General features: G+C 37.1%; 1 long non-coding RNA gene across 1 annotated transcript; it reads right to left on the reverse strand.

Annotated features, from left to right (window-relative positions):
* Positions 1-27,212: 27,212 nt before the first annotated feature.
* On the reverse strand, positions 27,213-33,569 carry LOC309630511. The gene is made up of 2 exons (XR_014245725.1): positions 32,095-33,569; positions 27,213-31,731 (listed from the first exon to the last, which is right to left on the reverse strand). It is a non-coding gene; the product is annotated as an uncharacterized lncRNA (long non-coding RNA).
* Positions 33,570-72,089: the final 38,520 nt, after the last annotated feature.

The following is a 72,089-nucleotide window of genomic DNA, read 5'->3' on the forward strand; positions in this document are numbered from 1 at the left end:
TGAATCACATATGAAATATATACAAATATACTTAATTGTATATAATTTTTTTAATTGGTTTGGAAAAGTTAGAGAAAGATGGACTAACTGGAGAAGATTGATATTTATATAGTCAGTGCCTGAAGTAACCAGAAATGAGTCAATGTGAATTTTTATTTTAAGAAATTATCTTTAATTTTAAGGCTTTATATTACATAAAATTTTGTTAAAAACCAATGTTATTACACATTTAGGAACCACCTATATGGTGCAGTAATAAAATCATTATTAAGGTTACTTTAGCTTTATTCTACTATCAAAAATGTCAAGACACCCATAATGGTTTGATATATTAAAATAACGGTTTGTGAATTGTTTGTGGGAGGGGATAATTTCAGCAACTGGGTCACTCATTCTTCTTGGCATATCCATGATCTGAAAATCTCATGGAATCTCTCGCTTCTTTTTTTTTTCTTTTCGGAAATCTCAGTCCTCTGTTTTTTGATTTGTTCTTTGGTAGTTGTATTATAAAGATAAGAATATAGGCATAAATGTAAAGCAAGTTAAAATCTCCAATATGTATAATGGAGAAAGCCAAATATTAGATCAGGAGCCATTGATGGTGTTTGAAACCTAGAAACTATAAATTTATTACTCTTTTTCTAAATACATTTAATTTAATAAGCATGTTATATGCTACTGAATCTTTCTAATTTTATGTAGTAAGTAGGCTCATGCCTGTCTTTTTTTTTTTTTCACATCTTTATTGGAGTATAAATGCTTTACAATGTTGTGTTAGTTTCTGCTGTACAACAAAGTGAATCAGCTATATGTATACATATATCCCCATATCCCGTCCCTCTTGAGCCTCCCTCCCACCCTCCTTACCCCATCTCTCTAGGTCATCACAAAGCATCGAGTTGATCTCCTTATGCTATGCAGCAGCTTCCCACTAGCCATCCATTTTACAGTTGGTAGTGTATATATGTCAATGCTACTCTCTCAGTTCATCCCAGCTTCCCCTTCCCACCCTGTGCCCTCAAGTCCATTCTCTACATCTGCATCTTTATTCCTGCCCTGCCACTAGGTTCATCAGTACTGCTTTTTAAAATTCCATATATATGCGTTAGCATACGATATTTGTTTTTCTCTTTCTGACTTACTTCACTCTGTCTGACAGATTCTAGGTCCACCCACCTCATTACAAATACTCAATTCCATTTCCTTTTAAGGCTGAGTAATATTCCATTGTATATATGTGCCACATCTTCTTTATCCATTCATCTGTTGATGGACATTTAGGTTGCTTCCATGTCCTGGCTATTGTAAATAGTGTTGCAATGAACATTGTGGTACATGTATCTTTTTGAATCATGGTTTTCTGAGGGTATATGCCCAGTAGTAGGATTGTTGGGTCATATGGTATTTCTATTTTTTGTTTTCTAAGGAACCTCCATACTGTTCTCCATAGTGGCTGTATCAATTTACATTCCCACCAACAGTGCAGGAGGGTTCCCTTTTCTTCAAACCCTCTCCAGCATTTATTGTTTCTAGATTTTTTGATGATGGCCATTCTGACTGGTATGAGGTGATAACTCATTGTGGTTTTGATTTGCATTTCTCTAATGATTAGTGATGTTGAGCACCTTTTTATATATTTGTTGGCCATCTGTATATCTTCTTTGGAGAAATGTCTATTTAGGTCTTCCGCCTATTTTTAGATTTGGTTGTTTTTGTGATATTGAGCTGCATGAGCTGTTTGTATATTTTGGAGATTAATCCTTTGTCAGTTGCTTCGTTTGCAAATATTTTCTCCCATCCTGAGGGTTGTCTTTTCGTCTTGTTTATGGGTTCCTTTGCTGTGGAAAAGCTTTGAAGTTTCATTAGGTCCCACTTGTTTATTTTTGTTTTTATTTTCATTACTCTAGGAGGATGGGTCAAAAAGGATCTTGCTGTGATTTATGTCATAGAGTATTCTACCTATGTTTTCCTCTAAGAATTTTATAGTGTCTGCCCTTACTTTTAGGTTTTTAATTCATTTTGAGTTTATTTTTGTGTATGGTGTTAGGGAGGGTTCCAATTTCATCCTTTTACATGTAGCTGTCCAGTTTTCCCAGCACCACTTATTGAAGAGGCCGTCACTTCTCCATTGTATATTCTTGCCTCCTTTGTAAAAGATAAGGTGACAATATGTGCATGGGTTTATCTCTGTGCTTTCTATCCTATTCCATTGATCTATATTTCTGTTTTTGTGCAGTACCATGCTGTCTTGATTACTGTAGCTTTGCAATATAGTCTGAAGTCAGGGAGTCTGATTCCTCCAGCTCCGTTTTATTCCCTCAAGATTGCTTTGGCTATTCGAGGTCTTTTGTGTCTCCATACAAATTGTAAAATTTTTTGTTCTAGTTCTTTGAAAAATGCCATTGGTAATTTGATAGGGTTTGCATTGAACCTGTAGATTGCTTTGGGTAGTATAGTCATTGTCACAATATTGATTCTTCCAATCCAGGAGCATGGTATATCTCTCCATCTGTTTATGTTATCTTTGATATCTTTCATCAGTGTTTTATAGTTTTCTGAGTACAGGTCTTTTGTCTCCTTAGGTAGGTTTATTCCTAGGTATTTTATTCTTTTTGTTGCAATGGTAAATGGGATTGTTTCCTTAATTTCTCTTTCTGATCTTTCGTTGTTAGTGTATACGAATGCAAGAGATTTCTGTGCATTAATTTTGTATCCTGCAACCTTACCAAATTTATTTATTACTTCTATTAGTTTTCTGGTGGCATCTTTAAGATTTTCTATGCATAGTATCATGCCATCTGCAAATAGTGATAGTTTCACTTCTTTTTTCCCAGTTTGGATTCCTTTTATTTCTTTTTCTTCTGATTGCTGTGGCTAGGACTTCCAGTACTGTGTTGAATAATAGTGGTGAGAGTGGATATCCTTGTCTTGTTCCTGATCTTACAGGAAATTCTTTCAGATTTTCACCATTGAGAATGATGTTTTCTCTGGGTTTGTCATATATGGCCTTTATTATATTGAGGTAGGTTCCCTCTGTGCCCACTTTCTGGAGAGTTTTTGTGATAAATAGCTGTCGAGTTTTGTCAAAAGCTTTTTCTGCATCTACTGAGATGATCATATGGTTTTTATTCTTTAATTTGTTAATATGGTATATCACATTGATTGTTTTGCGTATATTGAAGAATCCTTGCATCCCTGGGATAAACCCCACTTGATCATGGTGCACCATCCTTTTAATGTGTTGTTGGATTCTCTGATAGTATTTTGTTCAGCATTTTTGCATTTATGTTCATCAGCAATATTGGTCTATAATTTTCTTTTTTTGTGATATCTTTGTCTGGTTTTGGTATCAGGGTGATGGTGGCCTTGTAGAACAAGTTTGGGAGTGTTCATCCCTCAGCAATTTTTTGGAAAAGTTTGAGAAGGATAGTGTTAACTCTTCTCTAAACGTTTGAAAGAATTTGCCTGTGAAGCCATCTGGTTCTAGACTTTTGTTTGTTGGAAGATTTTAAATTACAGTTTCCATTTCATTACCTGTGATTGGTCTCTTTATATTTTCTAATTCCTGGTTCAATCTTGGAAGGTTGTACTTTTCCACGAATTTGTACATTTCTTCCAGACTGTTCATTTTATTGGCATAAAGTTGCTTGTGGTAGTCTCTTATGATCTCTTGTATTTCTGCAGTGTCAGATGTAATCTCTCTTTTTTCATTTCTAATTTTATTAGAGTCCTCTCCCTTTTTTTCTTGATGAGATTGTGTAAAGGTTTATCAATTTTGTTTATCTTCTCAAAGAATGAACTTTTAGTTTTGTTGATCGTTGCTATTGTTTTCTTCATTTCTATTTCATTTATCTCTGCTCTCATCTTTATGATTTCTTTCCTTCTACTAACTTTGGATTTTCTTTGTTCTTCTTTTTCTAGTTGCTTTAGGTGTAAGGTTAGATTGTTTATTTTAGATTTTTCTTGTTTCTTGAGGTGAGCTTGAATTGCTATGAACTTCCCCCTTAGAACTGCTTTTGCTGCATCCTATAAGTTTTGGGCCATTGTGTTTTCATTGTCATTTGTGTCTAGGTATTTTTTTATTTCTTCTTTGATTTCTTCAGTGATCTCTTGGTTATTTAGAAGCACACTGTTTAGCGTCCATGTATTTGTGTTTTTTACTGGTTTTTTTCCTGTAATTGATTTCTAATCTCATAGCCTTGTGGTTGGAAAAGATGCTTGATACGATTTCAATTTTCTAAATTTCCAAGGCTTGATTTGTGACCCAAGATGTGATCTATTCTGGAGAACGTTCCATTCCATGTGCACTTGAGAAGAAAGTGTATTCTTCCACTTTCAGGTAGAATGTCCTAAAAATATCAGCTAAGTCTATCTGGTCTATTGTGCAATTTAAAGCTTCTGTTTCCTTATTTATTTTCTGTCTGGATGATCTGTTTATTGGTGTAAGTGGGGTGTTAAAGTCCCCCACTATTATTGTATTACTGTCGATTTCTCCTTTTATGGCTGTTAGCATTTGCCTTATGTATTGAGGTGCACAATACATATGAGCATGTATGGTGCATACATGTTGCACCATATTTGAGTGCATAAATATTTATAATTGTTATGTTTTCTTCTTGGATTGAGCCCTTGATTATTATGTAGTATCCTTACTTATCTCTTGTAACGGTCTTTATTTTAAAGTCTATTTTATCTGATATGAGTATTGCTACTCCAGCTTTCTTTTGATTTCCATTTGCATGGAATATCTTTTTCCATCCCCTCACTTTCAGTGTGTATGTGTCCCTAGGTCTGAAGTGGGTCTCTTGTAGACAGCATATATATGGGTCTTGTTTTTGTATCCATTTAGCCAGTCTATGTCTTTTGGTTGGAGCATTTAATCCGCTTACATTCAAGGTGATTATTGATATGTATGTTCCTATTACCATTTTATTAATTGACTCGGGTTTGTTTTTGTTGGTCTTTTTCTTCTCTTGTGTTTCCCACTTAGAGAAGTTCCTTTAGCACTTTTTGTAAAGCCAGTTTGGTGGCGCTGAATCCTCCTAGCTTTTGCTTGTCTGTAAAGCTTTTGATTTCTCCGTCGAATCTGAATGAGATCCTTGCCGGGTACAGTAATCTTGGTTGTAGGTTTTTCCCTTTCATCATTTAAAATATGCCCTGCCACTCCCTTCTGGCTTGCAGAGTTTCTGCTGAAAGATCAGCTGTTAACCTTATGGGGATTCCCTCGTATGTTATTTATTGCTTTTCCCTTGCTGCTTTTAATATTTTTTCTTTGTATTTAATTTTTGATAGTTTGATTAATATGTGTCTCAGCTTGTTTCTCTTTGGGTTTCTCCTGTATGGGACTCTCTGTGCTTCCTTTCCCATGTTAGGGAAGTTTTTGACTATAATCTCTTCAAATATTTTCTCAGGCCCTTTCTTTTTCTCTTCTTCCTCTGGGACCCCTTAATTTGAATGTTGGTGCGTTTAATGTTGTCCCAGAGGTCTCTGAGACTGTCCTCAATTCTCTTCATTTTATTTCCACCATTTTATCTTCCAGCTCACTTATCTGTTCTTCTGCCTCAGTTATTCTGCTATCGATTCCTTCTAGAGTATTTTTAATTTCAGTTGTTATTTTGTTCATCACTGTTTGTTTGCTCTTTAGTTCTTCTAGATCCTTGTTATATGTTTCTTGTATTTTCTCCATTCTGTTTCCGAGATTCTGGATCATCTTTAGTATCATTACTCTGAATTCTTTTTCAGGTAGGTTGCCGATTTCATCTTCATTTATTTGGTCTTGTAGGTTTTTACCTTGCTTCTTGGTCTGTAACATATTTTTTTGTCATTTCATTTGTTTTTTTTTTGATGGGTGGGGCTGTATTCCTGTCTTACTGGTTGTTTGGTCTGAGACATGCAGCACTGGAGTTTGCAGGCAGTTGGGTAGAGCCAGATCTTGGTGCCGAGATGAGGACCTCTGGGAGCACTCACTCTGATTAATATTCCCTGGGGCCTGAAGTTCTCTGTTAGTCCAGTGGTTTGGACTCGGTGCTCCCACCACAGGAGCTCGGGCCTGACCTCCAGCCTGGGAACCAAGATCCTGCAAGCCGCGTGGCATAGCAAAAAGAAAATAAGAAAAAAAGGAGCAGTACAGTAACAAAGAGTAGAAAATAAAATAAAATTAGAAAGATAAAAAATATATTAGGAAAAATAAAAATATAATTGAAACAACTGCAAGAAGGTAAAACAAAACCACAAGAGAAAAAAAAAGGGGGGGGGGAACAAGCCAAAAGGAGTAGAACAATAACAAAATATAAAGAATAAAATAAAATTAGAAAATTAAAAAATTACTAGAAAAATGAAAATATAAATGAATTAACAACAACAAGGTAAAACAGAACCCCAACCTAAAAGAAGAAAAAAGAAAAAAAAAAAAGGCCTTGGCTATGGGGGGCAGAGTTAAGGTGGGGGGTGGAACTTAGGCAGGGGTGGGGTTTAGGGTGGGGCGGGGCCTAGGCAGAGGGTGACGTTTGAGCATGGGGTGGGGCCTAGGCTCAGGACCCACGCAGCTGGAAAAGGCCTTGGGGAGGGCCCTAGGCAGGTGGACGTTCAAGCATGGGACAGGGCCTCTGCTTAGGACCTGTGCAGAAGGGGAAAGGCAGCACGTCCAAAGCGGGGCCTCCAGAGTGTGGGGTTCTGGAGTTTGGAGATAAGGCCCTGGATTAGGGTGTGTGGGTGGGGTTTAGGCCCAGCGTGGTTGAAGGGAGTCTCAGAGGGCGTCTCCGATGTAGAAGCAGGGCCCTGGTTGGGGGTGTAGGGGCGGGGCTTGGGCTCTACATGGTAGGAGGGAGGCCCCGAGGGCAGAGGATTAAGCCTGAGAGCCCAACAGGCTCCCCGTTGCCTAAGGGGACAGGGGAAGCATTGGCTGTGTTCCCTTCCATTCCTCTGCTCCCCCCACCCCAGGCTCTCCCCCAGGTTCTCCCCCATTGCCGCTGGACTCCTAACCGTGGATGGGTCCTGCTGGGTGTAGGAACTCCTCCCCTTCCCCATCCGCCCCTTAGGGGTGTTGGTCCGGTAGGTCTGGTCTTTACTTTTGTTCCCCCTTCCCTCTCTCTCACTCCCTCAGGACCCGTGTGGCTTGAAGGGGCCTCGGTGGGCAAAGGATCAGGCCCGGGATCTCAGCAGGCTCCTGGGGGCCCAGGTGGGCAGGGGAAACCTGGCCATGCTCCCTTTTGATCCTCTGCCCTCCCAATGGTCCCCCAATTTCCCCCTTTGGGCGTGGGATCCCCTCCCCTCCTTCAGCCACCCCTCAGGGGTGCCAGTCCCATCCCACCTCGTCTTCTCCTCCCCCCTCACTCCCCCCTATGCCCCACGTCCTTCCTGGTCGCTGGTGCTTCCTCCTGTCCCCTTAGGTGTCCGTGGTCCCCCACCGGTGCCTGGTAGGTGCCCTAGTTGTGCAGAGATGCGAATTCTGCGTCCTCCTAGTCCGCCATCTTGACCCAGCTTTGCCTGCCTTTTTTGGAATTTCTTAACTGTTGTAAAAAAAAAAATCCTCCATATCTTAATGCTTAATAATAAAATTTTGTTTCTTGCTGACATCAGTCAAGAGCAGGTCAGGAAGGTGGTCTCTCTGCTTTATATAGTAAACTAGGCACCTGGGCTCCTTCCAGCCTGTAGCTTTGTCCTCTTCTGTTTCCTTAAGTTCTCTCTCTTCAGTTGATAAATGGGAAAAGAGAGAGACAGCATGGAGAATGCACACCTGCTTTTAACCACGTCAGCCAGGAAATATGTCACTTCCACTCAGAGTCTATTGGTGAGAAATGGTGATATGGCACTACTTAGATGCAAGGAACAAGAAAATGTCTGCCAGTCATATAAATAAGAAAAATACATGGGGTACCAGCAACCTCTGTACAGGTCTAATCAAGATGTACTTGTTCAAATCCAGGGACAACTTAGGTACTTAAAATAATGTCAGTAAACTGAAAAGAGAATCTACTCCTCCAGGCAGGCAATATATACCAAGGGGAGTCCAGTGGGAGAATCTGAAAAAACTGTATCAGAAAGGCTACCACTGACACTAAATCAAAAGACTTGTTTTCTGATACATAATCTAGCATGAGTTCCTACAAAAAAGGAGAATTAAAACAAATAAATTAGAGAGAAAACCAATTTCCTTTATGTTTAACTCATAAGATACTCTCTTTTTTCAATATCTGTAATCTAAGATGGGGGGAGGATAATTACATGACATCTGGGTGCCGCCCTTAGCAAATTTTATGAAACTTTGTGATATTTACTCTCATTTGTGAAAGAAAAATGATTCAAAAAGAAATATAAAGCAAAACCTGCTTAATTATATTTTGAAAATTCTTACATCCTTAAAACTTCCTTGATCAATTGTAAATCTTAGGATTATTTTAAAACAAACTCAGTGGGTTGGCCTGAGGAAAAAAGAAGAAGAGAGAGATCAATTGTAGGTGACTTAAAGATTGAGATTAACTTTTCCTTTCCTGCTCAGTATCAGTTTAAATAATCAGTTTATTGAGGGAAGAAATTCAGGGCCATTGCTGCAGCCTGCTTGATATTTCCACATTCACCTGAATGCCGGGAGTGTGTGTGTGTGTGTGTGTGTGTGTGTGTGTGTGTGTGTTGTGTGTGTGTATGTGTACATATGTAAACAATTTTGTACCTATTGTAGGAAAACAGGAGAAACAGACAGCAGAGGGGGTGAGAAAATCTAATTAAAGATAGAATATTAAAATGTGGCAACTCTTACCTGAACTTAACATGTTATTCTGTGTAAGTATAAGCACATCCACTTAAAAATCAATTTTTAAAAATTAAGCATATTTAAGAAATTAGTCAAAATGTTTTTCTTGTAAAGAACCAAGTGTAATGCTATAAAAAGTATGATGTAGCACTATTACTTTAAAATACATACAGTCATTTGAATAATACAATTTTATGTTAAATGTCAACCAATTGTATTTGAATGAAATAATCTCATTTGTAATTAGCAGCATTCAATTAATCTTCTAAAAAGTCATTTAGAAAACTTTTGTCATTTTGATGATTCAGCCTTTTCCTTTCAATTTTTTTAACTAGTGATTCACTTGCACATACTTTCTTTGTAAATAATGCAAAGATAAAATTATAATCCAGCCAGGATTGTTGTATCACAAACATCCAAAGCTAAGGGTGCTTAGGTCCACTGCATCTCCTCCCTTCTGCTCACTGACGACAGAATCCCCTCCACGTGCAAAGGCTGGGCAAGCTCACGTTCAGTTAGTTGTGTCCCACAGTCTAAAGCCAGTGAGAAAAGCTTGCATGAAATGAATCTGATACACCAACTTTTCCTGAGTGAAGTCCTCACTACCAGTTTCTGATTTCTGTCTGGTGTAATTCAGTCCCAGATCAGCAGTCATGTCCAGTATAAAAACATACCCAAATCCTAATACATGTGTTTGAATAGCTCCTCTTTTGTGTTAGCTACTGTTGTGAATTAATTATACCATCCCTCTCCCTTATTTGTGAAGATATTTGAAAGAAGATATAGTGCTATATTTAGTTGAATTTATAATTGCATTACACTGAAGAAAGCATTAAAATCAATTACTCTGTTTACTCTTTGAGAGTTTTGACTGAATCCACAATTGCAGGGGGGAAAACTTCTCCATTTAAATTGTCTATACTGTTTAAATTCACTTATTTTTTTCTGCTTTAAATCCATTAAATATCTTAAGTACAATGCTATTTAAACTATTTAAATCATTTCTAGATTTGTTTAAACCTGTAACTCAATATATTCAAAACCTAATACATCTTTTATCCCAAGCAGCTTTTCCTATACATTCCTATTTCTGTTTGTAGGTAGGATGGTACCCCAGGTCACTTATGGCCAAAAATTCAAAGTCTTGTTTAACTCTTTAACTTGCCTCATACATTCAATCAATTGTCAAGACCTCTTGTTTCTTCTGCTGCAATGCTTTCCACAATTATTTCTTCTTTCTTTCCTAGATCATCTCCTCAATATCTCTCAATTGCAACAGTGTCCTAGCTTTTTGCATCACCTCTCATGTCTTCTTTCTTATGATAACATTATATGCTGTTCTCAGGTTGGTCCTGTGGATACATGATTTGGATCATCACACTTCTCTGTGGAAAAGTAGAAAAATATCATAAACTCTTTAGCAGGTTTGAAGACTTTGCATTAATCCCACTGAATGCCTACCTTGTCCTGCATTATCTAATATAACTGAGCAAAATATCTCTGACTGATCTATTTCTAAATAATGTTTTGTACCAGTATGGCATTTATGCACTTCTGTCTATAACTCTTAAAACTGATCTAATAACAACATTAAAGTTTCATTCCAATAATGAAGACATTGTCATATCTGCATTGTTATAGAGAGGACATGATAGAACAAACCTTTGTGATAAATTATCAAATTGTTTATATCTTATCACAAAAGTGTGGTTGCTTTATTAGATTATTATGTATAATGTAATATGAACTTCGTGATTACTTATATTTTCAAAAATATCATCATCATTGTCATCATTATCCTCATTTTTTTAAACTTTGGGTTTATTTATTTATTTATTTATTTATGGCTGTGTTGGGTCTTCGTTTCTGTGTGAGGGCTTTCTCTAGTTGCAGCAAGTGGGGGCCACTCTTCATCACGGTGCGCGGGCCTCTCATTATCGCGGCTTCTCTTGTTGTGGAGCACAGGCTCCAGACGCGCAGGCTCAGTAATTGTGGCTCACGGGCCTAGTTGCTCCGCGGCATGTGGGATCTTCCCAGACCAGGGCTCAAACCCGTTTCCCCTGCATTGGCAGGCAGATTCTCAACCACTGCGCCACCAGGGAAGCCCTATCCTCATTTTTTAATACTTGAGATGACTTTAGTTGGCATTAGTTTCCATGCAGATTAGTATTGATCAACATAACCTTCTCTCATGCTAATAAAGCTCTAAGCTTTACCCAGTGTTGCAGATTGTCTTCCTTCAGAAGCAGTATCTGAGACAATTTAGCATGCAGAAAATTTATTAGAGAACGTGCTTGAGATCAATACCTATGAAAGAGAGATGATGAAATTAGGATTGAAAAGAGGGACGAGTAGAGCTATGATTTAGCCTCAGCAAAAGCCTCTTTTGATCTCCCAAGAAGTACTGGAGCTGGAATGGCATTTCAGAGTTGTCTTGAGCCTTTATACCCCACGTTAATCACTGGATGTCACACGACCTTGGAAGGAGTTTCCACCTTGAGTATAGTAGCTAGACAGTCCCTAGGTAGGGATGAGGGCTGAGGGCAGTCTTCCTGCAGTACTTCCAGCAGGTGGTTATAAAGGCTTCATTTCTGATAGGAGATGTTGATGGCACATCACAGCATCCACCTCAGATAAACAGTAATAATTCTGCATGTTGGGATTCTTCGGACATACCTAAGTTACAGTGCCCTATAAACACCATCTGGACTTGAGGGAGCCCTATTCTGATGCCAACCATGAAACCATCCACCTGTGAAAAATCACTATCCCCTGAAGCATTAACATATGGGATGATGAAAACAGCTACATCGGAAGTGGTGTTCTTAGATTATTTTACAAAGATGCATGTGTAGACTTATTTGTCAAATTAACTTGACATATTGAGATGCTGAGGATATGCCTTTAATGGAAGAGAAAATGTAAATGTCACCGCAAGGTAGGCTATCATCAGCATCATATTATGAAAGCAGCATATCTGAACTGGAAATGTAGTGTTTTCTTAGCTCCATCACCTACAGTTTACTGGTGAGGAAAAAGAAGCACCAACATTCCACTGCTTTCCTGTGGTAGGCAGAATAATGGCTCTCCAAAGGTGCATAAACCCTAACCCTCAGAATCTGTGACTATGTTACCATGCCTGACAAAAGGATTTTGCAGGTACGGGTAAGGTTACAGACCTTGAAATAGAGCATCCTGGATTATCCAGATGGGCCCAATTTAATCACACAAACCCTTTAACCACAGAACTTACTCTAGCTAGTCAGAGAGCTGTGATAAAAGAAGAGAAAGGAGAGATTAAAAATGTGAGAGGGACTCTATACATTGTTGCTAACTTTGAAGACAGAGGAAGGAGATAAAAAATCAGAATACAGATGCATCTTGAAGCTGGGAACATTCCTGAGCTGATTAGACAGCAAAGAAGTGAGGACCTGTCCTACAACTTCAAGGAACTGAATTCTGCCAACTATCCAAATGAGTAAGGTCACAAATTCTCCTCTAGGCCCTCCAGAAAGGAACGTGGGTCTGCTGGTGCCTTGATTTTAGCCCAGTGAGATCTGTGTTGGACTTCTGACCTACTTTCTTACAACTGTAAGAAAATTAATTTGTTTTATTTAAGCTGCTAAGTTTATTGTAACTTGTTATGCCATCAATAGAAGACTAATACAGATTACCTACATTTCTATAAAAGTAGATCAGACAGTCCAGTGAGATGCAGTAAATTAAAGGCAGGGGAGTTAAATGGATAGGAGCAAGGGAAGTAAGTACAGAGAGGAAATGTTAAATGAGAGGGTGCTGTTTAAATGTGTTGAATGGAGCTGTAACAACAAATTTTACACTCACTATTATTTTGCCTAGGTATATTTTTGGCTAGAAGCAAAGATAGTGGTCACAGTTTCACTGCCTTTCTTCCTGCGTATTTCTGAGCAGGTATTTTAGGTGAGTACTGCTTTTGAAACTGCTGAAAACCTATAAAGTTGTGAATAATATTGATAGAACTAAAGATCTTCTGGAAGGCAGCTTATCTATATGCTTAAAAGCAAAGTTGCCATTTCATTGTCCTCCTAGAAAGGAGGACATAGGAAGGAAGGAGGCAATAATTTTTACATGGTGGTTTTATTAGCATAACTAATCTGGGATCTACAGACATGCTACAACTTCAAGGGAGCTAGAATTGCCAGGCCCACCTAGTGTGAAACTTATCAGTAATTCTCTAGTGATTCACTAATGGATTTTCCAATGTATATACTATATTCAGATGAACAAATACAAAATTTACAGTTTTTGCTTTCCATAACTCATCTAAAGTTTCTTCATCCATTCTCACAAACCCTTATTTTATTCCAATTTGGTAAACTCAGTACTAGGCAACTAAAAACAAACAGAAGCTCAGGTTCTTTCTCTCTGCCTAAAAAATAATCCCTTACCCTATGTCTCTGCCATGGCTGTCCCAGCTTGCTGAATGACAGTGTGGCTGAGGCATCAGGGATGGGTGCCTCCTGCTAGAATCTCAGGTAGAAGAGGAAACACTGATTTTTGGCTAGCTCTTTAACCTCTCTAATAGATCTCTCCATTCTAAGACATTATCCTATAGTAGAGAGGCCAGCATATATGTCTCACCACTTTTCTATACCTTTCCGTCTATTCTTGCAAATCTACCAGGACAGTAGATGCAAGCTGTTCACTTTCTCTTCCCGTATGGCTGAGATGTTATGTCATATCCTCCTCTTTCCCAAGGAAGTTTCACCCACCTCCTTTTCCTTGCAACTATAATTGCAGAGAAACAAGCCTGAGAACATGATTTCATAGGGGCAACATGAAAAGCACCCAAACAATACTTTAAAAATACTTCTTACCATTGCTCTCTCTCAGTAAGAAAACACTGTGTCCCAACAAAGGAGGTATATGCTCATTTGAGCTCCTTCCACCTGTCTAAGATGACTGGATCTAGCATTCTAACAGAACCCGGTTTTTTTAATCAACCCCTCCAGAGGTGTGTGTAGGCAAATTTTTTAGCTCCTGGGTGAAGTTCTTTCCTATTCAAACTGAGAAGGACCCTGTGGGACCTTCCTGGAGAGAGACCTCTGTGTCCCTCACCTTTTGTTTGTAGAAAAGCTTTTAGATTCCTAGGCTTTCCCCAAGGTCCAAAGGGCAGATTTAATCAGAGAAGTGAGAAAATGCAGAAACAAAGGGAAACAGTCAAGCAAGACAAAATAATAATAGTTTAGCCATAAAACAATGTCAAGGGCCTTTAGTTCCCGAAACATAACCCTGTTATGTCACCATCAGCCAATCAGAGAATTGTGCATGGGCTGATGACACACCCTGTGACCCTCTCCCTCACACTGCCTTTAAAAACCCTTTCCTGAAAGCCATGGGGGAGTACTGGCTGCTTTTGAGTATTGGCTGCTTGTATTCCTTGCTTGGTGCCTTTCAATAAACCTGTACTTTCCTTCGCCACAGCCTGGTGTCAGTAGATTGGCTTTGTTGCATGTCAGGCCAGCAGACTCAAGTCTGGTTCCGTAACACTCTCACCACCTAGTCATTCTTTATCCTCCCAAGAACCTCCCCTTCCTCCCAGTTCTGGTCTCTCACCCACTTTTACTACGTAGAAGTGCAGAAAGTCAGGTGGATCTTGCACACCAGTGATGGGAAATTGCCTCTGTTTAAAAGTATTTGATACTTTTATCAAATACTTTTGATAAAAAGTATTTGATACTTTTTACTGTAAACTAAACATTAAAAAGTATCAAAGTTTACTAACTGTAAACTTGGGGGCTGGTCCACATCTCTAATTTCCAAGTATTTTCCTTCCTTCCAGAGTATTTTTCCATTTCTGTTCTTAAATATCTGGTTCAAGAGGGAAATGGGCCTCCTTCACCCACTATTTCTCAAGACAATCCTGCTCCGCTTTCTGCCCCACAGGAAACTTCAAGCTGGCAAGACATTCACAGACAGCAAAAGTCTGGTCTGGCTACAGAGTTATATACTTCTCTTCAAAACACAGCATTTGAAAACATGCCCCAGGCTGCGGGGACTGGGCTTCCCTCTCTGAATAAGGATCTCCGTTTTCACAAAAATTCAAAATTCAAAAGAGCTCTGGAAAGGAACTTGTCATGAGTGTTCCCTTCTTTCTCTCACTCTCCAAACTGGATTTGCCTTTCTCTCAGAGGGTTGTAACCCTGACCTTCCTTGATTAAAGTGAAGGTTGCTTGAGGAAAAGGATAAAGTCACACTTCTTGGTTTTCTTACAGTCCTTAGTTCAGCGTGGTGCTACTTCACTTCGGGCATGCGGTGCGGCAGGAACTGTGTGTTCTTTAGGGTCTTTTCAACTGCGTATGGGGAGAGCAATTTTGGTAGCATTTTACAGAATATACTGAATTAACTTGCTACCCTCCGTAGAAACCTTGAGGCAGGGAATGGAATGGTAGAATTGGTAGAAATGACATGGATTTGTCTAATTCAACCATTTAACTGATTTATGTGATGTCTCTTTACCACTTCTGGAAAGTGGGAGCCAGATTTTAAAATTAGAGTACTTAGCTGTAAACTTGGGTTTTACCTTTTATTGATTTGTAAACATGGATAGTTTCCTCCTATATAAAATGGGGCTAATAACACCTATATCAAAGAGTAGTTGAGAAGGCTAAGTAAAGCATTATGTACATAACAGTTGGTGCCTGGTACATAATAGGTGCTCACAAATATTAGCTTCACTGTTGTTGTTATTGAATTGTTATCGAACATCTCTGTGAATACCTTTAATCATGTGGATGGACACGTTATTTCAAAAAGCGGCCTTATTTAATTTTGGACTCCTCTATTTTCTATAATATCCTTATAACTATGTAATGTCCTTCTATCTATAATATCTAGGCCTGGCCGCTGGAAGCTCATAGACTAAACTTAAACTGCCTCCTTTCTACATGCCTACATTTCATATTGTTGAAGAGAACTACATAACCCCACGGAGTCCCCTTTTTTCCAAAGTAAATATGCTTAGGTCCATTGGTCAGTCCACACATGGTCAATCTGTCTTCTCTCTATTTTGTGTGCTCTATTTATTGCATTTTGTTGTTGTTATGGCTATTATTTATCTTGGATGTTTTCTTTAATGTTTTTATTTTGTGTTCAACTGTTCCTCTCCATCGCTGGCTAACAGAACAGAATCCAATATTTACAACATACTCTAATAAGCATAGGTCACAATATCAGTAGGCATCATTTCTCATCTTGTTCTATTTATGCTGCCGAACTTCTATTATTGCTTTTGTTGTTATTGTTGTTACTGAATCATATTTCTGACTTGCAGTGAATTGGCAATCACCTTAAACCTTTATGATTATATATATATTTTTTCCCACAAGTGATCCTTTTGATTAACATTTCCCCATTCTATATCTCCATCTTGATTTAGTGGATTCGGAAAGCATTATCTACAGATATAATGAATGTAGTACATTTCATACAATAGTCTATGACTTTTCATCTGAAGAAAGATAAACAGTACGTGAGGGAAAACACGAATCAGCCAGTAAGTATTACCATGCAGTTGGGTTCATTTTGTTGGCTAGCTTCCCTTCCTGAGTGTTCTGGTTCCCTTCATCTCACAGGCAATCAACATTGTGAGCATCTGTCTCTCCACTGGCCTGAAGACAATCCATCCCATGTTTAATCCAATACTGTTGTTAATGAAGAACAAATTTATTAGCCAAAGTGTTGTGCCATTCATTGTTTCAGTCAAATGCATTCCTGAAATGTGATTTTTAAAAATTTCTCAGGAGAGAGGCAGAGGTTGGCTAGTGTGACATTAGGAGGAATGAAAAGATGATTGGAACTAAATGCTTAGACTAAGCTTGGTTTGATGTGGAACCCTGGAAAAGATTATAATTTCAGGGATTATTTATCGAGTTCACTGCAGAGAAATGTGACAGAAAGTAGAGAAAATGTACTTAAAGTTGCATTGATTTATAATTAATTTATCATAAGTTCTTCTTTTCTACTTAGAATTTATTAGAATACTATCCTCTGAGGTACTTTTAGATATTTGTTTACTATGGTTCAGATTTTTCTATTAGTGCCAGAGGAAATTCAGGTGAAAAAAATCAATTTACTATCCTTGAGAAGGCATTTAATCTGGTATTCTACTTTTAGTACATTTGCAAAGTGTAATAATCTCTATTGTTGAAATTATGACTCTTACCCCAAATACTTCAGAAAAATCTTTTAAAACTTGGTCACTCAAAACTCAAGTTATGAACTTTACAGTTACATATTCAGTTGCTGTAATTTCAGATATTATTCTTTTAATATGTTTTGTTCACAAATTATGTTATTATCTACATAGGTTATATATTCTTTTTATGTGATTAAAGATTCTCATAGTTTTGTATATTAGACATTGGGCTAAATTTTATATTTCATATTTCTTGTGCAAGTATTTATAGTTCAATCCCACACCACTTTGTGGTTATTTTTAAGCCTTTTTTCTGAATTATACTTTTAGACCATATACTTTGTTGTACAATAACACTTTTCCAAGTAAATTGGAGCACTATAAGGAATTACTCTGGGGTAAACTAGAGCTCTTCTAGGAAATGTTGAATGTCAAATTACCCTATCTATGATATGCTCATTTTAGAAATGTTAGAAAATACAGATAAATAATTAAAAATCACTCACTGTCCCTCAATCTTCATTTCCTGTTTTGCTCTCTCTTGATAAGTATTTGCATCTAGTTATGCATATATGCTTATACATACATTCATACATGCTCATATACATATTTAATACACACATATAATATATATTATAGGATTAGAATCATACCATTTTAATTTCTTTTAAAAACATTTCAATGTCTCCGTATTCTATTATGTGGATGTGTGCAATGTTTATTTAATTCCCCTGTTATAAAATATTTAGGTTGTTTCCAGCTTTTGATTGTTAATATCACTGTGATGATATCCTTGTACATAACTGTTTGTCTATACCAATGGTTTTGTTTATAATAGATTACTAGAAGTAGAATCATTGGATCAAAAAGTATTAATATTGTAATGTTCTTGACATAACTTTTCCAAGTTGATTTTTATAAAAAATTATATGAGTTAGCATTATTGTCAGTCTATAGGAAAGCTACTCTACCACACCTTTACCAGTACTGGACATATCATCATTTTTCTTTTATCCTTAGTGAAACTGTAATTACTTCTTTGGAAAAGTGGCAAAATGTTTTAAATTCACTTAAGTTAAAACATCAAACTACACTTAAGGTTTTAATTTCCATGAAATTTGTTCCAGATGGCTCATAAGTGAGCTGGAGAAATTAAAAACAGACAATTTAAATCAAATTTAATCTATTCTTATGGTCCAATTGAATACAATGCTTAACAACCAAGCACTTACAAACTGGAAAGAAAGTCTGTTTTTCAGATATAGTCTTTAAAGAAAGAAAGCAGTACTCCCATGGTTCTAAGGCAGATTACCCTCACATTTCTGTTGTTTTACTCTGAGAAATAGGACAGATAGGAAATATGTTGTTACTGTTCCTTCATGGAACATACTTTGACTACTAGTAGCTACTATATTGGGTTGTTTCTTTGAAGGCATAAGTTTTAAGGCATTTAAGGGACAAGCATCATCTCAAAGAACCATGTAAAGGAGCAAGATATACATTGCAAGATTGTGCCTATTTTCAATGTCCCTTCACCACTCTTATGGTGAAACAGTGCTTAAAAGCATGGGTTCCAGGATTAAATTGTGCAATTTTAAAAGTCCCTTGCACTACTCTCAATTAGTTGAGAGATTTTAGGCATCTTTCTTACCTCTGTAAGCCTCAGTGTCTCTGTAAGTAAAAGAATTGAAGGGAATAGAAAAGAAGGGAAGAGAAAAGAAAGGAAAGGAAAAGAAAGAAAAGAATAATATAGCAGCATCCTTTTATAAAGATCATAATGCAATTATCTCTCTTCCTCTTCCTATTCATTAGAAGAAAGCCAGCCCAATAATTTATAACAGAAGTATGTGTGGGAAAGGGATAGGTAACATTTTTGGCTTATAATTAAGTATGGACTTTTTCTTGGATGAGATGCACTATGTTACTTTTAAAAATAATGTTCATTAATGCTATAAATAAAATCAACTCAACATTGTGGTCAGAGTATGATATTTAGAAAACACTGTCTAATCATTGTACATTTTTATCCAAAGCATAATCAACATCAAAATCTAAACATATTCACTTCATTTTTATGTTAAATTGTCATAATAAAAGTCTAGGAAATTCCCCATACACACACTAACACTCTCCTTTGCTCATCTTCCTAAGTGCATGATAACCACAGAACTTTAAAACTATATCTTATTCAAGAACAGAATTGGTCATTTGCCAGAGGTGGTTTCCTCAGGCATCTCTTTGTTAGAGATCATATCTGGAAAACGTCTCAGCAAAATAGGTCCTGTCATAAAAATATAAACTTAGGAAGATCTAGTTTTTTATAGAAAAGACTTGTGAAACCAGGTCAAGTTGCTAAAAGCATAAATAGAATCAGCTTATAAAATGTTTTGATGTATTTTAAACACAGGTGATTCACTCTCTTGTAGGTTATTTTGGTTTTTGTAACTTTCATGGGAAATTAGATTTGGAGAAGCTTACTTTTTTATATAAGTGGGTTAGGCCTAGAAGCACAAATCCTCTGAGACTAAGTTTCGGCCAGTGGAGAAAGATGGAGGAAGACAGGGAGAGCAGTATGAAATTTTGAGTTTTGAGAACTAGGAATCATTACAAAAGGTGAGTCAACTTCATTAACTTTGGACACCCTTATCCCAAGGAGAAATAAAAATATTGAATTTATTTTTAAAAAAATAAAGTGGGAATTCAGCAATCATAGAAAACACAGTGGGATCAGAGAAGCTGCTAAGTTAGAGTCTGTCTATACAGAAAAAGAATACAGACCTGGAAATCAGACTATTAAAATAAAAAAGAGATAGTAGATACATGAAAATTTTATATTTTGAATTTATTGGTGGTTTGCATTTGACATTAAAACTGTACTTGATATATAATAACAATTAAAGAATTGAGTGATAGAAGTATCAAAAATTGACTGTTCAGTGGAAAAGAGCCTGGATATTAAAACTTCATATTAACAAAACACAATCATAGAAGGTTCTTTCTTCAATGTTTTCTCTTTATGACTGTTTTTTCCAAGATTTATTGAGATATTATTGAAATATACCATTGTGTAAGTTTAAGGTGTACAACATATTGATTTGATACACATATATAATTGGAAAATGATTACCATCATAGCCTTAGCTAACACTTCCATCATGTCACATAATTACCATTTCCTTTTTGTGGTAAGAACATTTAAGATCTATCCTCTTAGCAAATTTCAAATATATAATATAGTACTGTTAATTATAATCACCATGTTGACATTAAATTCCCCATATTCATCTTATAACTGAAAGTTTGTACTCTTTGACTAACATCTACCCATTTCTCACATCCCTCAGAGGCCACCATTCTGGCCTCTGTTTCTATGAGTTCAGCCTTTTTAGATTCCACATATATTGTGATATCGTATAGTACTTATCTTTCTCTGTCTCACTTATTTCACTTAGCATAATGCCCCCAAGGTCCAGCCATGCCGTTACAAAGGGCAGGGTTTCTTTCTTTGTTATGGCTGAATAATATTCCAGTGTATATGTTTACCACATCTTCTTTATCCATTCATCTGTTGAAGGACATTTAGGTTGTTTCCATAACTTGGCTATTGTGAATAATACTACAATGAACAGAGGAATGCAGATACATCTTTATGATCCTGTTTTTATTCCCTTTGCATATATATGCAGAAGTGCGATGCTCAATCAGATGGTATTCTAATTTTGATTTTTTAAAAAACCTCCATACTGTTTTTCATAGTGACAGCATCAATTTACATCCCCATTGACAGTGCACAATGGTTTCCTTTTCTCCACATTCTCAGCAACATTTGTTATCTCTTGTCTTTTTGAGAACAGGTGTGAGGTGATATTTCACTGTGGTTTTAATTTGCATTTCCCTGATGATTAGTGATGTTGAGCTCCTTTTCTTGTAACTGTTGGCCATTTGTATTTTCTTTATGACTGATTTTAATAGGTTTGAATATGATGTATCTAATATTTATTAATAGATTGATTTACTTATTACTTCCTTATTTATTTACTTTTTTATTTACTCATTTTGCTATTAATTTTGCATGATGTTCTCTGAGATTCTTGCATCTGTGTTATGATGTCTTCCATTAAATTTGGAAAAATTTTGGCCATTATCTCTTCAAATGTTTCTTCTGCCTGTTCTTTCTCTCTTCTCCTTCAGAGATTCCATGTTAGGACATTTGATATTGTCCCACAGCTTATGGGTGCTGTGTTCTGCTTTTTTCATCTCACTCTTTTTCTCTTTTTCAGTTTGTATAATTTCTTTTGACTGATATTCAAGTTCATGGACTCTTGCCCCTGCTGTGGAGAGTCTAATGATAAACCCATTAAAGGCTTTCTTTATCGCTCACTATACATTTCCATTTGATGTTTTCTTATAGTTTCCGTCTTTTTGCTGAAATTACTCATTGATTATGCATGATATTCACATTTTTCAATAGTCTGTAACATATCACTCATCATAATTTCAAATATTCTGATTACTTACCACCTGTGTCATATCTCAGTCTGGTTCTATTGATTGCTTAGTCTCTTGACAGAGCATTGTTGGGTTTTTTTTTGTTGTGTTTGTTTCCTTTTGCTTCTTTGTGGGTCTCAAAACTTTTAGTTAAAACCTGGGCATCTTGTGTAGACAGTAGAGATTGAGGTAGATAGTATTTATGTCAGGAAGTGGTCACATGTCACTTTCTGCTAGATATTTAGTGTGAAGTAAGACTAAAGTAAATAGTATCTTCCCAGAAGCAGACATGGCTTATCTTCTGAAAGGATTTTAGTGTGGAAGAGTTGAATCAATCTAGTCAAGAGTTTAGCTGAGTGTGGGTCTTGTTACTTTGGTTATGCTCAATGCATCACATTCTTCAAATTGCTCTAGCTTACTTTGTGTTTATAATTCATGCTGGTGTGCTTCAGAGTTAGGTCTTCCCTTTGCACCTCACCTTGCAGAAAGTTTCTCTCCAGGTTCTTCCCCCTCCCCAGCAGTAGACTGCTGTTTTTTGTTACTTGGTGCTTACTAGCCTGGCTAGTGGAGGGGTGGAGGAGTGAGGTACAGATGAGTCATACTCTGTTGTGCTGGTTCATCCTCAGGCTTAGGCAGGCATGTGTCCCTGGGTTTCAGGGATGGAAACTTCTGAAGGATCCTGTCTCTCCCATTAGGGGATCTCTAATGGTCGGACCAAGAACATTTTTCTGTCTCTTCCCTGGGGGTAGAAAGTTCTTTTGTGTTCCCTTCCTCTAACTGCATTGGGTCTTCACCAGTGCTTTAAAAGCGAATGGTCTGTGACTCTTGCCTCAGCAGCTTAAAAGGGATTTTTTGTTCTGCTGAAGAAATAGGGGAGAAAGATCTGGACAGGGCTGTGTACTTTCCCCCTCAGAGGCTGCTGTTACCATCCACTAGGCCTATACCAGGAGGAGGCTTTCTCTCATTTTCCCCCATCACCAATCTTTCTTGTGAAAGGTTTCCAGTCTATGGAGAAGAGCCTGATGATGGAATCAAATTCCTTTTGTGTCACAATCTTATGGTAGTCTATGTTCATTAAAATGTTGAGCTAAATTGTTTTTACTTATGTATATGGCATCCATCACAGAAAAACAAGTGTTTGTATTCAATCTCTTCTGAGAAGCATCTGTCTTTCCCTAGATTTCAAATTAGGTGGTTGTTTTCTAACCTTGGTTGTTCTCAAGAGATATTGTGATTTTGTAGATAACAGATTTTTGTTGTTGCTGCTGATGCTGTAGCTATTGTACAGGTACCTGGGAGTGGTATTTTTTCTAGGTTTCTCCATCATAAGTAGATGCCAACCACCCATCAAAGTTTGGGGGTTGGATTCTTATAATGTATTGATTTTTTGTCTTTAAATGTCTTTGTCTTTCACTTTCTTTTTGAACATTTTCCTAGTTGGAATTAAAATTTGTCCCATAAAGACTTTTTACACTGAGGCAGGAGATTTCAATTCAGATGAGGAAATTAACTCTTCTTGATTAACTTAGGGAGATTTGTAACTAACTTTAAAGTGAAATCCCATATGAAACATGTTCAAATGTGCTAATGGATTAAGTTAGTTTGGTATTTGCTGGATAACTGGGAGTTTATTTACTTTAAACTATTTCAAAGGGTTTTGATGTTTTTATTTTTGTTGATGCTGTTTCCTATTTCATTTGGGGAAATGATGGAATTATGTTTTCTGAGGAAAACATTTTGCATTAGCAGAGATAAGACCTACTTACAGGACTAAGGAATAATAAATGATCTTATAAACAGTATTTTATTTTACTTCACGGAATTATATTTTCAGGTAAATGCAAAAATAGTGTTTATTTCTTTTACTTACTCTCAAGGATAAGGCCAAAAAAAAAAAAAAACCCACCAAATATTTCTTGAAGAGCAACAGAGTGAATTCATGAACTTATTCTTTCAACTAAGTTTTAATTGAGCACATTCTCTGTGCCCAGGACTTTAACAGACACTCAGATAGAATGGTGAGCAAAGAAAGGTAATATCCTTAACCTTGTAAGTTTAGATTCCTTCTAATTAACCCTGGAGCCCCATCAAACGTTGATTTTAGAGAGATTCATTAATCATGTAATCACACCAAAATATACATCATCACAAATTGTGAGGATTCCTTCTAATGAAAATTATAAATTTTCGTTAAATAGTATAATGGTCACTGGAGTCAGACTATAGAGGGACTGTCAAAAAAACAGGTCTTTGAGAAAATTACATTTAAAGTGATGAGACTCAGCAAGACCAGGGAAGGAATAGCTACCAAAAGCTGTAAGGTAAATATTTCCCAGCTCCCACACAAAGCTAGAAGACATTTAAGTTCTAAACAGTAAGAGTGACAAAACCTTGTTTGACATGTAAGGCATTCAGTAGAGCCCTAGAAGGGTCATGCTTTAATAGTCAGGCTAAACTAGCCCTAGAATAAAGGTGACACCAGACATGCCCTAACAAAACCTGGAAATATGTATTCAAACGAAAAAAAAAAAAAAAAAAGTCTGGAAAAGCTCAAGCTGATCTATGAGAAACTTAACTGCCTAGTTAATAAAACTGTTTAAAGGAAGATACCAAAAAATAGATACCCAATATAGAATGCTTACAATATCCTAAAATAATGAATAAAATAATAAAATAAAAGCATGAAACAACAACTCCTAAGACAATAGACATAAAGCAAAAAAGGATGGTGATCCTGAGATATGAGAATAAACTTGGTGGACCCATTCCAGTTTTCTGCCTAGAGAAGTTTTCTAGGTCACAATTTAGGGAGGATGGTAAAGCAAAACCTCTTTGAGTTGAGGATATGGAGCTGGGAGTTCAAGGATGATAAAGCAGCTAAAGTTTTCATGGCAGAGTATCAAATGGGACAGATATACACAGAAAAAGAACTCTGGGGGCATCCAGAGAGTACCACTTAAGTGTTCAGTTGATTACCTTTTAGTACATGCATCTGAGAAAACTACCTGCATCTGAAAGGATAGAGGGAACAGTGCCAAGTATCAAAACAAGACCAGGAATGGTACCACATTCCAACAACCAGATTGGAAAGCCTCCAAACTCCCCAAAAATTATTAGAGCATTAGAATTGGTCTTGTGTCAGTAAGGAAAAAAATAGACCTGGATTAAATGCATCTCTGATTCCACCTAGCAAAGTTAAAAAGCAAGACCTGAAAGAATCAAATTGTGCCCAAATAACTTATCTGCATCCCAAAATAAATCTCATTATTTTTAAGAGTAGAATACTATCCATCAAAAAAGGAAAAAAATTACAGCATCTTTTGTCTAATCAAAAATCATCAGCCATGGAAGAAAGCAAAACAATATAACTCATACTAAGGAAGAAAATATCAATCAATCAAAACTAAGTAAAAAAGTATGCAGATAACAGGATTAATAGAGAAAGACATCAAAACCGTTTTTTTATTGCATGGGGTCTGTTCTGTGCAATGTCCAATAGTTGGCAAAATCCCTGGCCTCTGCCATTAAAAGCCAGTATGCCCTCCCCTCATTGCAACAACCAAAAATTTATCCAGCCATTGCCAAAGTCCTCTCAAGGGGTAAAATTGCTCCAGACTTAGAACCGTTGGCCTAGGGAAGTATTGTGTAAAGTAGAAACAAGTAATTTAGTAAAAAGACATCAATCAACCTATTAGAATTGAAAACTACACTACCTGAGATGAAAAATACACTGGATGAGATTAGTGGCATGTTAGATATTGAATAGATGAGATTATTTGAAGATATAGCAATAGAAATTAACCAAGAATAAAATCGGGAGAAATAATAGAGCATAGGTGAACTATGGGAAGTTTTCAAGTGACCAAATATACATAGAATTGGAGTCTCCAAAGGAGAGAAGACAGGAGGGAGAAAAAATAAATAAATAATGGGCCCCAAATTGTCCAAATATCTTGAAAACTACTAACCTAAAATTCAAGGTGCAATGAAACCTAAGCACAAGAAACACAAAGAAAACTACACTAAGACACATCATAATCAATTTGCTTAAAACTAGTGATTAAAAAAGAAAAACAATAAAAACACAAAAGCATCCAGAGAAAAAAAGACACATTACATACAAAGAGGAAAATAGATAAGGATGACAGTAGATAAGGATGACAGTAGATTTCTTGTTGGAAATAATGAAATCTAGGAGACAGTGGAGCAAAATCTTTAAAGTTGTAAAATGAACAGAACAAAACTTGTCAACCCAAAATTCTTTATCTGGTGATAATATCTTTCAAAAAGCAAGACAAAATAGTTTTTCAGAAACACAGGAGTTGAAAGAATTCTTCACAGCAGATTTGCACATAAAATGTTAATGCAAGTTCTTCAAAAAACAGCAAAATAACATAGAAACCTGGCCTCCACAAAGGAATGAAGAGCACAAGAGATGGTAAATGCATAGGTAAAATAAAGACTTTTGGAGGAGACTTTCAAGATGGCGGAGGAGTAAAACGTGGAGATCACCTTCCTCCCCACAAATACATCAAAAATACATCTACATGTGGAACAACTCCTACAAAACACCTACTGAACGCTGGAAGAAGACCTCAGACTCCCCAAAAGGCAAGAAACTCCCCACGTACCTGGGTAGGGCAAAAGAAAAAAGACAAAAGAATAGGGACGGGACCTGCACCTGTGGGAGGGAGCTGTGAAAGAGGAAAAGTTTTGACACACTAGGTAGGAAGCCCCTTCACTGGCGGAGATGGGGGTGGCAGGGGGGAAGCTTCGGAGCCATGGAGGAGAGCGCAGCAACAGGGGTGTGAAGGGCACAGAGGATCGGTGCTGACCAGCACTCACCAGCCTGAGAGGCTTGTCTGCTCACCTGCCAGGACAGGTGGGGGCTGGGAGCTGAGGCTCGGGCTTTGGAGGTCAGATCCTAGGGAAAGGACCGGAGTTGGCTGCATGAATACAGACTGAAGTGGGCTAGTGCACCACAGCTAGCAGGGACAGAGTCCGGGAAAATGTCTGGACCTGCCTAAGAGGCAAGAGACCATTGTTTCGGGGTGCATGAGGAGAGGGGATTCAGAGCACCACCTAAATGAGCTCCAGAGATGGGCGCAAGCTGTGGCTATCAGAGTGGACACCAGATGGTCAGGAAGTGCTAAGGCTGCTGCTGCCGCCACCAAGAAGCCTGTGTGCAAGCACAGGTCACTATCCATACCTCCCCTCCCGGGAGCCTGTGCAGCATGCCACTGCCAGGGTCCCATTATCCAGGGATAACTTCCCCAGGAGAACACACAGCATGCCTCAGGCTATTGCAGTGTCATGCCGGCCTCTGCCGCCGCAGGCTCGCCCCGCATTCCGTACCCCCACCCATTGGCCTGAGTGAGCCAGAGTCCCTGAATCAGCTGCTCCTTTAACCCTGTCCTGTCTACACACAGAGCCAGGGCCAAATCCAAAGCTGAACCCCAGGAGTTGTGTGAACAAAGAAGAGAAAGGGAAATCTCTCCCAGCAGCTTCAGGAGTAGCGGATTAAATCTCCACAATCAACTTGATGTACCTGCATCTCTGGAACACATGAATAGACAACGAATCATCCCAAAATTATGTGGTGGACTTTGGAAACAAATGTAGACTTGGGGTTTTCTTCCTGCATCTAATTTGTTTCTGGTTTTATGTTTATCTTAGTTTAGTATTTAGAGTTTATTATCACTGGTAGATTTGTTTATTGATTTGGTTGCTCTCTTACTCCGTTTGCTTTTATATATATATATATACATATATATATATATGTATATATATATATATATATATACATATATATATACACACACACACACACACACACACACACGTTTTTCTCTTTTTGTAAGTATGTATGTGTATGCTTCTTTGTGTGATTTTGTCTGTATAGCTTTGCTTTTACCATTTATTCTAGGGTTCTGTCTGTCCGTTTTTTGTTTGTTTGTTTGTTTTTTGTATAGTTTTTAGCGCTTGTTATCATTGGTGGATTTGTTTTTTGGTTTCGTTTCTGTCTTCTTTCTTTTTTTCTTTTACTTTTTAATTTTTTATTTTTCATAATTATTTTTTATTTTAATAACTTTATTTTATTTTATTGTATTTTTTTCTTTCTTTCCTTCTTTTTTTCTCCGTTTTCTTCTGAGCTGTGTGGCTGACAGGGTCTTGGTGCTATAGCCGGGTGTCAGGCCTGTGCTTCTGAGGTGCGAGAACTGAGTTCAGGATATTAGTCCAGCAGAGACCTCCCAGCTCCACGTAATATCACATGGCGAAAGCTCTCCCAGAGATCTCCATCTCAAAGCTAAGACCCAGCTCCACTCAACGACCAGCAAGCTACAGTGCTGGATACCCTAAGACAAACGAGTAGCAAGACAGGAACACAATGCCACCCATTAGGAGAGAAGCTGCCTAAAATCATAATAAGGTCACAGACATCCAAAAACACACCACCGGACACAGTCCTGCACACTAGAAAGACAAGATCCAACCTCATCCAGCAGAACACAGCCACTAGTCCCCTCCATCAGGAAGACTACACAACCCACTGAAGCAACATTAGCCACTGGGGGCAGACACCAAAAACAACAGGAACTATGAATCTGCAGCCTGCGAAAAGGAGACCCCAAACACAGTAAGTGAAGCAAAATGAGAAAACAGAGAAACACACAGCAGATGAAGGAGCAAGGTAAAAACCCATTAGACCAAACAAATGAAGAGGAAATAGGCAGTCTACCTGAAAAAGAATTCAGAGTTATGATATTAAGATGATCCAAAATCTTGGAAACAGAATGGAGAAAATACAAGAAACTTTTAACAAGGACCTAGGAGAATTAAAGAGCAAACAAACAATGATGAACAACACAATAAATGAAATTAAAAATTCTCTAGAAGGAATCAATAACAGAATAACTGAGACAGAAGAACGGATAAGTGACCTGGAAGATAAAATAGTGGAAATAACTACTGCAGAGAAGAATAAAGAAAAAAGAATGAAAAGAATTGAGGACAGTCTCATTGACCTCTGGGACAACATTAAACACACCAACATTCGAATTATAGGGGTCCCAGAAGAAGAAGAGAAAAAGAAAGGGCCTGGAAAATATTTGAAGAGATAATAGTTGAAAACTTCCCTAATATGGGAAAGGAAATAGTCAAGTCCAGGAAGCACATAGAGTCCCATACAGGATAAATCCAAGGAGAAATACGCCAAGACACATATTAATCAAACTATCAATTATTAAATGCAAAGAAAAAATATTAAAAGCAGCAAGGGAAAGACAACAAATAACATGCAAGGGAATCCCCATAAGATTAACATCTGATCTTTCAGCAGAAACTCTGCAAGCCAGAAGGGAGTGGCAGGACATATTTAAAGTGATGAAAGGGAAAAACCTACAACCAAGATTACTCTACCCAGCAAGGATCTCATTCAGATTCCACAGAGAAATTAAAACTTTTACAAACAAGCAAAAGCTAAGAGAATTCAGCAACACCAAACCAGCTTTACAATAACTGCTAAAGGAACTACTCTAGGAAGGAAACACAAGAGAAGGAAAAGACCTACAATAGCAAACCCAAAACAATTAAGAAAATGGGAATAGGAACATACATATCGATAATTACCTTAAATGTAAATGGATTAAATGCTCCAACCAAAAGACAGACTGGCTGAATGGATACAAAAACAAGACCCATATATACGCTGTCTAGAAGAGACCCACTTCAGACCTAGGGACACATACAGACTGAAAGTGAGGGGATGAAAAAAGATATTCCATGCAAATGGAAATCAAAAGAAAGCTGTAGTAGCAATTCTCATATCAGACAAAATAGACTTTAAAATAAATACTGTTATAAGAGATAAGTAAGGATACTACATAATGATCAAGGGATCAATCCAAGAAGAAAACAAAACAATTATAAATATTTATGCACCCAACATAGGAGCACCTCAATACATAAGGCAAATGCAAACAGCCATAAAAGGGGAAATCGACAGTAACACAATCATAGTAGGGGACTTTAACACCCCACTTTCACCAGTGGACAGATCATCCAACAGGAAAATAAGTAAGGAATCATAAGCTTTAAATGATACATTAAACAAGATGGACTTTATTGATAAAAACAACAGAACACACTTTCTTCTCAAGTGCTCATGGACCATTCTCCAGGATAGATCATATCTTGGGTCACAAATCAAGCCTTGGTAAATTTAAGAAAATTGAAATTGTATCAGGTATCTTTTCTGACCACAACGCTATGAGAATAGATATCAATTACAGGAAAAAAATATGTAAAAATACAAATACATGGAGGCTAAACAATACACTACTTAATAACCAAGAGATCACTGAAGAAATCAAAGAGGGAATCAAAAAATACCTAAAAACAAATGACAATGAAAACACGACGACTGAAAACCTACGGGATGTAGCAAAAGCAGTTCTAAGAGGGATGTTTATAGGAATACAATCCTGCCTCAAGAAACAAGAAACATATCAAATAAACAATGCAACCTTACACCTAAAGCAATTAGAGAAAGAAGAACAAAAAAACCCCAAAGTTAGCAGATGGAAAGTAATCATAAAGATCAGATCAGAAATAAATGAAAAAGAAATGAAGGAAACAATAGCAAAGATCAATAAAACTAAATGCTGGTTTTTTGAGAAGATAAACAAAATTGATAAAACATTAGCCAGGCTCATCAAGAAAGAAAGGGAGAAGACTCAAATCAATAGAATTAGAAATGAAAAAGGAGAAGTAACAACTGACACTGCAGAAATACAAAGGATCATGAGAGATTACTACAAGCAACTGTATGCCAATAAAATGGACAACCTGGAAGAAATGGACAAATTCTTAGAAAAGCACAACCTTCTGAGATTGAACCAGGATGAAACAGAAAATATAAAGAGAACAATCACAAACACTGAAATAAAGACTGTGATAAAAATCTTCTAACAAACAAAAGCCCAGGACCAAATGGCTTCACAGGCGAATTCTATCAAACATTTAGAGAAGAGCTAACACCTATTCTTTTCAAACTCTTCCAAAATATAGCAGAATGAAAAACACTCCCAAACTCATTCTACAAGGCCACCATCAACCTGATACCAAAACCAGACAAAGATGTCACAATGAAAGAAAAGTGTACAGGCCGATATCACTGATGAACATAGATGCAAAAACCCTCAACAAAATACTAGCAAGCAGAATCCAAGAGCACATTACAAGGTCATACACCATGATCAAATGGGGTTTATCCCAGAAATGCAAGGATTCTTCAATATATGCAAATCAGTCAATGTGATAAACCATATTAACAAGCTGAAGGAGAAAAAACCATATGATCATCTCAATAAATGCAGGAAAAGCTTTCAACAAAATTCAGCACCCATTCATGATACAAACCCTCCAGAAAGTAGGCATAGAGGGAAATTACCTCAACATAATAAAGGCCATAAATGAAAAACCCACAGACAACATCATTCTATATGGTGAAAAACTGAAACCATTTCCTCTAAGATCAGAAACAAAACAAGGTTGTCCACTCTCACCACTATTATTCAACATAGTTCTGGAAGTCCTAGCCATGGCAATCAGAGAAGAAAAAGAAATAAAAGGAATACAAATTGGAAAACAAGAAGTAAAATTGTCCTTGTTTTCAGATGACATGATAGTATACATAGAGAATCCTAAAGATGCTACCAGAAACTACTGGAGCTAATCAATGAATTTGTTAAAGTAGCAGGATACAAAATTAATGCACAGAAATCTTTTGCATTCCTATTCACCTAATGATGAAAAATCTGAAACAGAAGTTAAGGAAATACTCCCATGTACCATTACAACAAAAAGAATAAAGTACCTAGGAATAAACCTACCTAAGGAGACAAAAGACCTGTATGCAGAAAAGTATAAGACACTGATGAAGGAATTAAAGATGATACAAACAGATGGAGAGATACACCATGTTCTTGGGTTGGAAGAATCAACATTGTGAAAATGACTATACTACCCAAAGCAATCTACAGATTCAATGCATTCCCTATCAAACTACCACTGGCATTTTTCACAGAATTAGAACAAAAAATTTCACAATTTGTATGGAAACACAAAAGACTCTGAATAGCCAAGCAATCTTGAGAAAAAAAAAAAAAACAGAGCTGGAGGAATCAGGCTCCCAGACTTCAGACTATACTACAAAGCTACAGTAATCAAGACAGTATGGTACTGACACCAAAACAGAAATATAGATCAATGGAACAGGATAGAAACATCAGAGATAAACCCATGCATATATGGTCACCTTATTTTTTTTTTTATTTTATTTTTTTTTTATAGCTACTTTTATTTTATTTATTTATTTATTTATTTTTTGGCTGTATTGGGTCTTCGGTTCGTGCGAGGGCTTTCTCTAGTTGCGGCAAGCGGGGGCCACTCTTCATCGCGGTGCGGGGACCGCTCTTCATCGCGGTGCGCGGGCCTTTCACTATCGCGGCCCCTCCCGTTGCGGGGCACAGGCTCCAGACGCGCAGGCTCAGTAGTTGTGGCTCACGGGCCCAGCTGCTCCGTGGCATGTGGGATCTTCCCAGACCAGGGCTCGAACCCGTGTCCCCTGCATTAGCAGGCAGATTCTCAACCACTGCGCCACCAGGGAAGCCCCGGTCACCTTATTTTTGATAAAGGAGGCAAGCATAAACAATGGAGAAAAGACAGCCTCTTCAATAATGGTGCTGGGAAAACTGGACAGCTACATGTTAATGAATGAAATTAGAACACTCCCTAACACCATACACAAAAGTAAACTCAAAGTGGATTAAAGACCTAAATGTAAGGCCAGACACTGTCAAACTCTTTGAGGAAAACATAGGCAGAACACTCTATGACATAAATCACAGCGAGATCCTTTATGACCCACCTCCTAGAGAAATGGAAATAAAAACAAACATAAACAAGTGGGACCTAATGAAACTTAAAAGCTTTTGCACAGCAAAGGAAGCCATAAACAAGACAAAAAGACTACCCTTAAAATGGGAGAAAATATTTGCAAATGAAGCAAACAGAAAAGGATTAATCTCCAAAATTACAAGCACCTCGTGCAGCTCAATATCAAAAAAACAAACAACTCAATCCAAAAATGGGCAGAAGACCTAAACAGACATTTCTCCAAAGAAGATATACAGATTGCCAACAGACACATGAAAGAATGCTCAACATCATTAATCATTAGAGAAATGCAAATCAAAACTACAATGAGGTATCATCTCACACCAGTCAGAATGGCCATCATCAAAAAATCTACAAACAATAAATGCTGGAGAGGGTGTGGAGAAAAGGGAGCCCTCTTGTACTGTTGGTGGGAATGTAAATTGATACAGCCACTATGGAGAACAGTATGGAGGTTCCTTAAAAAACTAAAAATAGAACTACCATAAGACCCAGCAATCCCACTACTGGGCATATACCCTGAGAAAACCATAATTCAAAAAGAGTCATGTACCACAGTGTTCATTGCAGCTCTGTTTACAAGAGCCAGGATGTAGATGCAACCTAAGTGTCCACTGACAGATGAATGGATAAAGAAGATGTGGCACATATATACAATGGAATATTACTCAGCCATAAAAAGAAATGAAATGGAGGTATGTGTAATGAGGTGGATGGAGTTAGAGTCTGTCATACAGAGTGAAGTAAGTCAGAAAGAGAAAAACAAATACAGTATGCTAACACATATATACGGAATCTAAGGGAAAAAAACAAAAAAACAGGCCATGAAGAACCTAGTGGCAAGACGGGAATAAAGACACAGACCCACTAGAGAATGGACTTGAGGATATGGGGAGGGGGTGGGGTGAGATGTGACAGGGTAAGAGAGTGTCATGGACATATATACACTACCAAATGTAAAATAGATAACTAGTGGGAAGCAGCCGCATAGCACAGGGAGATCAGCTCGGTGCTTTGTGACCACCTAGAGGGGTGGGATGGGGACGGTGGGAGGGAGGGAGATGCAAGAGGGAAGAGAGATGGGAACATATTGTGTGTGTATAGCTGATTCACTTTGTTATGGAGCAGAAGCTAACACACCATTGTGAGGCAATTATACTTCAGTAAAGATGTTTGGAAAAAAGGAAAAAAAAAAAAAAAAAAAGAGTTCCAACTCTCTACTGCTTAAAACAAACCCATTTTATATATAAAGAATATAATAGATTACAGGTGAAAAAAATGGATAAAGACATAGGATGCTAACATTAATAAAAAGAAAGAAAGCAAATATCAGATAAATAGATTTCAGAGCAGAAGTACAGCAAAACTAAGACACTTTATGGTAAACAAAAAATGAGAGAATTTATTGTAGCACACTTGTACTGCAAGAAATGTACAAGGAAGTCTTTGGGCTGAAAGAAATGATACCAGCTAGAAACCTGGATCTTTTAAAAGATAATTGTTTAAAGGGAACATAAAAACAATGTATTGCAAGTTTATAAAATATGTCGAAATAAAATGTGTGATAGAAATATCATAAAGAATGATACATAAACTGGAGTAATGTTATTTGAAGCTAGACTGATAAGTTAAAGATACATATTGGAAGCTTGAGGACAACAGCTAAGAGATAGGAAGAGTTATAGTTAACATGACAACAGAGTGAACAAAGTGAAATAATAAAAAAAATACTTAAGTAATCTTAAAGAAGACAGGAAATCAGAAACAAAATGGAATATATAGGAACATCATAGATATAATTAACCAAAATAGATCTGTAATTATTTTTAATACAAGCAGTAAAAGCACTTCAGTTAAAGGACAGAAGATGTTGGTTTGGATAAAAATGCAAGACTCAACTATATGCAACTTACCAGAAACCCACGTTAAATATAAAGATACAGGTTAAAAGCAAAGGATAAGAAAAGTTAAACAGAACAAACTTTACTGATAAGATAAAGGGAATATTTTAATAACAGATAAAATAGACTGCAGGACAAGGAATGTTTCCAGAGATAAAATGAGATATTTCATAATAAAAGGTATAATTCATCAAAAAAAATAACAATCCTAAATTGTATATACCCCATAAAAGAGCTCCAAGCTACATGAAGCAAAAACTGACAGAACTAAAATTAGAAAGTGACATATCCACAATTATAGGTGGAGATTTCAATACTCCTCTCCCAGTTATTGATAGAACAAGTAGACAAAAAATCAATAAGCATATAGGAGATTTTAACAACACTATAATCTAACCTGACCTAAAGACCATTTACAGAATACTCTACCCAACAACAACAGAATGCACATTCTTTTCAATTGCACATGGAACATTTACTGAGACAGACCTTAGTCTAGGCTACACAAGTCTCAATAAATCACCTAACCTAGTCTCATAGTGTTGTGGTTGGAAAAGATACTTGATACAATTTCAGTTTTCTTAAATTTACCAAGGCTTGATTTGTGACCCAAGATATGATCTATCCTGGAGAATGGTCCATGAGCACTTGAGAAGAAAGCGTATTCTGTTGTTTTTGGGTGGAATGTCCTATAAATATCAATTAAGTCCATCTTGTTTAATGTATCATTTAAAGCTTGTGTTTCCTTATTTATTTTCATTTTGGATGATCTGTCCATTGGTGCAAGTGGGGTGTTAAAGTCCCCTACTATGACTGTGTTACTGTCAATTTCCCCTTTTATGGCTGTTAGCATTTGCCTTATGTATTGAGGTGCTCCTATGTTGGGTGCATAAATATTTACAGTTGTTATATCTTTTTCTTGGATCGATCCCTTGATCATTATATAGTGTCCTTCTTTGTCTCCTGTAATAGTCTTTATTTTAAAGTCTATTTTGTCTGATATGAGAATTGCTACTCCAGCTTTCTTTTGATAGGGGCAGGACAGGAATAAAGACGCAAAGGGAATGGACTTGAGGACACGGGAGGGGGAAGGGTAAGCTGGGACAAAGTGAGAGAGTGGCATGGACATATATACACTACCAAATGTAAAATAGATAGCTAGTGGGAAGCAGCCGCATAGCACAGGGAGATCAGCTTGGTGCTTTGTGACCACCTAGAGGGGTGGGATAGGGAGGATGGGAGGAAGACACAAGAGGGAGGCGATATGGGGATATATGTGTATGTATAGCTGATTCACTTTGTTATAAAGCAGAAACTAACACACCATTATAAAGCAATTATACTCCAATAAAGATGTTTAAAAAAAAAGCACAATAGATGATTTTTACAAAAAAAAAAAAATCACCTAACCTTCATATGAAATACATACTATTTTTAACTTTCATTTTATAGGTGAAGAAACAGAGGGAAATAAAAGTTAAATAAGTCACTTAGTTGTTAAGACTCCAAAATGGTATTTGAACATGATAATATTTCAGAGCTCATGAGCTTTAAGTTATTTAAAATATTTCTCCAGGCCACCATCTTTACTTTCTGTGAGGATCATGAAGTAGATAGATGTATAGGGAATAATTACAAAACAATTGCAAAACTCTGATAATCTGTGTGGGTTTGTAAGACTCTAAGGCATATTTGCCAGATATTGTCTTGATTTATGCCTCTTGTCCTAGCATAATTATTAATAGTGCCCATTTCACTCACAAAAGTGTTTAGGTTTAGATTATAAATAATGTGGTCTCAAATCTAATAGGCTTTTTTACTTACTAAATTCAAGGCAGACTTTTGGAAATTACCATACTCTGGCCAGTCACATGGAAAAAAAGCAATAAAAGAGAAATGAGCATTGGAAGAGCCTGATCTGCTAAGGTCAACCCTGGGAAATTGGCATCCCTGCTACTTAGGAAAAGGAAGAAGAAGATGTTTGGTTTCCTTTCTTGATGGAGTGAATTATGGACAATTACCCTTTAAACTACGCTGAGAGAGAGAAAGCCAAAGTGGGGTGGGGGTGGGAATTGATGGAGAGGAATGTATTCTACTCATCTGAATGAACTTTTAACAGAGCCAACCATTGCCATCAACTCTGACCCTTTCAAACCTGATTCCTGATTCCAGAGACATCCCCTAATCTACCTGCAGTCCCAATGTTCGTATCACTGGCATCATCATAAGGACTTTAGCTTTTCCTCCTTTTATTTGTGAATAGCCATCTATTATAACAAAATGCACATTGCAGTGTAAGGCAGCAGCCTCCAATGTAAACACAAGATGGTTGAATGTCAACAAAATGATCAGATTTGAATTTAATTTTTGCAAGATTAATGCTCTAAAAATTTAAATTTCCTACTCTTGGAAGGGAATAAAAAAGTAAAAATTCCAAAGGATTGGAACCAGAAAATGAAACATTTAATATACATAGTGAAACATTAAAATTCCAAGTCAGTCATTCTGGAGGAGTATATTGGTGCTGTAGTAAAATACAGCTGTATTGTTCTTGACACTTAAAGAAGTTTTGAGGAAAACCTCAAATCAAGTTCCATTTGGTTTGTGAAATTATACTCTAGATGACTTGACGTTGTCTTGTATAATGTAGCTTTTTTTACATTACATTATTTTCCGTTCTTTAACAGAAAAAAATTCTGCATAAATAAATCTGTTATTTTGCCATTAAATTATATTTACAATTTATAAAGATGATTATTTGAATATTTTTTTACACACAGCATCAAACTTTAACATACTTTTTAAATCTTAAAATATTTTTTAGAATTAAAATATTCTTAAGACTATATTCAACAAAGTTTTGTTTCTTTTGCTGGAAGGGCCTATGTCCAATAAGAAATGTGATCATCACAGCAAGACATCTATTGACATCAAAAAACAGCTCCACATTCAAAAAAGACAGAATTTCTCTTATTGCTAGGCCTAATGTAAGTATTTTTATGGTACTTTTATCTTAAGTATGTTTCCATAATTCTGGTCATTTATTTGTGAATTTCTAATGTATATAGATTAATGACAGAAAAGATACATACTTATAAATATCTTCCATTTTTCTTTATTCTCCTGCCAGCTAAGGGGAAAGGATTTGTCCTGGCTACACTTATTTATCTCATAATTTCCCAGTTATTATCAAGAAATTGTATTATACCTTAAGAATGTGCTCCTGATGAGAAAGACTGCTTTAAAATTCAAGTTACTGATACTAATTTTTGTCTTCTGGATTATGTTTCTTTGAATGCAGCTCCACGGGAACCTGAGACATGGCCTCGGACTTTATACAGGTGATACATAAATAATTCTGCTGTTAAAAACAAACAGAAAAAAATTCACTTTATTGTAACCACCACCAACATAAGCATTTTGAGAGCCACTATCATTTCTTTCTGCAGGAAATTTCATCCAGTTAAAGTTAGAAGATCAAGTTAGAATTCATTACCTGTACACATGTGGTATCTCACAGATAAATTCCAGCTGCTAGCCACGATAGCAAGTCTAGATTTAATGTTTGACTTTCTGGTTGACAGGATGAGTAATCTGAGCCTGAGTTGACAGTAGTGACCCTCAACTAGAACAAATTCATGTATTGGCAGATTATTCTTAAAGTTAGTCTGAACTTCTCAATACTTTTTAGTCAAGGAAAATAAGCTACTTTAGAGGAGTATTAAATAAAACAGACCATCAGAATAAGATCTCTTCACAAATACTTATTTTTGCACAGGATTTCCTTGACCCTTCAGTAATAGAAATGGCAAGCCTGAACTATGTTTTAATCTATGCTGTTATAGAAATGAGAAGGAGATGGGAGAAATAAAGAGAAAGGTGAAAAGAAGTAGAATTTACATAATAAACTGTTGTAAGTCCATTGTTGTACATCTTTGCCGGTATGAGAACAAACATGTGACAGTATGTTAGATGTGGTAATAATCACAAAGATAAAAATTATATTGACAGATTGGGGTTCCATGGTAATTCTTAGAATAATATCCATATCTATACTTCCTAGAATGGATGTCAAAGGTTTTGTTTTTCTAATTTCCAGAGCAGCAAACTCCACCTGGGATATCAAATTCAAGCTGTGTTTCTTTCCATCTCTTACACTGAGAATAGTCTTTACAGTTTTTCACTCAGAATTCATAGTCATTTGGCTAGGCATTGTTGTAACTTGGATAAAACGCTAACTGTAGAATAGGAATGTGTAAATATAAGCGTGTATATTTTATTTGAAAGTTCAAATCTAATGTGCCTTTCATGAATAGCAGTTGCATCTTTGTATTTCCACATTAAAAGGAATGAAAAGTTAACTCATATGCTTCTTTTGTCATCATATGTATCTTCCATTTTAATACTCTTACATATGTTTGTAATATGATATAATTACCATGGAATACACTGGTGAACTAAAAAATTATTATGTATTATAATATGGAAAAAGGAGAAGCGTTTTGTTTTTTTTCCCCCTGAAAGCCTTTGACAAAATAAGGGAATAACAGTAATGCAATTTTTAAATTAGTATAGAGAAACAATAGCCCCCCAAAATAATTGCACAATAGAAACCTGTGAAGACAGTGTTTGCTTTGTTATATTATTTTTATTATTGTTATTATATACTTGAAGTTGACTGAGAAATTTAAATAAGAAAGTAATTGAAGTCCAATGTTTTATTCAAAAAACCTTTTCAGTGGATGTTTTAGGTTGAGTGCCTACTCAACCTTTCTTTCACTTTCTACATCCAAATTACTGAACAGTGAGAATCCATTTTCAATGTAATGGCTGAAGCATTGCATGAAAGCCATCAAAAGAAGGCAGCTGAGTTTGCTGTATTATATTTATAAAGGCAGGAAAGTGGAGCAATACATTATAAAAGATTTTCAAGAACATGAGTTTGAAATAAAAGTACTTTCTGCTTTTATTTTTAGAGATTAAGATTGCTAGATTAATATATTTTCCAAGAACCCATACAAAGAACAAAGGCAGCAACTCAGGTTCAAACAAAAGAAAGTTATCTTTTTGTTTTTATTTTTTATATGTTTTAAGATTACAAGATTATTTTCTTTTATAGTAACATGACTGTTCAACAAATAGCATTCTGGTACATGACCATTCAATTGACTGGCTAGGTTTAATTTCCATGAGGTTTTTTGCTGACTGATTTCTGCAACATTTGAACACTGGATCATCAATCTTATTAACTTAGATGCTCAAAAATACTTATTAGTTACTTATTGCTATGTAAAAAATTGCCCTAAAACTTAGTGGCTTTGAATAACACATTTTTTTAAAAATCTCATCCTTTCTGTAGATCAAGAATCTGAACATGGCTTAACTGAGTCCTCAGCTTAAGAGTCTCTCAAAAGGCTGCTTCGTCAAGGTGTTAGCCAGGACTGCAGTCTCTCAAAAAAACTTGAATGGGGAAGATTCAGTTCCTCAAAGGTCTGAGGACCTCTGCTCCTTGCTGGTGGCTGGACAGGGGCCACCCTCAGTTCCTTGCCATGTGGACCTCGCCAGCTTGATTCATCAGAGCAAGCCTGCAGGAATATGAATTCCGGTAAGACAGAAGTTACAGTCTTTTATAACCCATTCTCAGAAAGTACATTTTTGCTCTATTCTAGTCACTAGAATTTGCACTTCTAGTCACAGAAGCAATGAGTAGCAATGGTTCCAGCCAACCCTTAGGAAGAAGTGATTTCACAGTGGTGTGAATAACAGAAGACAGGGATCTTTGGGAGATATTTTAAAAAGTTACCTGTCACAATATCAGACCATTTTATAGATTAGTTGCTTATTTTCAAAAATGACACAAATGAATTTTTTTAAGTTAATTTTATGGTCACTAGTACAGTGTTTTTTAAAGGAATAAATTTGGATGTTTTCTTATAATATGGGAGGTTGATCCATGATTATGTGTTTTTCCTTGAATGGTGTGTGTGTGTATATACATATATATATAGTAGAAAATTGTTCATATTACCAATATACCTGTAATCATTTCTGTAGAATGTCAACATAGTTTTTCAAGATTTCAGAATCTCCAAAGATTTTCTACTTTCTAATTTTTTTAGTTATATTCTAGATTTTCATCCTTGAAATTTAGGGCATTCAAGTGGTTATTTTTTAATAAAAAGATATTCTATACTTCCAATATTTTATTTCTCTAACATCCATTCATTCACATACCTTACACACACAGTTACACACATTCAATTGAATGTGCCTCTTGTTCAGAAAGTCCTTTTCAGACTATTTTATTGTATGTAAGTATCTAATGAAGGCACTCAAATTATTACTTATGGCCGTAATTGGCTTTGATTCCTCTTTAGGGCTTGCCCAAGGCAGCCAACTAAGCACAGGAATATAAACTTTCGGATTTGCATCTTATTTCTTGCTTCATTAATTTCATTAACTTTCAAACTGATGAATTCTTAGAATTAAAATGTCATTTACATTTAATACCCCAAATCACTTTCTTTGCATTTAAACCTTTTAATTGTATTTTTGAGTCCTGGTTCTAAATTGTGTTTGTCAAAGTCTTAGATTTATGTCATAGGAATACAGGAGTTAGCTGAACAGTAATGGAATTGAATGAGGTTTTCTTTATAAGGAATTGGAAAATGGCCTAAAATATTTGGTATGCCATGGAGACTTTCTATACTGTGTAACTAAAAAGATATCTGTCTAAGCCGGGTGACTGGTGTACATAGGTTAACTATTGATTTATACAGGAAGATCAAATCTGGACACCTGAAGAAGAGACCTTTCTTTTTTCTGTACAAGTACAGACTGTGTAGGATTTGTCTAGAGTCATACTTAATAAAAGAAGATTTTATTTTGCTGTTTACTTACAACAGTGACAAATGGTGGCCAGAGGGGAAAGCAAAGTATGTAATCAATCTTAACACCTTTGTTGTTTTTCTGAGAGAACAATAACCACCCCCCCAAAAAAAACCTCCACAAAACTAAAAAAAGACAAAACAAAAATATAACTTTGAGAGAAAATATGTGTCTTGTGTCTGCTATTAATTATGATGATGATGGTGATGATAATGACAACAATAATAATACAATGTACAGCATTATACTATAACTAATAACTGGATTGCATATTTGAAAGTTGCTAAGAGAGCAGATCTTAAAAATTCTCATCACAAGGAAAGAAATTGTAACTATGTTAAAAAACTGTAACTATGTTAAAAAAAATCTGCAATTGCAGATCTTTAAAGGGACACTGAAAATTAGGTGTTAATATCACAATGTCACAGATGGGGATATCTGAGGTTCACAGAAGATAAAAATTGAAGAAGTTGACACTTCTAAAAAATGGCAGAACAATAGTCAAATCCAGCTCCATCTTTCTTTAAAGTCTAGGTCCTTTCCATTAATTCATACTGCCCATCATAAAGACATTCAGTGATGGTGGTAGTCACATGCAGTTCAACTCATTATTTTCTATAGTTGTAATCACATAAAAAGTCTAATTTCTATAATTCCTTCCTGAGAAGTTCTTAGAATTTACATTTTCCCTTTAATTTTTTTGATATTTTAAAAACACAAATGTAACTCTACTATGTAGACATATTCAAAGAAACAAATATATTGTGAACAAAATTCAGCAAATTTTGTCTCTACAAAAAAGATAAATCCTATAGTGGATAGTAAACTGCAGCTCCTGTTACCTGACTAAAGTTCCAAGGCTCAATAAAATTCATAAAAGTATATGTGGACTCATATAGACTAAGATCACACATTCCAATTCTGACACTTTTACTGACATTATGATTTTAATAAATGCTAATTCAGTTCTTGCTAAGAGAAGACATTGAGCATGAGATTTGAAATTAAACATGGGACAAATCTTAGCTTCATCAACAGCCACATGATTTATATTTAACATCTTAGTCTGTTTTTATAGAGAGAGATGACTAGAATGGACTTCATGGTGTTATTGTGCACAGCAAATGAACAATGTGCTCTATGGATGGACATTATATTATTGCTATTATTATCATCCTTGATATTGATGTCTAAAAGAGCACCAACTTTGGTTTTGAATATGACTAGATATGATTGCTTCTTGATGGCTTTTATTCATTTACTCAATAATATTCATTGATATCAGATCATCTGCCTGGTTCTTTGCCAGTCATTGAGATGCAAGGGGAATAAAATACACACTCTCCCCTCAGCCCCATTCCTAGGTCATGCCTACTCCCAAACTACCTGCTGGCTTGAAATATAGTTGGGGCATAAGAAGAGGCCAGAATATCCAAGGACTGGTAGAGTAAAAGGCTGTTTACTTCTTCTGACAGTTTAAAAACATTAAAGGGGGGATGGAATGATCCCATTTAAAGATCACTCTGGCCACTATAAATGGGGTGTGGAAGAGAGTGCCTGTGGACACAGACATCAGCTGGGACTCCAAGGAGGAGATTACAGTAGGTTTGGTAAACTCATCGGGGTTGGAGATGGAGAGATAGGGATGAACTTGAGATATAGAACAGAGGCAACATGGACATGTTCTGATAGATTTGATATGTGAGGACCGGTAGTGGGAGGAAAACAAGGATGAGGTGATATTGATTCAGGGAAGAGGGACTAAGGTTAGATTAGCTGATCAAGAGATCAGCTTTGGAAATGCTGAATTTGAGATGTTTATGATACATCCAAGCACAGATGTCAGTTAGGTGGTTGGCTAGAGAAAAATGGAATTCCTAGGACAGGTTTACATGGAGATATAAATTTTGGAATTTTTATCAGGCAGACTAGCTAAAAGTCAGGGAGAAAATAAAGGGATATTTTACCAAGCTGTGAGAATATCCAACCCATGAGGTCAGAGAAAGAAGAGGGTAATGTATAAAAACTACCTAGCAGAGTGCCTAGTGCATATTTAAATGTAAAGAGTTATTTCAGATATCCATACATCTGAAAGATATCCATATAAGATGAATATTATGCTAAAAAGTAAAGCAGCTAAATGTCTCTGAAATATTTTAACCATTTGTAGCTACCCAATAAGTTTCAGTTATGTTTGTAGAGTGCTTTATGATTCCATTGACCTACTAATTAAATTTTGACTTATGTTAATTTTTCCATCTTTTCTGTTTCAGAGATATTGGTAAGTTGTACTTCATGCTTTTATAACCTGAACTACAATAGAGTTTTCTGAGCCAAAAACCTTTCTTTTTGATTTAGCTGAGCAAGAAGGGAGGCAGAGAACACTACAATGATGATAAGAAATATATGGGGTGACCTTCTGTTTCCTTCTTCCTCTTGCCTTCTGATTTCGGGTGCTCTGAATGCTTTCATTTGGAATGTAAATCTGCTTTTCAACAAAGGCAGCTTTGATTAAGTTCTGTAAGTTCTTGTGTGAAATTACAGCCAACTCTCAAGGTCTTCAGTAAATTTGCACATGATTTCGTTTCCCAGCTGTCTTTGGTCTTATTGAAAGCAAGGTCCTTATGAATCATGCATTTTTCTGGATGGGACACTCTTTCTGTGTCATTTGCTCTTCATTTTTGTATCTACATTTTAAGTTTAGGTGCTTTTCCCCGATCTTTTAAGGTAAGAACTATTTAGAAGAAGAATATTTACTTTGCTTAGTCTATGATGGAAGAAGAGTAATTGGTGTTCAGAATTGTATTCTTGCCCATAATTTCTAGATCTAGTCATCATTGTTCTATTTGTTTAAATATATTTCTGTCACATTTTAAATTGTATGACTGACAGGGAAACTTGGACATAACAAAATTTTCTGATGCTGAATATAGATGACATGGAGCGCTTGCTCAGAGGTCTTAGTACACAGATGCCTAAGCTATTATCTTGGGCCAAATTCTCATTTATTTTGCCAAAAGCACATATCAATTAAGTGGAGTCAGAACTTTCTGCAGTATTGCATTCACATTCTGGCTCACTGAATGCATCAACATTAACATTTTTGAGTTCGTGTTTTCCCTTTGAAATATCTAGGCATCCTGTCAGTCGTTTTTGTTTTTTTTTAATGTATTCTAACAAACCTTTTCCATACATCCCTGACTTAGTTTTAGTCCACACTTTAATTAACTCAAAATTTGAAAATAAAAACCTTAAGTTATACTGATATAATGTTAGTTTTAGAGAAAGCAGAGAATGTTAGAGAAATAGTCTCCTTAGCTAAGCCACACTGGGCTAGTTTTGTGCTTTGGTTTTGCACAAAAGCGAAACTTGGTGAACTTGGGCAAGAATTTTAAAATTATTCTTATTGTTGTTTTTTAGTTATTAGTCTGTTAATCATTAATAATAGAATATTAAACTCTGTCTATAGAAAAAAATTAGTTGAATATATTAGATGAAATAAGTAAAAAGAAATAAATTTGCTTCATTAACACAGTAAACAATTTATGATAGTTTTTATTATTACAGAATTTTGGAAGCTGAGACAGTTTCTGTGACTCAGTTTTCTAGAATGGACTATGTTTTCCAGGTCCCTTGTATCTAGAATTCCAAGAATGACTATGTTCAACTAGGCATATGTACACATATGAAAATGAAACTGAGCCTCCAAAAACCTAGTTTCCCTGCCCGGTTTATGATTAACCTCTCTTTCCAAAACTTTATTCCCTTTCTTGTCCAGCCCCTGTTCCCCTCAGGATTGAGGAGTATCAAAGAAACTGAGCAGGACCCTGTGGCCCTTCCTGCTATGTCCCCTGTTTCTTGTTTGTAGAAAAAAGAATTTAGTCTCCTAGGCTTTCCCTGAGTTCCAAAGAGCAGACTCAAGCAGTTACTAATTAGAGAAGGGAGGGAATGCAGAAACAAAGGAAAAGCAGTCAAGCCAGAGAAGTAATGATAGCTTAAACAATAGTTCCGTGATAAAACAGAATCATAGGACTTCTATTTCCACCTCAAGAGATATACATAACAATATGACGCATACCTCTGAGTTGTTTTGCAGAAGCTAAGATGCCAAAACAGTGGAGAATGTTGACTACATGCTGACCACAGCACAGCACATAGACCCCAGACTGGTTGGAACCAGAAGGTTGATGATTAAGATTTCTAAAACATTACACTATTACCTCACCACCAACCAGTGAAGAATGTCCATGAGCTGATCATGTACTCTGTGACCCTCACCCCTAATGTTGCCTTTAAAAACCCTTGTCTGAAAGTCATCAGAGAGTTCAGGTCATCTGAGCACTAGCTGCCTGTTCTTGCTTGGTGCCCTGCAATAAATGCTGTATTTTCCTTCACTACAACCCAATGTCAGTAGATTGACTTTGCTGTGAGTCAGGAGAGCGGACATAAGTTTGGCTTAGTAATAATCAAAAGGGCAAAGTTTTCTACAATATTGATCTGCTTTTGATAACAGATTGTAAAGTTTCTTTACCTTTTAAGTAACCATTAAAACTTTCTGTGTTTGCCTTTGAAATCCTTTGTTTAAGTGGATAAGTATTATTTCACAGTGAACTATGATCCTATTTGACCAGGTGTTTTGAAACTTTTTTGATAGTTTTGACAAACTCTCCAAGGATCAAATTCTAATTGAAGTTCTTCTGACCTTTATCGAGCTTCGGGATGTTTCAGAGGGCCCCTGAGGCATCTCAAAAAGAGAGATTAAACTAATTAGCATTATTAGGTATGTTGGGTTGCGTGGGAAGCACTGTCAAGTGAGTGGACATAAACCTTCTTAGGTTATACTGTATGGGTAAATGTCATTAATATAGATATTCTAGAAATTATATGAAATTTCTAAAATTTGAATATGTCCTGGTATGTTATCAGGCATAATTCTAGTTATTATCTTACCATATTGTATATCACAGCAGTAACCAAGTTTCATTGCCAATTGCATTGTAATCAAGTGTTTAACCATGTCTTTTAAAGACAGTCATTTATAGACAGTTGTACTCTGATACTTTTGCAAAAAGATTTCATCTTCAAGAAGATTTATAGAAAGGACTTTAAGTACAGATTTTCTGATAACTTTCAGATTATACCGTTGAACTGGGTAAGAAATTAAATAATCCTAATTGAAAACCTGATGATTTCATAAAACTGTTAGTAGAATCCTAATGGAAAACATGATTTCATAAAACTGTTAATGAAAAGGATTATTTACATAGAACTGAGTGAACTAATAAATATGGTTATAATTTGTATGGAGTTTTTTGTCTGAAATGTTGCTGGATTTTAATCTGTGTTTTCCAGATATAAGGAGGCTGTTCCCTTTATGCCAATTATGATGTGGTAATTTGATAAATTACAAGTTTTTAAACAGAATTGAAAGTTATCTTTTCTCTCTAACTGATCCCTCCAGAAATTGGAAACTCTTAGGTTCCCAACAGCCTTATCAGGTGAGTAAGGAAGTCCACCACCTGATTGGTGCAGGAATCCCAGAGACATTTTTAGAGACCTTAAGAGAGGAATTCACCAAAATCTATAGGTATCGCAGACAGAATCTGATGAAAAGCCTTTGGTGTGGCTTTCCTGGCCTTGAGAGACCTTTTATAAATTTAGTCTAGTCTGAGATTCCTTATGAAAAGTTTCAGCACAGCTAATTTAAAAGAGCCTATACAATCAATTACATGTATGTAAATAATCAGGCCAAGCTTACTGAAACCAAACTTATGTTACAAACAAATTAGTATTAATTTGGCTATGTTTGATAGAAATGAGGGTAATTTTAGAGATAAAATTATTATGTTTCAGTGGATATTAAATTCTAGTTTTGTTAATTGAGGTCTGTATTTACTGCCTAAGACTCACTTCCAGATAGCTCCTTGTTGCTATGTTACATTATTATAAGGCTTAATTGAGTTATTAAAGGACACTTGACTTTTGTTTTGGAAGCCTATCACTGTAACCTATATTTTGATGAAGATCAGATGTCCCGTGGCCTGCAACCAGGAGATTATGCATACTGGAAAAGGCATCATTTAAAGGATGAAAACCTAGCTGAAAAGACCCTTATCAGATACTCTTAACTAGCTCATGTGCAGTGAAACTGAAGGGAATTTATTCTTGAATTTATATTTCCCACTTAAGAAGGGCCTCTGCACTGGACTGGTCTAGAGAAAGAACCACTGATCCCAAACAACACCCACACCAGGACGAGAAGAAGACAATAGCAGTGTAGACAACTGATCCAAGAATCTGGATCAGGACTGTAAGACTCATCCCACTAATTCAATTGCACTGTTTATATCAAATGTTTGTCTCCCTATCAAAATTGAAAGTTATTGTTTTACTTCTAACCATACTATTGCCCCTAAAGTTTAGGATGGAAAGAAAATTCTCTACTGAAGTTGTCACAGAGTATAACTCTGCATGACATGTATCACTGCTTGCTTAACTATACTGCTAAAAGCATGCGTGCAATGTTTGTGTGACAATTCAGTATAATTGACAAAATGTATAGCCTACATATGTTTCCCCATTACTAAACCTCTGAGGTTGTTCACTATGTCTGAATAGTTTTCCCTCAGTGTGGATAACTAGGCAAATACATATACATACATATGTGTGTGTGTGTATACACACACACACACACACACACACACACACACACACACACATATATATATATATACACACAGAGAGAGACAGAGAGAGAGAGAGAGACAGAGACCTAACATCAAGCAATCATCCTGGCATCAAGAGACAAGTGTTTTGATCATCAATGCTTTCTATCAAAAGATTTGTAAACAAAAGGGGAAATGATAGAAGAAATTTTCACTTATTAAGATATGGGGAAGTCATTCTAGCTCATACATGATTTAACTTAAACCAGAACAGTCTGTTTTGTGGCCTATTCAACATGCATTGTACATTTGCTTTAACCATTAAGGAAAAGAATACATTTAAAAATCAAATTAGAGTAACTGTGGTTCAGGCATCCAAAATAGAGCTGGGTATTCATTGTGGACATGATTTTACACATGTTCTTGTATTACTGAGAACTTGAATTTTCTGAACTGTATCAGATTCAAGGACACTACCAGGCATTCTCAAAACAATATCTGCTAGCGGCTGCCAACTGCAACCTTATATTCTCAAGATCTCCTCTTGTAACTATTAAATCTACCTCTTATTTTAGGAAAGTAGTAGCAAATGAGACAGCTCAAGCTATAGCCTTCCAACATAAGGCACTATATTCTTCAGCCAGAATAGTACTAGAAAATAAAATTGCTCTAGGTTAGAATTTAGCAGAAAAAGGAAACATATGTTTAGAGGCCAATAAATAGCTCCTGTTATATATATATTAATACCACATTAGAAGGTAAGACCTACTTAGATAAAATTAGGCAACTGGCTACCTGGTACAATAAGCCTCCCCAGAAGTACCAGGTCCAGACAGGTTTTCAGGCTTATTCTCCTTAGTTCCTTAGGGAATGAGATCTATTTTCCAAAGTTTATTAAAGTTCAGGTTATCACTGCCACTACTACTTCTAATTGGGTACCTGATTATAAAGTGTACCATAAGCTGTTGCACCAAAACTGTGGATGGGACTGAGATCTTAATCATGCAAGACCTGGATCCAAGACCTAGAATTTGGGAATATTTCCAACTTGGTGAGCAACACTCCCGTTCCCTAAATTGAGGTAGGACGACACTCCTTTCAGCAGGAAATAGACAGAGCAGTCATCATCTTGTTCCCTCAAGGATTTGGGGAAATTTATAACATGAGTGGGGACTGAAACCAAGCCCCAATAAAACCAAGTTCCCCTGCTGAGTTTATGATTAACCTCTGTATTCAAAACTCTGTTTCCTTTCTTGTCCCCTCTGACCTCAATCCAGTGCTAACTGAACGCTAATCAACCAGAGTCAGATGACTAAAATTGCTGTTGTTAATAACATCATTAATGTACTAAGATTGCTGTTGTCTACAATACTGTTAATGTACTAAAACTGCTACTATAGATATCATCATTAAGGTACAAACTCAGGTTGTTCCTCCAGAGCAAGATAAGCTAACAGAGCCCTGAGACATGGACCGCCTGACTAGAGAATAGTAAACCAGAGACATCCTGACTCCCAAAACTATGATTAAGAAATGTCACAAGACTATTAATTAACAAAGATTCTTTGTTCTTCCCCTTTAAAAAACTCTTAACCCAAAGACCAGGTTAGAGTAGATCTGAAGCTTGTCTCCCACTCCCTTTCTTGGTACCCCCTGCAATAAACCCTTACTTTGCTGCAAATGCCCGCTGTCAGAGTCTGGCTTTCTGTTCCACAGGTACACAAGCCCTTTGTTCGATTACAAAACTTAGAAAGAGAAGGTGAGCAGCCTGACTCTGGGGAGACCAGAACTTCTGGAACGCATGTCACCAGAGGGGTTGGATTTTCTAAGGCTAGAAGTGGTGGCAGTGGCTTCCCGATATGGCAGCTTTCTGATCACAACAAGATTGTGTGGTCTAAATCATGGGTTAATAGCATCTCTCTTAGCAGACCAGTTCTACAATAGCCATCTGAGAGTCATTCCTAGAACTTCTGCCTACTTAATCCATGAATGAAGCAATATATAATATTCCTTAATAAAGCCTTTCCTCATCTATGCTACCAGAATAGATTCTGTTTCCACACCTGACCAGCACAGTAGTGGCTTATATATAATAAAAAAATAAAATCCTTAATTTATTTAAGCCAGTGTTTATTGTTTGCTTTTTTAAGGGGAGGGATGCTCTGTTATTTCAGTTAACTTTATGTTTAAAAAAGCTATGCTCAGGGACTAGAACTTACCATGTAGAACTGACTAAAGCAGGGGTCCCCAGGTCTCTGTTAGGAACCCGGCTGCACAGCAGGAGGTGCGCAGCAGGCCAGCGAGCAAGGCTTCATCTGCCGCTCCCCATTGCTCCCCGTGGCTCACATTACCACCTGAGCCATCCACGCCCCCCCACCCGCCGGTGGAAAAACTGTCTTCCAGGAAACCGGTCCCTGGTGCCAAAAAGGTTGGGGACCGCTGGAAAGGACAAACAGTGGGGTAGATATCAGGAAATAGATATTTCAGAATATCCTTGTTACAAGGTGGCAAAATATATGGTTACACTGTCACCTAATATACCTTTGAAAGCAAACGACATACTAAGGGGAAATGAAAAAAAAATGTTGAGGTAGTTGGCTTCTCTCTGTTAGTATCTTCAGAACTACAGACCCCAGACAATCAAACTCTTATTTTCTTTTCCTATATGGATATCCGATTAACCCAGCACCATTTATTACAGAGAGCACCATTTCCCTAACATACTGCCATGTCACCTTGTACATCAAGGGCCTGCATATGTGTGGGTCCACTCTGTGTTCTTTTCTGTTCCATTGTTTTATATGTGTGCATGATGCAAACACCACATCTTAATTAGGGTAGCTTTATATGTCTTTTTATGTGGTATTGTTTGTTGTCCTTTAAGATTGATATATTATTATTGGGCCAATCCCTTCTCATATAAACATTAGATTCAAATTTTTAATTTCTAGAATTTTTTTTTTTTTTTTTTTGGAGGGAAAAATTTTGTCTGGGATTGCCCTGACTCTGTAGTTTAGTTTGGAAGAACCGACATCTTTAAAATATTGATTCTTCCAAACTGAGAAAACAGAATTGCTCCAAGTTTCTTGAAATATTTTAAAATATTTCTCAACAATATTTTGTAGTTTTCTCTGTTTAGGTCCTGCTCATCTTTCATTACATTTATTCCAAGGTATTTGAGGGTTCTTGATGCAAGCTTTAGTTACATCATTTCTCAAATTTCTTTTCTAATTGTTCCTAGTACATAGAAATATAGTTGAATTTATATATTGTATCCAATAATTGTTAAAGTTATTTTCCAATTCTAATAGTTTGTCTTTAGATGCTTGTAGATATTCTAAAAATACCATCATGCCTTTGGTAAACAACAACACATATTTCTTCCTTTTCATACCTAATAATTTGTATATATTTCTGTTGCCTTATTGCTGTCTAGGACCACTGATAAAGTACTGAAAAGTGTATTGATAGTGAACAATTTTATTTGTACATTTAAGGGGAAATTATAGTGGAGGAAAGATAATTTTCCCTCTACCCTTCTAGGTTCTTGGCTGAGATCCCCCTTTAATAAAAGACAGGTTAATAGAAGGAAAACAAACAGATGCTTAATAAAATGTATACCTCCTATATGCATTGGAGATACCCAGGAAAACAGAGTAACTCTTCAAAATGACCTAAACCACCACCTTAAATACCATCTTCAACTAAAGAAAGAAGATGCTGGGGTGGAGGGGGGAATGCCAGGTATGAGAGGTTATCAGGTAAAGCACAGTAAACCAGGGTAATGTGCTTATGCAGAATTAAGTCTTTGTCTTCTTCATTGATAAGAGTTTCTAGAGATATAGTCATTCTTTTCTTCCTGATACCCTTAAAAATGGAGATTTCCCTTATAAATGTAAATTTCTCTTGTAAAAGGGAAACTTAGTCTTGATTTCCAGAGCTTTTTCTGTGTCTGCTTTTTCTTAAAATAACCAGTTCAAGATAATTCTCATGCCAGAGGCATATTTTAGGGTGGAATATTCTGCTCTGCTTCAAAGCCACACAGGGATTTCGGATTCCGTGAAGGTGAGCCATTAAATGGTAACATGTACAGTCTTTAATAAGCATGAGCGTTAAATAAGTGCCAACTGTTACATGTGATCTAATATGCATTGAGACTTATCCAGATCAAAATTTCCAGCCCTAGCAAAAGACGTTTAGTCAATTTCCACACCAAAAACCCAAATCAGGAGAAGAAATATGTGAATAGAAGACATGCAGGCTGGAGGTTCTGGATAAAGCTTTTTAAGAAGCTTTTGAAATGAGAAATGAAGGCTGCATTGGGATATAGGAAGCCTATCAAAGATACAGAAAAATAAAAAGAAATTTAAAAACCATTGCTGCGGACTATTTGTCACCTTCATGGTATCTCAAGATGTGCAAGTTAAATAAAGAGGCCTAAATTATTTTAAAACTTTTATTTTCATGTGCTGTGCCATTTTAACTGCAGCAGTGCCCTAGGTATGAACTGCATGGGTCAGGGCAGTAGAAGTATTTGTACACATTAGCTTTATAATTTTCCTACAAATCGGGGAAATTTTGCCCTGTGATGTAAATACTAGGTTTTCACAAGGTACTTCTGCTTGCAGCTGTAGGGGAGAAAATATTTTTTTCTTCCACCCTTCTAGGTTCTTTGGGTGGTCTAACAGTTAAATTGACAAAGACAGATTAAAAGAGAAAGAACAAATTTAATTCTATACATTAAAAAAACAAAATTCAACTGAGTAAATTTGAAGATCTAATTCGCTGTATCCAATAATTCATGAATTGGGCAGCATCCCATCTAGCAAACAGAAAGGAACTCTGAGGAGATGTACAAAATGGAAGGCTTTTATAAGCAGAAAAAAAGGGAGGAACAAAAAAAAAAGAGCAAATTACTTCATCTTTCTTTGAGGGAAAGAAGGGGTCTATCAGGCAGATTATGTCACTAGTGCTAACTAGGTAATTCAAGACTGACTGGTGAAAGATTACATTCCTGGGAGAGGCTGAAACTGCAATTGAATCTCAGTTTGCTGACTTGGATTTTAGCACAAGTGACTCCATTTTGGGCCTCTTGTTTTGGCTTTTGTTTTTTTTAACAATTCTCCCCTTTTGATCATGACTCTAAGCTTAACTGAGAGGTGTGATCAAATTTTAAGGCCTGAGGGCTGCTCTCAGCTCTAACTCTGCAGTTCTCACAGTTTTTATTGACCTTTCCTGTGACATTTATGGGTCATAACATTTTTTGCTGACTCCTTATGTTCACAGGTCACGACTTCAGGTTCACCATTTTTTAGTTGGTCATTAATTTCATTTCTTCTTTGATGTTCTAGTCTTAGGGAGATCATTTGTTTGGTGATTAGTGGCAGCAAACATGCACTTAAAGCTTTTGAGAGAATACAACACACCAGGGAGACTACTATGATTATTATAAGTAGAAAAATTCCCAGTGTCTGAAGTATACTTGAGAGCCATGGTCCTGAAGGCCCAAAACAATCAAAATCAAATAAAGATCAAAGAAAGACCCCATTGAAGGGGTCAATTTTTATGCCAAGTGGCTTGCTCAATGATCTTATGTAACCGAGTTTCAACTTCCTCAGAAGTGTTAACCCAGGTGCAGCAGGTGGTGTTGGCCACAGCCCAAGCAGTTTCTCGCTCAGCTAAAAGATACTGAAGGGCTATCCTATAATCAAAAACAACTTTGGCCAGAGAGTCTAAGGATTTTTGTTGTGCAACTATTGCCTTAGCAGCGGAATCTGCAATATTTTCGAGAGTTAAGGAGAGGTTCCCGATCACAGCCTCACTTAAATTTACTTTTTTTTTTTCTTCATTTAACCAGACTGCTTTCCAGCTCACACCCATTAGAGACAGCCCCAGTGGAGGGAAGTGAGGGCTGAGGGCTGGTGTGCGCACAGGGAGGCAAGGAGGGGAGCAGAGGGGAGGGGACGTGAAGCACCCAGAACCACAGCGACATGCTTTCCAGAAGAAGCACTGAGGACATGGCAAGCAGGGGACACTGATACCAGGGTTAGGGACCCTCAGCTCTGATACCAAGACCAGAGCCTCCTGGGTGGCGTTCTTTCCCCGGCCCGGGGCAGAGCCTACCCGACACCTCCCTCAGCACTAGAGCCCAGCGGAATAAGCCAGGTCACCGGGAAGGGCAGGGAGGAACCCAAGGTATTTTTTTCAAAGTATGGGCCTGCCCCAGTCCTGTTGGGTGGTGGGGACGAGAAGGGGAAGAGTGACGGGGGCCAAGCTCAGGGCAGGACTACCTTAGTTACGCTCCGGAGGCTCCAGATGAAACAGCTCCAGGCAGGAAGCCTGCCTTCTCCCAGAATGGGCAGGAAGTCAGGTCGCAAGTTTGCGAGGCCAGGAGTTCGAAGGGCAGCAGCAGCCAGTAGAGAACATACCCAGCAGTTGCGGCTCCTTGCCCAAAAGCACAGGCCCTGGCCTGGGGTCCCTCCTCTCCAAGGCACTAAGGGGAGGTTTAGGGGCGGAGCTAAGGGCGGAACTAAGGCGCAGCGCAGGGAATCCTGGGACTCTGCGCCGCGGCGCTTCGGGGTGGGGCGCCTCAGTTGCCGCGCTGACCTCGCAAGGGCGTGTCTGCTCTCTGCTGCGTCCTCCCGCTCTTCCTCTTAGTGCCGGCCCACTGCCGCTGATGCCTGTGGCCGGGACCTGTGCCAGCTCCCGTTTCAGCCCTGCCCGTCGACCTATATTTACTTCTTCCCAGGGAAGTTGGGTTCTGCCAAAGGAAGCAAGTCCTGAATCATGAATGCCTTCTGGTAAGTCTTTTCCGACTCACTCATGTAAATTAAGGGGAGTTGACCAATGAGGTGTCTCAGTTTGTTTGTGAACAGTTAGGGGCACAGTAAGATAACCTAAGAGGCATTTTCCAGTTATGCATCCCTAGGCCCAAGGAGAATGATAACCACCACAGAAAAAAATAAATCCTGTTGGGGCACAAGGCATCGCCTCTAGGGAGCATTGTTAATGAGCTCTAGCGTCATGGACAGATTGAAGTTTTGCTGACAAATCCAGCAGTCTGAAACTTTACCCCCTTAGCAATTGCCTGGGAGATAATGGAGATGATATTATCTTTCCAGGCCAATGCCAAAGTAAAGAAAAGAAAAAGAAGAAAAGAGGGTTTTAGGTTTAAAGTATGAAGTCTTGATCCCGTATCTTGGGAGGAAGCAGTCTACATTGATGTCAGCTGCTTCTCCTCCTTGTCAATTTGATTTGGAGGTCTCCAGCGTCTGGGCAGGAACAGGTGCCAGGTGGAGCGTTTCTCAGCTGTGCGATGTGTATCCAAGGTTCAAGTCCCTGAAATTTGGCTGCCATCTGGATAGTAAGGAAGTCTTAGTATAGTCCCTTACAAGGAGATTCAAGCAGAGTCCTTGTGCTTAATGATTCCAAATCATAAGTGTGGGAGAAAGTTGGAAACATTTGTTTGGAGAGTCATGGTCAGATATTTGAGGAAACAATTCAAAATCTAGTCCAGTTTACAGGTATATAATCAAACATCAAAGACAGGATTAGAATCTAATATTTACAAAGGTGGAAATATAATTTTTTTCTACAATTATCCCCATTTTTTCCCACAGATAATCACAGTAAGACTAATTTGTTTGAATTAAATTTGGCCTGATTATTTTCATAATTTTAGCAAGAACTTATGCAAATAACTATATTGCCATGAAAATATACTCAAGAATTTCTGAATTCTAGAGGGGTCAGATAGTAAGAAAAAATAAATGTTTCATCTTTGTTTACAAAGGTATGCTTTACCAAGTTGCTGTAAGCCATAGTAAGAGAAAAGAAAAAAAGTTGCTTTAAATCTGGAGAAAACACAAAACATCAAGGAACCAGCAATGTTTCAAGCAAAAATATATATATATATTATAAAATAATTACAGTTATCCTTCTAAGTTCATTCAGTTCTTCATAAGTAATACTTGTTCTGCTTGAATCTAGTTCAATTTTATTGTCTTGTAGTTATCAGAAATCTATACTTGTCAAAATCTTTTCCATGAATCTCCTTGAAGACAAAGCACTTTTATAGGAACACTTTTGCAAAAGCATCTGAGTAAGACAGTGATTCTCTGTAAATGACAAATATGCCCATTGTTAAAGATTTGATGAGAATTCATTTAATAAGGACGTGTAGTTATTTCTGTGATATACATTTTAAGATAATAACTGAAATTATGACTGATAATGTTATGCCAGGACATATTAGATTTCCAAAAAGTTTTGAGACACTTATACCTAAACAAATACAACGTAAAGTATTAGTATTACTTTTTATTTGACAATGCTTCCCATGCAATTTAACATATCAAATAAGCCTAATTAGTTTAATAACTCCCTTTTTATAAGAAGAGAAAACAAATCCTTTGAGATGTTCCAGGGACCCTCTGAAAAATCTGAGTTGGTTCAGGATCAAAAATACTTCATTTGGAATTTGCTTTTGGGAAAGTTTGTCAAAAATATTAAAAGGTTTACATAATGGAAAAGAATATTTTTAAAAAGTGTTTATGTACAGCTGAATCATGTTGCTGTACAGCAGAAATTAACACATTGTAAATCAACTATACTTCAATAAAAAAATTTTTAAAAAAGGAAAAAATATTAAAAGGTTTAAAAACACTTGTTCAAATAGTATCATGGTTCACTGTAAAACAATACTTAGTTATCCATTTAACTGTAATGACAATTAAAGCCTTCAAGGGCAAATAGAGGAAGTTAAGTTGTAAAAAAATAAATAAAAAGTAAAGAAAGAAATTTAGCTATTTTAATAGGGAAGACTCAGTTTTATTAAGTAATCAAAGACCATAAGTAATCAAAGACCGTAAGTAATCAAAGATAAAAATAACAAACACAGGAGATTGTTTTGATAAAACACAGAATCTTCACTTTCTAGACAGATCATTTAAAAGGTAAAAAACAAACAAAAAATACTTTTGTTTACAATTTATTATTAAGAACTGATCAAAATTCCAATAAAACTTGTTCTTCCAACAGAGAAAACCAAATTCTAATATTGCACCAGTTTACTTTTGATATTAACACTTGTGATTATCAACTTTTTAAAAATAAATTTATTTTAATCTTAGCCAGCTTGATGAAACATAAATTTTTTCCCCGAGATTTCCTTTCCACAAATCTCTACAATTTTGTCCTGGTTTTCCTTTTTTCCCGTTCTGAAATAATCAGTTTTACTTTATGACAAAATTACTTTCTTTTTCCTCATCAAAAATTTATCTCCATTCCTCATACCTTTTTATTACTGAAAACACACATCCTACTTTTCTTGCATATACAGATGCTTCCCTTATTATTTCTAGTAACTTTATATATATTTATATTTAATTATATATTTATGTAAAATATTTGTTTACATTTTATATATTTATTTTTATATTTTTGATATATTTAACCCTAAAAACCTTAATTTTTACTGAAAATAAAGATGTAAAAAATTGTGAACTGTCTATTATATTAGCATCCTATGGCTTGACAAATTAATACTTCTTATAATTTTTGGAAGCATATGCTTTCTCATAGTAAATTTTTCAGAGTGGCACAAAACCTGTACTAATAGACCCAAATATCTGTAGTTCCTCTGTTAAAGGAAAGCAAAAGTGGATAAACCTGTCTTCAGTAATTAGTATTTCAGCATTTAATCTTATTTAGAAATTACTTGGATACTTAATGACTACCCGTTATTTAATTTAACTTAGCAAAACTTCAGAATTTCAGGTTACCAAAAGGATTTGGGGAAACTATTTTAAAAATTACCTAAAAGCTTTTATCCCACTTATATCTATTTAATATACTTGTTTTCAATAATTATATATAGATTACTTATGAAAATTATATTATACCAAGTTATTTTTCTTGCCGACGCGTTTTGTAACAGAGATAACAAACTTACTTGACTAGTAAACGCAGGTAGAAAAGAGTTGCACATCTGCATTAATTTTAATGTTGGTAACTCTAATAAAGACATATTTATTTTAACTAAACCAACAAACTTAAAGTAGCTTTTATTTACTAAAGATTATCTCAGATCACATGGACCTGAAAAACATTTGGATTAGATTTTATTCTATTTCTAAACATTTTATGAATACATAATTCACATGTGTTTAATTTTCTTTAGGCCAGCTAAGTAGAGCCCTTTTACAAATTAATTTTAGTAATACCATATGAAGGTAGAAAATACCACACATCTATAATATATGTATAGAGAGAGAGACACATAAACATATAGACAGATGCAAACAGAACCTTACAGCTTCCAATTTAAAATTACTGCCAGGAATCAAGCACAATAATACAAAACTCACTAGTTTTAAAAGAAGTTGGATCTAAGTTGTTTTTCTGGCAGATGGAATAAATTAAGTTTACCTGCTCAGATGGCTAAAGTTTTTATTAATATTGGTGGCTCAGAGGCACAGGGAAAAAAAAATACAAGTTCTTCCAAGAAGGACTTTGAATTGTTTCTGCAGCCATATACCTGGTTTTCCAGAAATTTGTAAGATAAGGATAGGTGCCTTTAATTCCTCAAGAAATTGGGTTGTAACTTAAATGACATCATAGGTTGATCCACCCATAAAGTCTTTTACAAAGGTTTCAAAAGGTCCCCCAGTATATAGTTTTATTTTAGCTTAGGAGAGAAAGTCTAAAAAATTTCCTATCAGTCTCTGAATATCAGCTTTCAATTTTGCCAAATTTCTGATCATAAAGTTATAAAATTTGTTCAAATATCTTGTCAGGTTTCAGCCAGGACAAACAGTAAATATTTCTGGCATGATTCAACAACACACTGGACTTAAGAGGCATCCCCAAACAGGGTGTAAAAGAGGTTTTACCTCGCTCTACCAGGTTTATAGACAGAGATCCTGGAGTGCTGACTCTAAGAATTCTCACCCTTCACTGGCTTCTGTCAGTTTTTCCAGGATTCCATCTGCAGGTTCTGAGTGGGATTTAAAGTAGAGTATATCTTTGGTATCTGTCAGAACTTAGCAAGGTTTTTCATTAATTTTAATTTTTGTTTCACCTTGTCTGATTAAGGAAATAATGTAGCAGTTTTCTAGAAAATTCCTCAGAGTCCCATCAGCTCTGGGAAGGGCCCTTAAGGGGGCCCTCCTTCAAGAGTAGATATGGGCATGTCTTGAAGGCCACTAACATGGTGGAGTTTTCTTTATGGCTGTGTAATCTCCTAAGAGTGGAGAGAGAATTCAGACAGAGAAAATGAAAATGTAAAGGAGAGAGGAGAGCAGTAGGAGATGTGTCAGTCTTTTATCTTTTGTTTTAGGTACCTCTTCTGTCTTTAATTTTTATTAGCCTTTTGCAACAGATTCTTTTGTGAAGCTATTTTGGAATCTGGAAGCCTTTTGGGGTCTACTGCATGACAATTAAAGTTGATATCTCATTGTGTTTGCTTAATTTGGGAGCCCTCACTTCTATGTACACTTCTTAAATGCGCTTATCTAATTGGAGCATTTCTCATAAAGGTCATAATTTCCCTGAGAATTGGCGGCAGTTTGGTAGGGCCCTTAGCTGCAAATGGAGTGCAACCCATATTTCTGTCTGGTCATATTTTGGGGCCCCCAATCTGATGGTTACCAAGCCAAGTTTTCAGGACACAAAATTCTAGGTTGTCTTTAGTAAGATTTCAGCATTTTTATAAATATTTGTAGCTTCTGGGACCATAGTTCTTAAGCAGATGTGCTGGAAGGTGACACACTTAACTCTTTGGATTTTAAAGATCCCATTTCATTTATTTGTTTATTTATTTAGCTAAGCCTTTGGGTCTCTCAGAGCCAAACTAATATCTAAATGGGATGTACAGCTGGGCTGGAAATTGTATGATGTCTTACAGCATACTTCATTGTCCAAAAATTTTCTTGAGGTTTGTGGGTGACCTAGTGTTAATCTCACATGTTCTGTGACCAACTTATCCTAATACAGGAGTCTTTGAGTTAGGTGGTAAACACTATAACAGCTTTTAAATGCTTGATAAGTTCTCACCAATTTTACCACTTCTTTTTTTTTTTTTTGGTTTTCTGAGATTCCCATTAACAATAGCTTTTATTTACATAAAACACACTAGACCCAATCCAGCTTAAGTCAGACTTTGTCAGACTCTAGACCTAGTCCAGTTCTGGACCCAGTTCAGTTCCAGGCCCATTCTGGTTTTTAAGCTGAACTCAGTTTGATTCTGGCCGGTAACCACCAACACTTTCCAACCTGGAATTTGGAAACTGGGGAAAGGACTGAACCAGCAGACCCCAGAGAATGAGATCTGTGGACTGATTCCAAATAAATGGGAACTGCCTCTGCCACCAACAGATCCCAACTTGGAAACTGGGGGCAGAACCAAGGGCTTCTAACCAAATGGAAAACTTTTCCAAATGGGAAAGCCAATTAGGTTGGGAGCTCAACAAAAAGAGTAGAGCTCAGAACCAAGAGGAATTTACTCATGGCCTTTGGAAACAGAGACAGACCTGTGTTTCTCATTGTCTCCAAAGGCAACAGAAGTTCCTTTTGGATTCCATTTTGGCCATCAAATCTGTTAAAAAAAAAATTCAGCTAATAAATTTGAAGATCTAGTTGGCTTTGTTCAATAATTCGTGAATTGGGCAGCATCCCATCTAGCAAATAGAAAGGAGCTCCAAGGAGCTGTACAGAATGCAAGGTTGTTATGGGCAGAAAGGGAGAGAGACAAGAAAGAGTGGATTACCTCATCTTTTGGGGGAAGATGGAAGGTGTTTATCAGGTGGATTACCTCACTAGTAATGACCAGGTAATTCCAGACTGACTGGCTAAAGGTTACATTCCTGGGAGATGGAAAAACTGCAGTTAAGTCTTGGTTTACTTATGTGACTCCATTTTCAGCCTGTTGTTTCTTTTTTTAACAATACATCCAGAAGTTCCACAAAGATCTGAGGCCTAAAGGCAGTCAGGCAATTGAAGCTTATATGCTGTCTTGAGCTAAGAAATGGGATATGGGCCTGGGGCTTCAAAGGGGAGGAGGGCAATTCACAGGAAGATGAGCAGATTTTGGTAACCAGATGTATGCCAAGCGGGTTGATAAAAAAGTTATCTCTGGTAATAGCTCTCTTTCTGGGCCAGGCCCCCTATCTAAACTATTTTAGGCAGTTAAGGGAGCAGTAAAAGTTTTTCCTGAGTCTGTCAGGTCTTGAAGGCCTTCAGCTCAAAATGATTCACATGCAAAAGTAGCACATTTTGAGGTGGCATATTCTGCTTCCCTTCACTGCTTATCTTAGCAGTGTACTTATTCCTGTTCATGTTCCTAATTTTCTCACATCCCTTCTTATGAACACATAAAACTAGCCCTTACATACTCAGGTTTGATCTATAGAATATTTTGCAGTGAATACATAATGGGCAGGTATTTCCATTCTGGAACTTACGTTCATAATGTTTATAATGTTTCTAAAATGGAGATTTTTTATTCTTTGGCTACTCTAGAAACTGAGGAAGTCGGGCTTCTCTGATAGCTACTGGTTACTAAGGGAGTCTTATTCATTTTCACCAATATCTAATGGGACCATGTAAAGTTATCTGTGCAAAATGAAAATAAAAAGCAAAAAGAAAAAGTCCAACTTTGTTATTGCCTGTTAATAGTTATGGGAGGAACAGAAATGGTCCCGTAAACAAAGAAATAATATATAACTTAAGCTACATTTCTAAATAACTGATCATCAAGCAACAGCCTGGCATTATGGAAGCTAATTCACCACGGCTGCCCAGCAAATCTTTTATCTCAAAGAGAACTCAACAGAGATCAGATTGTTTTAGTTTGGTTCCTCCAAGAAGCAGACCCTGAGTCAAGGATATGGATATAAGTTTTTCATTTGGATGTAATCCAAGAAAACATGGAGTGGTGGAATAAAGATGAGCTTAAATTCTTTAACACTTTTTCTGTTGAGAATGAGGTCTATTTATTCACTGACATATGCATGTTTTAATGTATACTGGATGCTTTGATCAAGGAATAGACTAGAAATGTATGACATAAGTGATGCTGCATAATTACTGAGACTAAATCAAGAATCCTACTGCTTTTGCCTTAGTATTTTTTTTTAAACATCTTTATTGAAGTATAATTGCTTTACAATGGTGTGTTAGTTTCTGCTTTATAACAAAGTGAATCAGTTATACATATACATATGTTCCCATATCTCTTCCCTCTTGCATCTCCCTCCCTCCCACCCTCCCTATGCCACCCCTGTAGGTGGTCACAAAGCACCGAGCTGATCTCCCTGTGCTATGCGGCTGCTTCCCACTAGCTATCTATTTTACATTTGGTAGTGTATGTGTCCATGACAGTAGTCATGTAGTAGTGTCCATGACACTCTCTCACCCTGTCATATCTCACCCCTCCCCCTCCCCATATCCTCAAGTCCATTCTCTAGTAGGTCTGTGTCTTTATTCCCATCTTGCCACTAGGTTCTTCATGATCTTTTTTTTTTTTTTCTTAGATTCCATATATATGTGTTAGCATACTGTATTTGTTTTTCTCTTTGACTTACTTCACTCTGTATGACAGACTCTAACTCCATCCACCTCATTACAAATACCTCCATTTCATTTCTTTTTATGGCTGAGTAATATTCCATCGTATATATGTGCCACATCTTCTTTATCCGTTCATCCGATGATGGACACTTAGATTGCTTCCATGTCCTGGCTATTGTAAATAGAGCTGCAATGAACATTTTGGTACAAGAGTCTTTTTGACCTATGGTTTTCTCAGGGTATATGCCCAGTAGTGGGATTGCTGGGTCTTATGGTAGTTCTATTTTTAGTTTTTTAAGGAACCTCCATACTGTTGTCCATAGTGGCTGTATCAATTTACATTCCCACCAACAGTGCAAGAGTGTTCCCTTTTCTCCACACCCTCTCCAGCATTTATTGTTTCTACATTTTTTGATGATGGCCATTCTGACTGGTGTGAGATGATACCTCATTGTAGTTTTGATTTGCATTTCTCTAATGATTAATGATGTTGAGCATTCTTTCATGTGTCTGTGGCCATCTGTATATCTTCTTTGGAGAAATGTCTATTTAGGTCTTCTGCACATTTTTGGATTGGGTTGTTTGTTTTTTTGTTATTGAGCTGCATGAGCTGCTTGTAAATCTTGGAGATTAATCCTTTGTCAGTTGCTTCATTTGCAAATATTTTCTCCCATTCTGAGGGTTGTCTTTTGGTCTTGTTTATGGGTTCCTTTGCTGTGCAAAAGCTTTTAAGTTTCATTAGGTCCCATTTGTTTATTTGTGTTTTTCTTTCCATTTCTCTAGGAGCTGGGTCAAAAAGGATCTTGCTGTGATGTATGTCATAGAGTGTTCTGCCTATGTTTTCCTCTAAGAGTTTGATAGTGTCTGGCCTTACACTTAGGTCTTTAATCCATTTGGAGTTTATTTTTGTGTATGGTGTCAGGGAGTGTTCTAATTTCATACTTTTACATGTACCTGTCCAATTTCCCCAGCACCACTTATTGAAGAGGCTGTCTTTTCTCCACTGTATATTCTTGCCTCCTTTATCAAAGATAAGGTGACCATATGTGCGTGGGTTTATCTCTGGGCTTTCTATCCTGTTCCATTGATCTATATTTCTGTTTTTGTGCCAGTACCAAACTGTCTTGATTACTGTAGCTTTGTAATATAGTCTGAAGTCAGGGAGCCTGATTCCTCCACCTCCATTTTTCGTTCTCAAGATTGCTTTGGCTATTCGGGGTCTTTTGTGTTTCCATACAAATTGTGAAAATTTTTTGTTCTAGTTCTGTGAAAAATGCCAGTGGTAGTTTGATAGGGATTGCATTGAATCTGTAGATTGCTTTGGGTAGTAGAGTCATTTTCACAATGTTGATTCTTCCAATCCAAGAACATGGTATATCTCTCCATCTATTTGTATCATCTTTAATTTCTTTCATCAGTGTCCTATAATTTTCTGCATACAGGTCTTTTGTCTCCTTAGGTAGGTTTATTCCTAGATATTTTATTCTTTTTGTTGCAATGGTAAACGGGAGTGTTTTCTTAATTTCACTTTCAGATTTTTCATCATTAGTATATAGGAATGCAAGAGATTTCTGTGCATTAATTTTGTATCCTGCTACTTTACCAAATTCATTGATTAGCTCTAGTAGTTTTCTGGTAGCATCTTTAGGATTCTCTATAGTATCATGTCATCTGCAAACAGTGACAGCTTTACTTCTTTTCCAATTTGGATTCCTTTTATTTCTTTTTCTTCTCTGATTGCTGTGGCTAACACTTCCAAAACTATGTTGAATAATAGTGGTGAGAGTGGGCAACCATGTCTTGTTCCTGATTTGGTGGAAATGGTTTCAGTTTTTCACCATTGAGGACAATGTTGGCTGTGGGTTTGTCATATATGGCCTTTATTATGTTGAGGAAAGTTCCCTCTATGCCTATTTTCTGCAGGGCTTTTATCATAAATGGGTGTTGAATTTTGTCGAAAGCTTTTTCTGCATCTATTGAGATGATCATATTGTTTTTCTCCTTCAATTTGTTAATATGATGTATCACGTTGATTGATTTGCGTATATTGAAGAATCCTTGCATTCCTGGAATAAATCCCACTTGATCATGGTGTATGATCCTTTTAATGTGCTGTTGGATTCTGTTTGCTAGTATTTTGTTGAGGATTTTTGCATCTATGTTCCTCAGTGATGTTGGCCTGTAGTTTTCTTTCTTTGTGACATCTTTGTCTGGTTTTGGTATCAGGGTGATGGTGGCCTCGTAGAATGAGTTTGGGAGTGTTCCTCCCTCTGCAATATTTTGGAAGAGTTTGAGAAGGACAGGTGTTAGCTCTTCTCTAAATGTTTGATAGAATTCACCTGTGAAGCCATCTGGTCCTGGGCTTTTGTCTGTTGGAAGATTTTTAATCACAGTTTCAATTTCAGTGCTTTTGATTGGTCTGTTCATATTTTCTATTTCTTCCTGGTTCAGTCTCGGCAGTTTGTGCATTTCTAAGAATCTGTCCATTTCTTCCAGGTTGTCCATTTTATTGGCATAGAGTTGCTTGTAGTAATCTCTCATGATCGTTTGTATTTCTGCAGTGTCAGTGGTTACTTCTCCTTTTTCATTTCTAATTCTATTGATTTGAGTCTTCTCCCTTTTTCTCTTGATGAGTCTGGCTAATGGTTTATCAATTTTGTTTTTCTTCTCAAAGAACCAGCTTTTAGTTTCATTGATTTTTGCTATTGTTTCCTTCATTTCTTTTTCATTTATTTCTGATCTGATCTTTATGATTTCTTTCCTTCTGCTAGCTTTGGGGTTTTTTTTTTTTTGTTGTTCTTCTTTCTCTAATTGCTTTAGGTGCAAGGTTAGGTTGTTTATTCGAGATGTTTCCTGTTTCTTGATGTAGGCTTGTATTGCTATAGACTTCCCTCTTAGAACTTCTTCTGCTGCATCCCATAGGTTTTGGGTCGTCGTGTCTCCATTGTCATTTGTTTCTAGGTATTTTTTGATTTCCCCTTTGATTTCTTCAGTGATCACTTCGTTATTAAGTAGTGTATTGTGTATCCTCCATGTGTTTGTATTTTTTACAGATCTTTTCCTGTAATTGATATCTCGTCTCATAGCGTTGTGGTCGGAATAGATACTTGATATGATTTCAATTTTCTTAAATTTACCAAGGCTTGATTTGTGACCCAAGATATGATCTATCCTGGAGAATGTTCCATGAGCACTTGAGAAAAATGTGTATTCTGTTGTTTTTGGGTGGAATGTCCTATAAATATCAATTAAGTCCATCTTGTTTAATGTATCATTTAAAGCTTGTGTTTCCTTATTTATTTTCATTTTGGATGATCTGTTCATTGGTGAAAGTGGGGTGTTAAAGTCCCCTACTATGATTGTGTTGCTGTCGATTTCCCCTTTTATGGCTGTTAGTATTTGCCTTATGTATTGAGGTGCTCCTATGTTGGGTGCGTAAATATTTACAATTGTTATACCTTCCTCTTGGATCGATCCCTTGATCATTATGTAGTGTCCTTCTTTGTCTCTTGTAATAGTCTTTATTTTAAAGTCTATTTTGTGTGATATGAGAATTGCTACTCCAGCTTTCTTTCGATTTCCATTTGCATGGAATATCTTTTTCCATCCCCTCACTTTCAGTCTGTATGTGTCTCTTGGTCTGAAGTGGGTCTCTTGTAGACAGCATATATATGGGTCTTGTTTTTGTATCCATTCAGCCATTCTGTGTCTTTTGGTGGGAGCATTTAATCCATTTACCTTTAAGGTAATTATCGATATGTATTTTCCTATTCCCATTTTCTTAAATGTTTTGGGTTTGTTATTGTAGGTGTTTTCCTTCTCTTGTGTTTCTTGCCTAGAGAAGTTCCTTTAGCATTTGTTGTAAAGCTGGTTTGGTGGTGCTGAACTCTCTCAGCTTTTGCTTGTCTTTAAAGGTTTTAATTTCTCCATCAAATCTGAATGAGATCCTTGTTGGGTAGAGTAACCTTGGTTGTAGGTTTTTCTCCTTCATCACTTTAAGTATATCCTGCCACTCCCTTCTGGCTTGCAGAGTTTCTGCTGAAAGATCAGATGTTAACCTTATGGGGATTCCCTTGTGTGTTATTTGTTGTTTTTCCCTTGCTGCTTTTAATATGTTTTCTTTATATTTAATTTTTGATAGTTTGATTAATATGTATCTTGGCATGTTTCTCCTTGGATTTATCCTGTATGGGTCTCTCTGTGCTTCCAGGACTTGATTAACTATTTCCTTTCCCATATTAGGGAAGTTTTCAACTATAATCTCTTGAAATATTTTCTCAGTCCCTTTCTTTTTCTCTTCTTCTTCTGGGACCCCTATAATTCGAATGTTGGTGCGTTTAATACTGTCCCAGAGGTCTCTGAGACTGTCCTCAGTTCTTTTAATTCTTTTTTCTTTATTCTGCTCTGCAGTAGTTATTTCCACTATTTTATCTTCCAGGTCACTTATCCGTTCTTCTGCCTCAGTTATTCTGCTATTGATCCCTTCTAGAGTATTTTTAATTTCATTTATTGTGTTATTCATCGTTGCTTTGTTCCTCTTTAGTTCTTCTACGTCCTTGTTAAATGTTTCTTGCATTTTGTCTATTCTATTTCCAAGATTTTGGATCATCTTTACTATCATTATTCTGACTTCTTTTTCAGGTAGACTGCCTATTTCCTCTTCATTTGTTAGGTCTGGTGTGCTTTGACCCTGCTCCTTCACCTGCTGTGTGTTTTTTTTGTCTTCTCATTTTGCTTATCTTACTGTGTTTGGGGTCTCCTTTTCACAGGCTGCAGGTTCGTAGTTTCTGTTGTTTTTGGTATCTGTCCCCAGTGGCTAAGGTTGGTTCAGTGGGTTGTGTAGGCTTCCTGGTGGAGGGGACTAGTGCCTGTGTTCTGGTGGATGAGGTTGGATCTTGTCTTTCTGGTCCACGTCTGGCGGTGTGTTCTGGGTTTTCTGTGGCCTTTTTATGATTTTAGGCAGCCTCTCTGCTAATGGATGGGGCTGTATTCCTGTCTTGCTAGTTGTTTGGCATAGGCTGTCCAGCACTGTAGCTTGCTGGTCGTTGAGTGAAGCTGGGTCCTGAGGTTGAGATGGAGATCTCTGAGAGATTTTCACCGTTTGGTATTACGTGGAGCTGGGAGGTCTCTTGTGGGCCAGTGTCCTGATGTTGGCTCTCCCACCTCAGAGGCACAGCCCTGATGCCTGGCTGGAGCACCAAGAGCCTTTCATCCACACGGCTCAGAATAAAAGGGAGAAAAAATAGAAAGAAAGAAAGAAAGAAAGAGGATAAAATAAAATAAAATAAAGCTATTATAATAAAAAATAAGAAAAAAATTATTAAGAATAAATTTATTAAGAAAAAACATTTTTTAAATAGATTTATTAATTTTTTTATAATAAAAAATAAGAAAAAAGTTATTAAGAAAAAAAATTTTTAATTGTTTAAAATAAAAAATACGAAAAAACTTATTTAAAAAAATTTTTTTCAATTTTTTAAAAATAGAAAATAAGGAAAAAATTATTAAGAAAACATTTATTAGGGAAAAAAAATTTTAAGTTAAAAACAAAACAAAACAAAACAAAAAACGGACAGACCTAACCCTAGGACTAACAGTGAAAGCAAAGCTATACAGACAAAATCTCACCCAGAAGCATACACATATACACTCACAAAAAAAGGAAACGGGGAAAAATTAATATATCCTGCTCCCAAAGTCCACCTCCTGAATTTGGGATGATTCGTTGTCTATTCAGGTATTCAGCAGATACAGGCACATCAAGTTGTTTGTGGACCTTTAATCCACTGCTTCTGAGGCTGCTGGGAGAGATTTCCCTTTCTCTTCTTTGTTCGGTACAGCTCCCGGAGTTCAGCTTTGCATTTGGACCCGCCTCTGCATGTAGGTCGCCTGAGGGCGTCTGTTCCCCACCCAGACAGGACGCGGTTAAAGGAGCAGCTGCTTCGGGGGCTCTGGCTCACTCAGGCCGGGGGGAGGGAGGGGTACGGAGTGCGGGGCGAGCCTGTGGCGGCAGAGGCCGGTGGGAAGTTGCAGCAGCCTGAGGCGCGCTGTGCGTTCTCCGGGGAAAGTTGTCCCCGGATCACGGGAGCCTGACCGTGGCAGGCTGCACAGACTCCCGGGAGGGGCGGTGTGGAGAGTGACCTGTGCTCGCACACAGGCTTCTTGGTGGCGGCAGCAGCAGCCTTAGTGTCTCATGCCCCTCTCTGGGGCCCGAGCTGATAACCGCGGCTCGCGCCCGTCTCTGGAGTTCGTTTAGGCGGTGCTGTGAATTCCCTCTCCTCGCGCACAGGGAAACAAAGAGGCAAGAAAAAGTCTCTTGCCTCATCGGCAGCTGCAGACTTTTTCCCGGACTCCCTCCCGGCTAGCTGTGGTGTGCTAACCCCTTCGGGCTGTGTTCACGCTGCCAGCCCCAGTCCTCTCCCCGGGATCCAACCGAAGCCCGAGCCTCAGCTCCCAGCCCCGCCCGCCCTGGCGGGTGAGCAGACAAGCCTCTAGGGCTGGTGAGTGCTACTTGGCACCGATCCTCAGTGTGGGAATCTCTCCGCTTTGCCCTCCGTACCCCTGTGGCTGTGCTCTCCTCTGTGGCTCCGAAGCTTCCCCCTCTGCCACCCGCAGTCTCCGCCCGCGAAGGGGCTTCCTAGTGTGTGGAAACCTTTCCTCCTTCACAGCTCCCTCCCACTGGTGCACGTCCCATCCCTATTCTTTTGTCTCTGTTATTTCTTTTTTCTTTTGCCCTACCCAAGTACGTGGGGATTTTCTTGCCTTTTGGGAGGTCTGATGTCTTCTGCCAGCGTTCAGTGGGTGTTCTGTAGGAGCAGTTCCACGTGTAGATGTATTTCTACTGTATCTGTGGGAAGGAAGGTGATCTCCGCGTCTTACTCTTCCGCTATCTTGCCCAGACCCCCTTGCCTTAGTATCTTGGAACAATTTCTATGGGTAACCTGGGTCACCAGAGAAAAGGTCAAATGTATACTGAGACTTCCCTGTTAGAGAGGTCCCATGTTAATTCCATAGCACATATTTCCTGTTCTATGTTCATGACTCTCTGGTCAGAGAATGCTTTTAAGCAAAGAGTTTGGGGAAACCATTAGTGTGAAAGGGGGCCTTTAGGGTAAGAACATGGATATGGTACCAAACATGTGGATTTAGTTCCCAAATATTTGATTAAAAGAACCCTTTGCGTGACTTTACTTTTATAGTTTCTGTGATTCATGCATAGGATTTTAAAGCCTCTTATTATCCTGAACTTTGTATTGGGTGAGAACCAGAAGAAAAACTGTTATTGGCCACAGATATGAACTTGGCCTTTGTCACAAGTGAGAAAAAGGAAAATAAAAGGCATGGAAGGCTTACGTAAAATACATATGTGACCTCCTGTTGTGTCATAAACAGACAAGACATTGGGAGTATACCAAAAGAGCAAGATTACAAAGACTTTTTCCTGTTGGGCAGAAAGAAGGGCCTAAGGCCAATCTATCTCAGGTACCTGATTCTCTTGTGTCTACCTTTATGCTTAAAGCTGAAGCTTTTTTTTGTTTTTTCTTGGTAAATAAGGACAAAGTTCTTCCTGCAGAGAGGGTAAATGTGTGCTGGGGGAAGTGCAGATGTCTGAGGAGGAAACAGTGCTGGTGGGTAGAATGGCCCAGAGTTATCACAGGGTTATCAAGGATTAACAAAAGGGTTACAAACCTTGTACTGATCTTAAGTTCTTTTAATTTTTGGCTGTGTTGAGTCTTCGTTTCTGTGCGAGGGCTTTCTCTAGTTGCGGCAAGCGGGGGCCACTCTTAATCGCGGTGCGCGGGCCTCTCACTATCGCCGCCTCTCTTGTTGCGGAGCACAGGCTCCAGACGCACAGGCTTAGTAGTTGTGGCTCACGGGCCCAGTTGCTCCACGGCATGTGGGATCTTCCCAGACCAGGGCTTGAACCCGTGTCCCCTGCATTGGCAGGCAGGTTCTCAACCACTGCGCCACCAGGGAAGCCCAAGTTCTTTTAATTTTTAATTGTACTAATATAACCTATTGAAAGCAACACAAGTCACTGTATTGCTGTCTCCCACCATGACAAATGGAGGAAAGCCACATCCCCAGCCAGAGGACATAATCCATGGTCTCCAGGGTTTAGAGGTAGTCAGTCCATGCTAATTTAGGAAGAAGAGAGTATCTTCAGCAGCCTGAGTCCCAGAAAGCCTGGATAGTTCTTCCCCATGAAGAGAGAGGCCGACTTTCCATTAGCAGGTGCCAGTGAGAACAACAGTGACAGCTTTGCTAGAGAGTACCTTCATTGTGTCAAGACTCCACTAAGAAACAAAACAAAACAAAAAAACCCAGTAATTTTCCTTTGGTCCAGTTGAATGGAGTTAAAGTTCTGATTTCTTGACTCCAGATGTGCCCAGCTGTTTGACTCTTCACTTCATTCCAACAAATAAACCCAGTAATTCAACATTCAAACCAACATTTACATCATTATAACAAAATGGTGAAGCTTCCAGGAATGTGTTTGACTGTCTGGTGACTATCTCTGAGGTTTCTCATGATGTGATACATGAAAAAACTAAGAAAACCAGGCTCCAGAAAGATTTTCCTGGGAATTATTCTCACTGAAATATATTATAAACCTAATGGTAAAAATGTGTTTTAATGTAGATACCTGAAATGCAACAGTGCTTCGTACATATTAAAGCAGTTAAGAAATACAGCATTGGCTTCCTTGTGACTATTTCTAATCACAAGGTATTTCTTACCTTGATTCTACCTCCTTTTTACTTTGCACTTCAAAGAATTCAGCTAACCCTGGAATATTGCCATTTAACAACTTAGCTATTGCATAGTACAGATAAGGTGTTGGTGACTTAAAACAAAGTATTGGTTGATCCTACTTCTTTCCAGTAACTTCAGTCAATGATGTTGAATCATGTAGTATACTTGTTATTGCTTTTGTTGTCTTGATAAATCCTGAAGATTAAGTTTCTTTCATTTTCTTCTCAACAGACCATTTGGTCCTTTCTGTAATTGCTTAGTTTTGTCTGATTTAATGGCAGTTTTGTTGATCACTTGTCTGCAGTTTCTGTTACTCCCGCTATTCTTTTCACTTAATTATTTAAATGATTACACCATTTTCCCTTAAAATAGAGGTTCATTTGTAAAGTCCTGTCAATTAGTGTCTCACACCTTTAATGATGTTTATTACAGCAAGAAGCAAGATTTATTTCAGATTTGTCTCTCTCTTTCTCTCTCTCTCTCCATTTCTTTCTCTCTTTCTCTCCTTGTAAAAATCTATGAGAATGAGCACTGAAACAATAGTGTGATGAAAAATGTCAGTTGAAAAATTGTGGTTCTATCTTTTGTTGCTGGTAACTTTAGAAACTTAATAACTGAGAATTAATCACTGAAGGCATGACTTAGAATATGGATGATGAGGTGAAAAAATAAAAACTAGAGGCTAAATTAAAATATTCTAAAACCAAATGCTTTTTTTAAAATCCAAACCAAAAAATATACGGTTGCATCATTTCTAATTCAGTTGACATATTATGAGACTCAGGCTTATAATTTTCTCATACAAGTGCATAATACTGAGAGTCTTCATGTAGGCATAAGTACAAGAAAAGCTTTATGAGACAAAGCTTATTAGATACTGTGTTTGGGAAACTCTCGTACCATTTCTGATCAAAGAAAAGCAAGAAGTTATGGCGGAG

The sequence above is a fragment of the Balaenoptera borealis genome (genome assembly GCF_965194805.1).
Source record: "Balaenoptera borealis genome assembly, chromosome: 6".
Classification (NCBI taxonomy): domain Eukaryota; kingdom Metazoa; phylum Chordata; class Mammalia; order Artiodactyla; family Balaenopteridae; genus Balaenoptera; species Balaenoptera borealis.